The sequence below is a fragment of the Lactuca serriola genome, chromosome 4, assembly GCF_051521515.1.
Source record: "Lactuca serriola cultivar US96UC23 chromosome 4, Lser_US96UC23_V15, whole genome shotgun sequence".
In the NCBI taxonomy this organism is placed as follows: Eukaryota; Viridiplantae; Streptophyta; class Magnoliopsida; order Asterales; family Asteraceae; genus Lactuca; species Lactuca serriola.
The window spans coordinates 24,050,567-24,122,655 of NC_136411.1; the positions used below are offsets into that span (position 1 = coordinate 24,050,567).

General features: G+C 39.5%; 2 protein-coding genes and 1 long non-coding RNA gene across 7 annotated transcripts; all 3 read right to left on the reverse strand.

Moving 5' to 3' along the window:
• Positions 1-2,091: 2,091 nt before the first annotated feature.
• LOC145101202 (KRR1 family protein) lies at positions 2,092-6,280 on the reverse strand. Of its 5 annotated transcripts, none has more exons than XM_079038378.1 (3): positions 5,964-6,280; positions 3,778-5,682; positions 2,092-2,555 (listed from the first exon to the last, which is right to left on the reverse strand). In XM_079038378.1, the coding sequence occupies exon 2, from the start codon at positions 5,654-5,656 to the stop codon at positions 3,809-3,811; it is 1,848 nt and encodes a 615-aa protein (XP_078894504.1). In that variant the 5' UTR covers positions 5,657-5,682; positions 5,964-6,280; the 3' UTR covers positions 2,092-2,555; positions 3,778-3,808. The 5 variants fall into 5 exon arrangements, with proteins under 5 accessions (XP_078894504.1, XP_078894505.1, XP_078894506.1 ...); XM_079038379.1 differs by having other exon boundaries at positions 2,092-2,591; XM_079038380.1 differs by having other exon boundaries at positions 2,092-2,595.
• Positions 6,281-23,058: 16,778 nt separating this feature from the next.
• On the reverse strand, positions 23,059-23,682 carry LOC145100000 (uncharacterized). The gene is made up of 2 exons (XR_013704753.1): positions 23,370-23,682; positions 23,059-23,282 (listed from the first exon to the last, which is right to left on the reverse strand). It is a non-coding gene; the product is annotated as an uncharacterized LOC145100000 (long non-coding RNA).
• Positions 23,683-30,100: 6,418 nt separating this feature from the next.
• On the reverse strand, positions 30,101-32,408 carry LOC145101203 (2-oxoglutarate and iron-dependent oxygenase domain-containing protein CP2-like). Its single transcript, XM_079038381.1, has 9 exons — positions 32,040-32,408; positions 31,792-31,839; positions 31,520-31,705; positions 31,287-31,437; positions 31,097-31,183; positions 30,837-30,961; positions 30,651-30,769; positions 30,459-30,570; positions 30,101-30,369 (listed from the first exon to the last, which is right to left on the reverse strand). The coding sequence occupies exons 1-9, from the start codon at positions 32,355-32,357 to the stop codon at positions 30,322-30,324; spliced, it is 1,194 nt and encodes a 397-aa protein (XP_078894507.1). The 5' UTR covers positions 32,358-32,408; the 3' UTR covers positions 30,101-30,321.
• Between the last annotated feature and the right edge of the window lie 39,681 nt (positions 32,409-72,089).

The following is a 72,089-nucleotide window of genomic DNA, read 5'->3' on the forward strand; positions in this document are numbered from 1 at the left end:
AGTGAAGCTAGAAGTGTGTAATGAACCAAATCTTGATGTTCAAACTCGTATTTTCAAGAGGATATACATTTGTCTTGGAGCACTTAATTTGGGGTTCAAATCTGGAAAAAGGTAATTATTAGGATTGGATGGATGTTTCTTGAAAGGACCACACCCTGGACAAATTCTAACAGCTGCAGGTCTTGATTCCAACAATGGAATATATCCATTAGCTTATATAGTTGTGGAAGCTGAGACAACAAGTTCATGGACATGGTTCTTAGAATGCCTTGGTGATGATTTGGATTTGGATGCATCATGCAACTTTACTTTTGTATCTGACAGACAAAAGGTATGAATACATATAACATAAGTATCTTTTAAAGCTTGTAACAATACTAACTATAAATTACATTATATGTAGGGCATAATACCTGCAATAGCAAAAGTGTTTCCCAATGCATAGCATAGATGGTGTTTGAGACATATACATGAAAACATGAAGTTGCAATGGAGGGGATAAGAGTTTAGAGATCACTTATGGAGGTGTGCTACAAATACAACCATTAGGCACTTTGAAAGGACAATGAATGAGTTCAAAGATTTCAGTGCAGAGGCTCATGAATGACTAAGTAAGATTCCTCCAGTTCATTGGGCTAGGTCCCATTTCTCAGGTAGAGCCCATTCAGATTGTCTTTTAAACAATTTGTGTGAAGTATTCAACTCTAAGCTAGATCATGGAAGGGACAAGCCTATAATTACATGTTTAGAGTACATAAGAGTGTACTTGATGAAGAGACATTGCATTGTACTAAAAGAAATTGATAAATGCAAAAGTCTATTAACCCCTACTGCAACTACTATACTTGACACAATCAAAACAGTTGCAAGCAAATATAGGGCACTCTTCTGTGGTTCTGGAAAATATCAAGTGACTGGTATGATGTTTGATCAATATGTGGTCAACTTGAAAGAGGGTACATGTAGTTGTAGGTACTGGGAGATAACAGGGATAGTCTACAGGCATGGAGTTTGTGCAATATGGGAACATATTCAAAATGGTGAAAAAATCCAACAGCCTGAATATTGGGTGCATCCTTGTTATAAGCTAGAAACATGGAGGGCAATGTACACTAACAAAATAGATCTAATCAATGGCAGGAGCATGTGGCCAAAATCTAGATGTCCAACCACTCTTATACCACCTACACATCACACACAAGTAAGTTGAATGTTAGTTAACATAGTTTCTTATTCATCCAGTTTTAAAATTTCCTTAATATTTTTGTAGGTTGGAAGGCCCAAGAAAAAGAGGAGGAGGGCTATAGATGAGCCTACTAACCAGTCAAAAAACCTATCTAGGAAATTCTTGATTGTTACTTGTTCCAAGTGTCATAACAAATGACATAACTCTAGAACATTTGTAAGGGGCAATGGGGGGTCAAGTCAGAGAGCAGTGGGTGGATCAAGTCAAGGTGGTGTGGGTGGATCAAGTAAAGATGCAGTTGGTGGAACAAGTCAAGGTTCAGTTGGTGGATCAAGTGAAGATGTTATGGGTGGGTTAAGAGCAAAGAAGATAGACAATGGAAAAAAAGCCTCAAGTAGGACCTAAGTGAAGTTGGATACAGATGAAAGCATGACTAATCAAGTTATTTGGCTACCTTTTGTTTAAGATTATAAACTTGTATTGATGCTTTTGTTAAAACATGTTTAATCTAGATAATTACATCTTTTTGCAACTACCTAAATTAGTGATGTAATTAAGTTGATACTAGCCATATGTCATGCTACATTTCTGGTTATAATGATCTCAGTTATTATGTTTTGATATGGTGTGTTTCTCATTCCATTCCATTGTTTGATAATGTCCAAAACTCATTCCATTCCATTGTTTGATAAATGACCAAAACACATTCCATTCCATTGTTTACTTATAGGGTTTTGATCTTTGTATTTTTCTCATTCCATTCCAATCTTTGATAAATGGACACAACTCATTCCATTCCAATCTTTGATAAATGGACACAACTCTTTCCATTACATTCCAATATTCCTGATCAATAATTTAAAAAAAAAAAAAATGCTTTATAATTAACATAAGACAAAATACCATTAAACTGATTAACCAAAACCATACATTACATTAAGATTCTAATACATGACATCACATCCCAAAATCAACTGGTAATATCCCATTCCAGTTCTACACACCACCCGACATTACATATCCAAAATACACTGACCAAATACATCCCCAAATCCAACTACTACTTAGTGCATACGTATATAAACGAAAAAAAAAAAAAAAAAAAAAAAAGAACCAAGACAGAATAAGCATCCACTTGAGCTTCACAACATCTGCACGAGCTTGAATCAACATCATTTGAACATTGTGCATTCTCCTCAGCAAGCCAGGAATCACCTCCACAGCTCTATGGCACATCGGATCGTCCCCCCACCCAAGAAATGGATAGCTTCGACCATTTCGAGCACAAGACCAGAATCGCCTTCCTGGGTTGAGGTCTGTCCAAGATGTGACTCTCACAGCAACACTTCCACACGTACAAATCACCATTCTTGCAAGAAAGGAGAGCTTCGATTTTTCAGAGATGCTAGCTTGATTTTTGTGAACGTTGGTTAGGGCTTATTAAAGGGGGTGGAGAAGCAAACGTAAAAAGACAAATATACCCCCAACTTAATGACCCCAAACAGCTACAAATTGACGGTGTTATGAAAAAGGACCTCCAATGCAACTTTTACAAACCACTACTTTTGACAAACCACAATGATCATTTTTGTAATTTTGTCTATAATTTATTTAATTGATTTTAAGTGTGTTAACCCAAGTTTAACCCATTTATTTAATAGGTCGGGTTGGAATTGTCAACCCGATGATAACCCATTTATCTAAAAGGTTGGATTGGGTTGGAAATATCAATCCATTTAAATAAACAGGTTGGGTTGGGTTGAAATTTTCAACCTAATTATTAAATAGGTTGAACACAAACCAAACCCAGATCGACCCATTACCACCTCTATTTGTGATATATGTAGATTTATATAAACCACTAAGGATCGAGTCATGTCAAACATTCAAAAGTTAGAACTAAAAGTGTAGATTTATATAAACCACAAGGACCAAAACTAAAATATAGATTCAGCAAAAAAAAATTTAGAACCAAAAATGTCATTTGATTTTTTTAGAACAGCCATCTCATAGACTTATTAATAATACTTCTAAATCCATCTTTTGTCTTTAACAGGACTCAAACGTCAGTTCGCCTTTTTAGGAGGTAACACCTTGCTCGTAAATATGTAGTTGTTTTAATAATTATCGGTGAAACGTCTATTAAGATTAACACACAAAAAACTATAGAGCAAAACCAATTTGAACAATGCAATTCATCTGTCAACATGTACAGATATAAGTAATACAAATATACAAATTTGTGTTTTTAAACAAGTATGCATAGAATAGGGGTAGTTTGATAATTTGGATTAAGGAAATTGACAAGTTTCTTTAACCACAGAAGAAAACACTACTTTGCACCCAACAGTTAAGTTTAAATCAAAGTATGAACTCTCATCAAAATTCACAACTCAAAACTAGTTCAAAACTACAAAACATCAAATAATGTAATATCATCTAAGAACCACTCATCCCAAAACTAATTTAACACAACTCAAAACTGGTTTGATAGTTTTTTAAACAATCATATAAATGCAATGCCTATTATCCCATAATGTTGCTCCAAAAATGTCTCTCATGATCATAAACTTAATTTCATCAAAACATACCTTTTATAGAATGGACTCCACTCCACTTCACTTAAGCTTTGTGTTTCCTTTTGTTACTGGATTTAGCTCCTGTAATCTTCTGATATGCTAAAAGTCTTGAAGGTGGCAGCTTGAACTCATTCAGCTTCTTCTTTCTTCTCTGTTTCCTAGAAAGTACTTTTTCACCTTCAGTTTGTGCATCATCAACCACTTGTTCATTAGATTTCTCAACATCATGTTTGATCCTCTTTCCACCATTCTCAGAAGTCTCTCCCTTAAGAAGAGATTTAATCTTCTGTTTATGTTCCTTTATCTTATGGCGAGGAACAATGAACTCATCCTCTCTATAAGTAGCCAACTTCTTCAAAGGAACTAACTGATTCAACTCCTTGTCATCAACAACCAAAATCTCTTTTGCTTTCAATCCATAAGTGTTCTTGTTAACAGGTCTGTATTTAAACCTTGTCTTCAAATCCCCAATTGTATCCTCATAGTCCAACTTATAGTACTCTTCTAACTCTTTCTTAATCGCCTCCTCCTCTACTTCAGACCTTTTCCTTTTCTTCTTCTTATCTTCTTCATCATGTGAATTGTCAATCTTGCCCTTTAAGGTTTTTTCTCTAGTAGCCAAGAACCCATCACCAGATCCATATTCATTTTCCCACCCTTTTGGAAGCCCAAGAAACTCGTCTTCTTCATCAAAGTTTGGTTTTTCCAATTCACCATCTTCTTCTTCTTCTTCACTACCAAATTGTGGGTCCACATCTTCAGCTTCATAGAAGTTTTCATCAAAAGCTTTCTTCATTGTTCTATCATGCTCATCAGGATCGAATTCCTCCTCAAGATCATGTTCATCTAATAAACAAACTTCATTTTCACCAATTCCTGCTGTTTCTCTAATCTTTCTAATCTTCTCATTCATCTCCTTCTTCTTCAAGTTCTTCATATGTTTCAGTTCTTCCTTTCTTTCAAGCTCTGCTAGTGCTATCCTTTCCTCTTTGTTTTTCCTTTGTAACTTTCTTGCATTGTCTTTCTTCCTCACTGAACCATCAACCTTTCTTGAAAACCCCATAACTCTATCACCTGCATTTTCTTCAAACCTAAAATTGAACTCTCTTTCGAAATTTTCTTGTCTTTCTAACTCCTCTTCATCCTCTGAAACATCTAATTCCACATCATTTAAGTGGTTACTACTACCGGCCTCTTTATCTAACCACATCTTTTTCCTGAAATAATCCTTCAAAAACTTCTCATTTTCATCTAACTTTTCATCCTCTTCAAAATACTCATCTAGCTTCTTTTCATACTCAACTTCATCTTCATCTTCATCTTCAATTCCCCTTTTATCATTCTTTACCTTCAATAAATCATCTTCATCGTCTTCGTCACCTACAGCATCCAAAAACTCCTTTCTTAATACCTCCTGTTCTTCAGAATAACTCTTTTTCTTACCCTTGTTTTCCTCTTCGTCATCTTCATCATCAAACTCAGGCCCTTTCTCAATTAAATGCTTTGCAGTCACATCTTTCAGATACATCGGTTTCCTTTTCTTTTCCTTATTATTATCCTCAGTTTCATCCTCATTTTCCAAATCAAATAGCTTAGCATCTTTATTTTTAAGTGAAGGATCTTGCTTTTTGACCTTTATTAACGCATCAAAGAACTGCAAATCCTGCTTTCTCGAATAATTGACAATATTCTCCTCGTCTTCAGATGACTCATCTTCTTCCTCGCTATCTATGTCCGAATCAATTACACCTTTCTTCTTCATCTCTTCATACCGCTGTATATCTTCACGTTTCTTGTTATGCTCGTATCTGCGTGCGAACTCTTTGTTGATTTCTATTTTGGATAAGTCATCAGAATCGGAGCCACCATTGTCAAATAGCTTCATCCCCATTCTTTCTATGCTATGAACTCCGATAACTGATCTAGCAAAAAAAAAGTATCATTAATAATTATCCAAAATTCCAGTAACACACAACAGCTATACATAAATTAGAAATTAGAGCTCAAAACTATACAAACTTCCAGTGGCATACAAACATCATATGTGAAATCAGTACTCTGAATAAGTTATGCAAACTTCCAGTAACATAAAAAAAAATCATATTTTAAAACCTAAAATTACACATTAATCTGAAATTCTGACATTATGCATTAATCTAAAACTAAAACTTAAATCAAAATCGTACATTAAAATTTACCTCTATGGGTTTGCGTTTGCGGTGGGCAGAGAGACCAAAAGAGCGGACAGAAATACCACCGGAGGTGGGTGGGCGGCTCGGCGGCTACCTGACTTCGTACGCCGGACTGAGCAGAGCGATGGAAAGACCGGACAGAGAAACTGCGGCTTCGAGAATCGCGTTTGATCGAGAGAGAGAGAGAGAGAGAGAGAGAGAGATGATATATAGAGCGGACAGAGAGACCGCCGGAGGTAGTATCGGCGGCTTCGTGTTCTGAGGGAGAGTGAGACGATCGTGCGTGTGTTTATCTCGGACTCGATTGAAATGTTGAATGAGAATCGGTTTCACCAAACCCTAGTTTTAAATTTACAATTAACTATATTAAATTACAAGAATGGCCCTTTGGTTTGGGGTTGATCCATATGCTGTATCGATGTATCCCTATTCCCTAACTTCTTTTTTAGAGGGTGTTGGATTGCTTTAAAAACAATTTTTTTTGGAGAAAATACTGTAAATAGTAAAAAAAATAGGGGATGTTTTTAAAAAATAGACATAAAAATGGATTTTTCTAGCTATAGACATACATTCCGCGGAGGACCCTCCGCAGACCTCCGCGGAATGGATCTTGAGGGTTTTTTTTTTTTTTCACATCGATTCTTCGGGGTTCTTAAAAATAATTAGTTTTTTATATATTGATTTGTTTACGATTTTGTCATTCCGCGGAGCTACAGTGGATTCCGCGGAGTTACCTCCGCGGAATGCATGTCTATATCCGGAAAAGTCCATTTTTATGTTTGTTTTTTGAAAACAACCCCCATTTTTTGACTATTTACGGTATTTTCTCATTTTTTTGACATTTCATTTTTAAGAAAAGTAAAAAAAAAGTGCAAAAAAATGTTTGTCTAAGTTAAAAAGTATTTTTTAAACAACTTATGAGCAAAAGGAAAAAAAGTTGATTTCAAAAGGGGTGTTGCTAATAAGATATCCTTTAGACACCCTATTATCACTTTTATAAAAAGTCAACCTATAATCAACTACTTATAATCAGTTTTTTCGGAAAACAATGCAATTTCAACCAATAAAAATATTTTAAAAATTCATTAGGGTGTCTATATGGTAAAATGAGATGTCTTTTTAGCCAACCCCTTTCAAAAGTCACAAAAACGTGACTTTTGGAACTTTTGTACTTCTTAAAAGCAACTTTTGTTTTTTTACCATCCAAACACATTTTAAACCATAACTTTTGGAAAAAGAACTTTTACAAAAAGTCATTTTATAAAAAAAAAAAAAAAAAATTTGAGCTGAAAAAGTTATCACAAACACCCACTTAATTTAAACCATCATTATACTCATCAAAAAAAAGTAATTAAGAAATAGATATGGGTTCAATCCTAGATAGGAGATATTTAAATTATTTATTGTTAAAATAAATTAAGAAATAGATGTGGAAAAAGTTGGAAGTGTATGTGTTTATCTTTGGACTCGATTGAAATATTGAATGAGAACTAGAAAGGATTCATTAGCGTTGTCGGGGTTGGAAGATATTGCTTTGTAAAGTAAAGTAGCATGTTGAATTGCATTGAAATAATCTAGTAAAGGAAGATAAACAATGTCATCTAATTACATAAGTACCAAAGGGCTTCTAGCCCAGCGGTATCAGGTGGTGCCCTCCCACTTTTAGGTCGAGGGTTCAAGTCCCGTTGTGGACATAGGTGAAATTAGGTGTTAGTTTAGAAGTAGATTATAATATTTGTATTTGCCGATTAAAAAAAAATTACATAAGTAAAGAAATTTAAATCATTATTTCTTGCAATAAATGAGGAAAATAAAGAAATTGTCTCATAAATTGAACTTTATTGTCATGTATGGCAGCGGACGGAAAACCAATCCGGAAAATATAAACTGTTGTTTTTTGTCCGTTAATGTGAGGGTAATTTGGTCTTTTAAGGTAGTAGGGACTGAATTTGTGACGATGGGTAAACCATATGGTCCATTTATGTAATTTGGCGGCAGTGGTGGTGGTGGTGATGGCAGCTGGTGGGTGGCTTTATGGTATTGAATGAGTATTTTCTAATAAATAAAACATTAATTTAAAACCAAAAAGAGAAATATAAATTAATAAAAAAAAAAAAATAGGATTAGGAATAAAAGAGTGATTTCGGTTTCCATCATTGTCCTCAATGTGTTAAATTTGGTAAACCACAGGGACCAATCGTGTAATTTTGTCTAATAATAATAATAATAATAATAATAATAATAATAATAATAATAATAATGAGGGACCATTTCTACCAAAAGACTAAATACTAATAATATGTAACAAAAGGCGAGGGTTATGAAAAATTCAAACGAAAGTGAAAAGGTTGTTTGTGAACATAAAGGTGAAAGGTGTAAGTAGTTTTTTAAAACCAACATAAGTTGGATGACCAAAAGTGACAAAAAAATTAACAAAAAAATGAGCAAACATACATAACCTTAGGGACCAATCTTGTCAAATACTTAAAAAATTTACTATTCCTAACTTTTATATATATATATATATATATATATATATATATATATATATATATATATATATATATATATATATATATTGGGACCCTTACCACTTTCACCAAACCCTACTTTTAGATTTATAATTAACTATAGTAAATTACATGAATGGTACCTTGGTTTGGTTTGGAGTTAGTTTGCCTTTTTTTTGTTTCTGGATCTTTTTCGATTTAGACAATCTTTGGTTTGGTTTCAGATTTAGTATTTACAAGATTGAAATGACATTTATATTATTTATTATCTTTTTTTATTAATATCATGTTATCGAAGAAAAAAATGACACAGAAATATATGTGGGTCCCACCCCCTAACCCCACTACTCGTGTTCCTCTCTTTTTCTTGTTATAATCTCTCAATCGTTTAATTCCATGACATCAACTGCATCTTCTCCCTCATCCCTTTTCCATTTTCACCGTCGATCTGAATCTCTTCCTTCTTCCGTCTTCATCGTCGACTACATCTATAGGTGGTTTACAGAGGGCCCACGGTCCGTAGATTTTCCAAGAGGAAAAAAAATATGGGCATGTGTTTCCCTAGATGTCCATAGTGAAATCCATTTTTTCCCAGTTTTCATAGATTCCAACCTTCGATTGCCTCGAAACTTCCATAAAGACTTATAAAAAGGGTTAAAACTTGAAAATAAGATCAAGAAGTTAGGAACCCTTGTAGGGGTACTTTGGTCATTTGTAACTATTTGATTTTAATAAAATAGATGGTGATTAAGAGGTGTAATAAGATTTAAAGGAGTGTGATATCAAACTATCAACATGAGTAACTACTGAATGCATAACCCACATATGACTAGAAATGATTTTTATGATTTAAACTTTATGTATTATGTTTATATGCCCTTATGTGTTATGATAATTGTTGTTCGTAAATCTATGCACATTCACGAAAAATGATATTTTGAAAAGTATTTTGACTATGACTAAATGATTATAATATTTTGGAAACAATTCTCCTCTTGAAGTTGTACATCTACTCACTATGGGTACATACTTGAGTCTCCAATAAAGTCCTAGGAAAAATAATTATGTTGATGACCATAGACCACTGTCTTAGTGATAATATTCTAGATATGTATCACTTGTACATATATCTTAGCTAACTCGTGTACGGTATATTTGATGATAACAAAGTGATAGGTTTTATGGGTTTGGTCAGTTTTGTTCGTGTCGGGATTGTCAGCTACATGTTCTTCCTCTAATGGAAGAACAGTAGTGTAACACCCTGTTTCACCCTTCAGTACGATTTAATATAAACATTTGTTTATAAAACTCGAAGTAGAAATATATTACTTTTTAGCCAAAGTAATCATCATAAACATGTAGGAAACGCCAATACGATTTCCGTAAATATATAGAACACTCAAATCTGACTTCGTATAGAAAAGTTATGATTATTCGAAGATTTGTGTTCGGCCCTATACGACAAGGCATGTCATAAAATGTGAATCGGAGATAGGTTGCTTATTAGCCTTAGTGATCTAAACAAAAGTCGTAGTAGTCATAAAATTGAGAGCGTGCCTATAGAGAACGTCCAAATCTGACTTCGTATGAGGAAGTTATGATTTTTCGAAATTTTGGTACTGCAATGTTGTAACATCCCAAAATTCATGACCAAAAATTTCATTTTTAATATAGATAAAACACATTTGTAACTTGGTTCACACACTTAATGTAACACCCCGTTTATTAAGTAAATAAATAAATAAATTAATGAATGTATATGTGATAACCCGTTAATTTCAATATTGTAAAAGTCAAACTTGGGTCAACTAAAGTCAAACTTATTGTATTGATCTATCTTATTAAGTTAGATTTAAAATATATATGTGTTTAAACCCTTTTATTAGAAGTGTTACAAAAATTGGAAGTGAAATGCTTAAATCCGAGAACCCTCGCATGGCTTAAAGACTTCGGACCGCAAACTCTCTTCGGACCGTAAACGCCTCGCAGTCGGAAACCATGTTTGGCCGTAAACCCTTCTGACCGCAAACCCTCGGTTCACAGTCGTAAACCCTCGGTCTTATCCTCTCGGTACGCAAACCAACAAACATGTCCCATCACGTACAATTTCGACCCTATACATATGGAGGGACCGAAATCACTTCCTCACTTCTACACTTCTAACTGAAAACCCTTTATTCTCTCCCAACTATCATCCGAAAAATCCTTTAATCTTCTTCGGATCTTGTTAAGAACACCAAGTGTTCTTCATTTCATCAAGATATCACCTTCCATTTTGGTGATCATCAACCGAAAACCCTTGAATCTCCTTGGTTTCACCAAGAACACCAAGATCTTCATGTGGCCGAAAACCCAAGGGCTGGCCGAAAATGCATAGCAACCTTCCAAAATAGCTTCTAACACCTCTATTTGTAAGTAAACCTTACAAAGTTGTCTATTTCCTTAACATACTTGCGATTATATTCACTAATAGTATAGAGTAAATTACTGAAATCATCCCTGTGGTTTGGTCAAAATTGCACGTTTGGTCCCTAACTTTTTTTTGCACTCGGATCGTCCATGTGGTTTGATTTTGTTATGTTTTTCGTCCCTGTGGTTTGATTTTGTTGCATTTTTCGTCCCTTACATACATAAAGTTAGGGACCAAACATGCAATTTTTACCAAACCATAGGGACGAAAAACGCAACAAAATCAAACCACAGGGACGATCTGAGTGCAAAAAAAAGTTAGGGACCAAATGTGCAATTTTGACCAAGCCACATGGACAATTTCAGTAATTTATTCAATAGTATACATATATATTACATGAAATGCTTTTAGGACTCGTTTTTCTCCCGGGATCTAACTTATGGAAAAACATCCTATATCAAACCTTCAAGCGAATCACTTACTTAAGGTGAGTTCATACCCCTACAATTTACCTTTTTCAATGTTTTTAAGGGGGGTGATACAAGCAAAACACAATAGAATTGTGTTAACACTTACATGTGAAAACAAACAAATAAAGGAATTCTTATGCTTATAAATATTGTTAAAATCATTTCAAAACTCTTTTAAACTATTTTAGATTTCTATTTATATCAAAATCGTATTCATTTGTATATTTATGTATAATCATGTTTTAACAGACTTAGGACTATTGCTAATAACGTAACTCTTGTTCCTTGTTTGGTTGAGGGCTTAAGGTATGATCACTAGTCTAACTGTCGGCTAAATCATAGTTATACATGATAAATATATACATGAATATTAAATCTCATTTTCAAGAACATACTTAACTCAATTGCATATGTTGGGCAAATGAGTCTTTTCTCCAAATCATTTACAATTCAAACAAACATACTAGTAAACTATAATAGGTATAGTTTAGAGAATCAATTCATACTATTTTCTAGATCAGAGAAACAATACATGAATCAATACATACACACTATTACTTCTCATTACAAAGTACACCATTCATTTACAAGAACAAGAAACATATACATACTATATGAAAACAAGTTAACTAGAATGTGATATACTTCTTCATGATACTTAGCAACATTCTTGCTAAGTCATGTTTTATAACCAGAGTCTCCTGGAGGGAGAGCATGAGTTTGTGTATAGATCTATACGGTACTGACAATCCCACACCTTGATGTTAGCTATAGTTGGGACCGGCAGGTCTACGGGTGACAAATGTCATTTCTTTTTCGACACCTAAAGAACATCGTGTTTTATACTAGTCAATTAAGTATGGTTATAACCTCGTTCACATTAAACATTAACTAAACAATTTGGTTTACAAGACAAACATTTCTTCAGTGGTTTTATTTTAAATAAAACTACTAAAAGATATTATCTTCCATTCCATACATACAGTGATGTTCACACATGAACAAGGAATACTATTTTTCTAGTAAAGATAGTTTACATATATGGAAAACATACATTTAAACTATTTCAAGTACAAACATACATTCATACTATTTCAAGTACAAACATACATTTATACTATTTCAAGAGAACAAATCATACAAATAGTTGGGTCTTGGGTAAAAGACTACTTTTCATTTAAGTAGAAAATATAGGATTTTCTGGGAAGTATACTAACATTTTCATGAAACAAATACAAACATTAGACACTAAATACTTATGAACTCACCAACTTAAATGTTAATACTCTCTTTCAAAATAACTTGTATTCTCAGGGAACCAGTAGACAGGTACACTGGCACAGGTTTTGAGAAGACAGAGCATGTTCAAGACTCGTCTTTTATTTTTGCTATAAATTTTTGTGTCATACAACTATACAAAGAACACACATGTATTAACTATTTTATTAATGCAATGGATGTTGTTGTTTGTTTTACTATTGCATATTGTTATGATACTGTACATGACGTCCTTCGCCCCCAAATCTTTCCTCCATCTCGGTGTGGGGGTATGACAATATAGTAGCCCTAAAATAAATAATTATATAGCAAGGTATTGGTCTTAAGGATCTAATTGTCATAATTTTAGAGATTGGGGGTTAAAAGTGTAAAATTCGGACTTAATTTGTATGTATTATTGAAGGTAGGGACTAGGTAACTTCTGGGACATCATTTGAAGAGATTTTGGAGGCTAAGGGGTTGTTTGGTAAATTACGGATCGAATTTGAGAGGAATTATGGAAGCAAGGGTGTAAATGGTAAATATTGTACCTAAATTGTAATGGGTTTTAATGCTGAGGGCCGAAAGGGTAAATTATGGGTTAGTTTTGATAATATTTCTAAAGGGAAGGACTATTTATGTCATTATGGTATGAAATTCCGTATACCGGTTATATAACCCCAGCATCACCGGGCATCAAACCCTAACCCTAATGTGGAGCTGCAGCCGTCGGTTAAACCCTCCACCCTTCATACTGCCACCTCCTAGCCTCGCCGGAACCGATGATCACCGTCACTCCCATGGATCGGACGAGTTGCAGCACCCATCTCTGTCAACGATGCAATCCCCGCTCCACCTTCTTTCCTTCTCACGACTCTCCAAAGCCGATGTCGCATCCTCTGCCGGCGAAGATGAGGACCAACGAAAAGGACCGCTGTGGTCGTTGGGAGAAGCCGGAAGGACTGGAAATTAGGTTGTCATCACAACCGCCGCTATTATCATTCGCTTCATCCGTTCTTATGTTGTTATTTTGTCACCATACCACCGTCATCGTTGTGTCGCTTGTGTTGTCGTTGCCGCCATGTTACCTTAACATGCCGCCACTAGCCACCATGAAAGGTGGCTATGAGTGTGCTTTGGTGCGTTTATTTATGTAGAGAGAGGGTGTTATGTGTGGGTGTTTATTTAGCCGGAAAAGTCACCACCACCACCGTGAGGTGGTGGCTGCCACCATTTACCACCACTGACCACCACAAGGATGATTGTGTGTGTGTTTAGCTTAGTGTGTGTGTTTGTGTGTGTGTGTTATTTGATATGTTGCATTGTATGATGTAATCGGTAAAGGAATAATGGAAAGAAACTCATAACCACCACCGTGAGGTGGTGGCTGCCGCCACCAGTTGCCGTGTTGGGTGACAGTGTGCATAGCTTGTGATTGGATTGCTTTTGGAGTGCTTGGACTCGATTGGACTAGAACCCTAACCAACGCCGCGAGGTGGTGGCCGCCGCCATGAGCCGTCGTTGACCACCACTACCCAAGGTGGTAGTGGGTGGTGCCCAACTAATGAAACCCTAGTGGGCCTTATGAGACCCTAGTGGGCCTAATGAATCCCTAATTGATCTAAGGACTTAGTTTTTGGGCCTATTGGGCTATGATTGGGTTGAAAACCCTAATTAGGGTTTAGAAAACCCTAATTTTAGAATTATTGGTTTGGACTTATCGGGACCGACATATTGGGCCATTGGAATGGAATTGTGAATTGCACCCGATCAAACCATATGATTTATTTAGAAGAGTGATGGACTTAATGGATTAAGTCCTTAATGGGTTAAACGAGAAACACTTAGCCCTAATTGTCATTTTATGTGAAAACCCTAATTTCACTTGGGCTTTGAGTTGGGAGTTTCTATTGGGGTTTAGTGATTGGGCTATTGATGGGCCATCCAAGAGCAATCAAATGGACTAAGAATTTATGGATGGGCTTTATGGTAAGGCCTATGTGATGGTTTGGGCCCAATTTGGAAAATTGGACCATAGATGGGCCATAATTGGGCCTTTATGATTATAAGATATTGGGCCATTAGAAATGCCAAATGTTTGGACTGGACTAAATGGTTGGGCCTTAGAATAAGACAATGTTAAGGTTTGGGCCCAATTTGGAAAATTGAGCCATATATTGGGCTTTGACTCGTAGTTGACTTTTGGGCCTTTGGATTGGGCCTTGGGCTTGAATCAAGCTAAGACATGGGTAAAGCAGTCTTTTACCCCAAGCATGGACTTATGGGTATATGTTGGGACCCAATTACTGATTGGGTGTTATTTTGATGATTGACAGTTCGAGAACCTGTTATCCAACAACTAGAGTTTGTCTACGAGACTTCAGTAGTGTGACATGAGTTACCTTCCAGCAGAAGTGGGTTGAAGGCACCAATGTCGACCCACTAGTAGTTGATTATAGTTGAGATGATTGTCTTTGTGATAATTGTCTAGTATGTCACTATCTGTTATGTGTTATGTGCTAGTATGCTATGTTTTATGTGATAGTGGTAGTAGGAGGGGAATAGTCCCCGTGTTACGGTCATAAGGACCGAAGGGTAGGTCAGGCACCCCATATATGTTTGACAGTATGTTTATGATATGTTATTATGTGATAGTGATAGTAAGAGGGGAATAGTCCTCGTGTTACGGTTGTAAGGATCAAAGGGTAGTTCATGCACCCCATATATGTTTGACAGTAAGTTTATGCTATGTTATTATGTGGTAGTAGTAGGGGTGAAATAGTCCTCGTAGCCGGTTGAGATAAACCGGAGGGTAGGTCGGTGCCCCAGAATTGCCAGACAGGGTAAGTCGGGCACCCCAGAATGGCCTGACAGGGTAGGTCGAGCACCCCAGAAATGCTTGACATGGGTAGGCCGGGCACCCCAGAATTGCCTGACAGGGTAGGTCGAGCACCCCATAATTGCCTGGCAGTGTGTGTTCGGTATGGGATGTGGTATGATGGGGGGAACTCACTAAACTTTGTGCTTACGATTTTCAGTTTTGGTTTCAGGTATCTCGTTTTCAAAGGAAAGGAGCTAGCTCGATCGCAACGCATTACACTATGTTTTCTGCACATGAGATCTTTGGGATTGCACTCTGATATTGTCTTATGATAACATGTTTTGATTATTGACACTTTGGTTTTGACTTGGGATGTTTTATTACTGTTGGTGTAACACCTATTTCGAGTATCGGTTAGAAAGTACCATTTGGGGGAAATGTTATGCATGGACTCGGCAAGTTGGGAGTCCAACTCGTCGAGTAGGTTCGGAACTGACTCGGCGAGTAGGAAGGCCCGACTCGGCGAGTCAGAGCTGTTTAGGTAAAAACCCTAATTTTGGGGTTTTTCCCCCTATATAAACATCATTATCTGCCCCAGTGGCCTCCCTTATCACAATAGGAGAACGTTTACAACCGCAAACCCACTAGTGTGTGAAGTAAGAACGTTTGGGAGCTTATCTTTGGGGTTTTAGGGAGGATTCCAAGCTTGAAGAGTAAGTATCAAGGGGGAAGTTCTAGATCAATCATCTATTTCGTGTTGGACTCCTGAATGAGGTATTAATCTGCTATCTTAAGCTTTGATTTCTTTGGAAGATTGTGGCCATCCTTGAGAACATAGAACCAAGTTTGGATCTGGACCTATCACAAGGATATGGTTCTAGATCTAGACCTTCTTAGGTCCCAATTTTCATAAAGTTGTCTCCTTGGTGCACCCTAATTCTTATTCATGCATTAGAGACTTGTAAGAAGCTTGTTGATGTAGTTTTGGCATTATGAGACTTTATACGAACGTAAAGTTGGCAACTTTACATGGTATTATCACTAGTAGAGTATAGATATGAAGTTTGGGACCTTGAGTCCCACTGGATAGGGCCGTAAACATAAGGTACTAAGGGGACTCGACGAGCCATGCAAGTGACTCGGTGAGTCGAGTGGGTTTTCTCGTTCATGGACAAGGGTTTAAGGTCAAGGGTGTTCGGTTGGAAGTTTACGACCGTAAACACCAAGGAACTCGACGAGTCACGGGTATGACTCGGCGAGTTGGTGAGTCACAAATAGGAACTCGACGGGTGTTAGGTCACACTTGACGAGTCAGGGTTGACATAGATTATCGACCTTGACCTTGATCAGGGTTGACCCTGGGGGTATTTATGGAATTATGTTGAGTTATTTATTCATTGATTATGGGCGGTTGAGAAGGAGCAGCGTGTGGGATATATCTGACTTCGGCTAATCAGTTCAGAATTCGAGAGGGGAGTCTTCTCACCATACTAATGGGTCTAAGGCACCAAGGCCGACCCATTTATCTAGTTGTGATGATTGTTGCAAATGTTCTATTGATACATTATGTATTATGTGAAGACCATGCGGGGGTTCCCATGGCATATAGTTATATATGTAGTATACTAGTTGATTGTGTGGTATTTGGTATGCTGGTTATCTTTGTGGTACTTGCATGGAAGACCCCGGGGGGCTCCCGAGGTAATTGGACATAATACCATGTGGGGGTTCCCATGGCTTTCCAGGCTAAGACCATGTGGGTTCCCGATGAAATTTTTACCCTTGATTGTTGGGTCGTTACATGTTGGTATCAGAGCCTTTGTTTGATGGATTCAGGGATACCTTCGGGTGTGTCTGAACTCAAACTGAGGATCTGTAAAGTTTCCAAAAGCTTTCAAAAGAAAATGTTTTAAGTAAAGAATGTCTAATACAAGAAAGGGTGTGGTGCATTCAATCAGCCAAGCTTAAGTAAGTTTCCCCATAATACCCACATTTGTTATCTGTTATGATTTGATTATGAATCTATGAATTGCATGCTAGTTAGGGCTAGGGGAGATGCATGTATATGTTGTATGAGATGGTAGACTTGCATGCTAGTGCTGAACAGTCAGCAACAAGTTGGCCTGATATGTGATACTTGTAGCCATGAGGATATTGGATGTCATGCTGGAATGAGAATGATAATTAGTAATTGTAACTGCAATGTGTATGTTTTGAAAATTGTATATGGTTAGGATCTTATAGCCTTAGAATACTTGGTTTGACCTTATTTCCTATGGTCTTAGGGTAGAGTCTATTATTCGACAGTCTATTAGATCCTGTTATGTGTACAATTTGCATGCATAAGGCAACCGACAGCGAGGATGAATGGATGTGGACAACATAGGTTGTGGTACATGGACGGGATGTCCAATGATAGCTTCTCATGTTGGAGAGTGCCCTAGGGAGAGCCTAGGATGAGATTAGTGTCAAGTGTTACCTACTTGCGGATTGGATGTGAGGATAAACTGACTTGTCTAGGGTATGCTGGTTAGATTTACCAATTACCTGAATGTTGCTTGCTTTGTGCTTTGTAGGACTCTTATTAATGTGAGTTAGCTACTAAGTGAATATGCTAGGTCACATGTGGCACAGGCCAGATAATTTCAGAGTGATGGATTTGGCCCTATTGTGCAACTCTCGTCTGAGTCCAACCGTTCTAGGGATGGATCTTTTACTTGAAGGATTATTTGATCTCTGTTGTATGTGGCTATATAATGAGGTAGCTAGATGACCTTTAATGAGAATCTTTCAGCAGCTGAGGGCAGGGAGAGGTTGGGAACCTAGGACAACCTAGGATATGCTCCAGTGAGCTTAGTGGGGCAGTTCGGTGAAGTTGGGAACCTAGGGGGAGCCTAGGAGGTACTACAGTAGAGATCGTTTTGTTGTTTAGCAAATGTTTAGTATATCGGTGGAGTAAGTGACTCAGAGGATTCAGGAGGATTGCCAAGGAAAGTCTGGATAGGTGTGGAAGGTAGTATTGGGCCCGTACTACTAAAAGCACAGGATCCATACTCGAATCAGTGAGAGTCTTGGAGAATCTGAGAAGCTTATGGGAAGGAGGACTCTTGGTTATGCCTTGATCGTGGGAATAGTTGCTTCACATAATGAGGATGAGCGCGCATGAGTAGGACCAGGGTTTGGTCCCAGCTCCGGTGGTGAGCCAGTTAGTGGAAGGACCGCTAGGATTTTGAGTTCACCTTGGATCAGGCGGCAAGGATTATGCGACCTATTGCACATTTGGGATTGGAGACCAAGTCTCAGGGATAGTTTGTAGTCAGGTTTAGAGTAGAGATTTCTCCAGCTGTTGCAGTGTAGCCGCGGAGATTGAGCTAGTAAGTGGATCAGGGTGCGAGACCCTGAATGACATGGATCATAGAGCCGAGGACAAAAGATTGATTAGGAATACCTCAATGCGAGAGGTTCAGGTTAGGTGAATTTTTTGGAGGGTCTCGGGCGGAGATCCAAGAGTTTGGATCAGCTTTTGAGAGGCCAGCAAGGTCGGATCCAATGCACCGTTTGTAGAAACTACGCGAAGAAGTTTCGTTCCAAGGGTTTGGATCGTCATTGGGATCGGAATGAGGTGTTACATTATGTACTCAGGGTGGTCAAGGTACCATAGGAGGAGGGGGTCAGGATTCCTTCAGATGTTCGCGGATATGCTATCTTCGGCCATTTACGGTGGATACCAGGTATTTGTATCGTTTGAGTATTGTGATGAGTTGGATCTCGGGTTGGTTTTCTGCTATTGTCTGGGTTAGCAAGGATTGTCAGATGTCATTCAGTATGTCGAGGAATCTTTGAGAGATCTTCAGACGGATGTATCTTGCGGAGCGGATTCCGCGCGTACCGTGATTGCTACGGGCCGTTGTCGGAATTTGTTTAGTGATCTGGGTTGCTACCGGTGTAGCAGGTATGGCCACGTCATCAGGGATTGGCCATAGGAAGCAAGTCCGTTGAATTTTCGTGTGTTCAGGTGGACGAAAAGGAGGTCGACTGTCTGACGATCGGGGAGGAGCAGTGAGTGTACCTGCTCCAGTCATTTTCGGGGTTGGTTCAAGGGTTTGAACGAGGGAGTTGTGACTAGTTTCTTGTAGCCTTAGTAATTATGTTTGGAAGAGCCATTGGGATTGTCGAGGGAAGGGAAAGTTGTCGTTGAAGTTTTTGTTAAACTATCCGTTCGTTGGACTCCGAGATATGGGCGTGATATCGCTTTTAAGTGTTTTGAAGTCATTGATGTGTTAGTTGGTTTATGGGAATTGTGTTGTTTTAGAAGGGTTATTCATGGTGTTCTAGCTTTGGTAAGCACCGATCATCAGCAAGGTGAACATTGGAATGTAATGAGGATTGGGAATCCTCCAGTTTTTGTGTGCTGAGCGGACTTAGTTGAAACTAAGTGGGGGAGAATCGTCCAGGTATCCAGGACAAAAGAAAGGGTGAAAGTGATGTAAGACTATGGAGGAGCCGTAGCATTCACTACTGGTCAGTTAGGGTATAGTGTTGTAAGACTGTGGGGGAGCCGTTGCATTCACTAGCAGTAGAGAGTGTTGTAAGACTACGGGGGAGTCGTAGCATGAACTAGCGGTAGGGAGTGTTGTAATACTACAGGGGAGCCATAACATTCACTAGCAGTAGAGAGTGTTGTAAGACTACGAGGGAGTCGTAGCATGCACTAGCGGTAGAGTGTGTTGTAAGACTGTGGGGGTGCCGTAGCGTTCACGGAGTCTTTCAGGTGATTTGGACTAGGGTAGGCTAGTTCGCAAGGTTGTGGGAGGGGGGGGGGCACAACTTATTTAGGATCATAACCAGAGGTGATTGACCGATCAGTTATCTGGAGACGATCCGGGTGGTATTGGGAATTCAGGTTGGAACCGGTAAAGACTGTTGAGCTAAGGGTTAGACCTTGTGATACAGGATCATATGGATGGGTAGTGTATGTTACAGAAGGGCTACGGCTGGGTAGCCCTGATATTGGATCTCATAATAACCTGGTGGTTGGACCGGGTGCGAGACTGGAAGTCTCAGGGAATCAGCTAAGGGTATTTAGTAATCAGTCGAGTAAAGGATGACAGGAAGTCATGGGGCATTATGCAAATTCCAATTCAAGTATCTCTAGATAGGAGCGAAGTAACAATTCGGATTGGATAGGAACCCGAATCGGCAATTTGTGCAGGGCTTTGTTTCAGTAAGATGGGATGTAGGGCATCTTTATGCCAAGGGCATCGAGGGCAGAATTCCAGGGTGGTGAACGGGTTGGTTTGATGGTAGTTTAAACTATTGTGATGTGTCTCGGGTGGCTCTATCTGTAATAGAGCCATGATATGTCGGAATCAGGAAATGGTAGGTCGGAGGAGACCGGGTATGATGTAAGACTACAACTATGCTGGTAGTATCCACCTTTTGCGTTGGATTCAGTGACGACAGGTTGTCATCCTATCTCGATCGGATGGATCAAATGGATTGAAGGGGATAGGGAAGTTATGGATAGACGAGGTATCCTTCGGAGGTCGCTGGGGACTGCTGAATGTGTTTTGGCTCAGCAATCGGGTAGGTGTCCAGTGTTCAGGACAGTTGGCAGACAAGGTGGGGGCCAGGGAGGTACCTGGTTATTCAGCTGGAAAGGAGTCATGTAGCATCAAGAGGAGTAGGAGCGACTTCAGTGATTTGGGGTCTGTGTATGGAGTTGTTTTTTATTTGTTAGCCGCAGTTGATCGGTGACTTTGTTCTTTAGGAGGCCTCAAGGTATGGCGAGTGGGAAGTATTCTATTTAGACTGGTTTTCTTATGGAACCAGTCTGACGATGATCATATGTGGGCAGCCTGTCGGGGAGACAGACCACCTCAAGACTTTAGATTTCAGATGGAGAAGATGTGATCAGATTTCAAGGAATTCGTTCATTCGTGGATATTGTGTTGCCAAAGGTGTCCCCCTGAAAAGGGATTATCAGGTTTTGGAAGAGAGGCAAGTTGGGGCCTCGGTATACAGGTCGTTCAAGATCTCAGCCCGGATGGGCAAGGTAGCGTATCACTTGGATTTGCCGGAGGAGCTTAGCCAAATTCACAACACATTTCATGTGTCGCAACTTTGGAAGTGTGTCACTGACGAGTCCGCATTCGTTTCGTTGGACGACATTTAGGTAAGTGAGATTCTGAACTATATTGAGAAGCCAGTTGCAATTCTTAATAGGAAGACCAAGGGTCTTCGAAAGCATGAAATAAGGTTGGTAAGGATGCAATGGCAGCACTGAAAGGGGCTCTGAATGGATTTGGGAACTAGAAGAGGAAATGCGAGAGCATTGCCCATAATTGTTTGGGTCAGCAGACTTCGAGGACGAAGTCTAGTTCAATTGGGGGAGATTTGTAACACCTGTTTCGAGTATCGGTTAGAAAGTACCATTTGGGGGAAATGTTATGCATGGAATTGGCGAGTTGGGAGTCCAACTCATCGAGTAGGGTCGAGGCATTTTGGGCACGGGTCGGAACTGACTCGGCGAGTCGGAAGGCCCGACTCGGCGAGTTAGAGTTATTTAGGGAAAAACCCTAATTTCGGGGTTTGCCCCTATATAAACATCATTATCTGCCCCAATGGCCTCCCTTATCACCATAGGAGAACGTTCACGGCCGCAAACCCGCTAGTGTGTGAAGTAAGAACGTTTGGGAGTTTATCTTTGGGGGTTTTAGGGAGGATTCCAAGCTTGAAGAGGAAGTATCAAGGGGGAAGTTCTAGATCAAGCATCTATTTCGTGTTGGACTCCTGAATGAGGTATTAATCTGCTATCTTAAGCTTTGATTTCTTTGGAAGATTGTGGCCATCCTTGAGAACATAGAACCAAGTTTGGATCTGGACCTATCACAAGGATATGGTTCTAGATCTGGATCTTCTTAGGTCCCAATTGTCATAAAGTTGTCTCCTTGGTGCACCCTAATTCTTATTCATGCATTAGAGACTTGTAAGAAGCTTGTTGATGTATTTTTGGCATTACGAGACTTTGTATGAACGTAAAGTTGGCAACTTTACGTGGTATTATCACTAGTAGAGTATAGATATGAAGTTTGGGACCTTGACTCCCACTGGAAAGGGCCGTAAACATAAGGGACTAAGGGGACTCGACGAACCGTGCAAGTGACTCGGCGAGTCGAGAGGGTTTTCTCGTTCACGACCAAGGGTTTAAGGTCAAGGGTGTTCGGTTAGAAGTTTACGACCATAAACACCAAGGAACTCGACGAGTCACTGGTATGACTCGGCGAGTTGGTGAGTTAAACAGGAACTCGACGAGTAGGGGTGAGCATTTGGACCGGCCCGGACCGAACCGGACCGGACTGACTCTTGGACCGGACCGGTTATGGAGAATTTTGTGGACCATGGACCGGACCGGATGAGTCGTGTCCGTGTCCGTGTCCGTGTCCGGGTCCACGTCCGGGTTTTCTGGTTTTTGGACTCGTTTGGACCGGTACAACTTTAATTGCATAGAGTATAATAAGTAATCTACATTGATGTATAATATTATAACTTGCAAAATTAATATGTTTCCGTTTCATGCCTAACTAATCTACATTGATGTATAATATTATAACTTGCAATTTGCAAAAATTAATTTTCCAAATAAAAGCAACTAACATATAAATCAAGTTCACCAACAAAAGTTAAACAATTTTAAGACAAACATACAAAAGTATTACCGTAACAACAAAAATCATAGTTTAAACTTTAAAATCAACCAAACTAACAAATTTCATAAACTCATAATCTAATCTTCCATTGGCCTCTTCCCCATATCATTGTCATCCATATGTAACATATTTAAAGCTTGTGCAATCTCTACATAAACACAAATGAAAATGTTGTTAGTATTTAATAAAAAGTAATAATTGTATAAAAAAAGAATAAAGATTGTAATTTTTTTACCCAAAGCTATATCATCATCGTTCAAGATGTCACCAACGTTGTCAACTATCGGATTTGTAAACTTTATCACCCAATCTTGGGTGCATAACAAAGCTTCAACTATCAATGTCGATAAACTAGTTGGATACTCACTTACAACTCTACCACAAGTGCTAAACGCGGACTCGGAATTATAGTATAAAATAATACTAAAAAACTGAAATATTTCAGCTTTGATAGCTCTACTTTGAAGGATTGTAACTCAATGAATATAATACCAAAATAAACAAAATTATAGTCTAAATTCATCTACAAATTGTAAACTAAATGTTGGAAAAAACCGTAGGTCAATCCGACTTAAAACGAATGAGTTATGAGTGTTTAAAAAACGTCACAGATTATAAAATCTTGCTAAAAAGCTGAATTTTTTCAACTTTGATAGCTCTACTTTAAAGGATTGTAGCTCAGTGAATATAATACCAAAATAAACAAAATTATAGTCTAAACTCATCTAAAAACTGTAAACTAAATGTTGGAAAAAATCGGAGGTCAATCCGACTTAAAACGAATGAGTTATGGGTGTTTAAAAAACGTCACAGCTTACAAAATGTTGTTGAAAAGCGGAATTTTTTCAGCTTTGATAGCTCTACTTTGAAGGATTGTAACACGGTGAATATATTACCAAAATAAACAAAATTATAATCTAAATTCATCTACAAATTGTAAACTAAATGTTGGAAAAAACTGCAGGTCAATCCGACTTAAAACGAATGAGTTATGTGCGTTTAAAAAACGTCATAAAAATCTTAATCATGTCCAACCGGTTCTAAACCCGGTAAAAACCGGACCGGACCGGGAAAAAAACCGGACCGGACCGGAGAGAAATCTTAGAACCGAGAACCGGACCGGGGGTCCAAAAAAACGGTCTGGTCCGGTCTGGTCCACCGGTCCAAATGCTCACCCCTATCGACGAGTGTCAGGTCACACTCGACGAGTCAAGGTCGGCATGGATTATCGACCTTGACCTTGATCAGGGTTGGCCCTGGGGGTATTTATGGAATTATGCTGAGTTATTTATTCATTGATTATGGGCAGTCGAGAAGGAGCAACGTGTGGGATATATCTGACTTCGGCTTATCAGTTCAGCATTCGAGAGGCGAGTCTTCTCACCATACCAATGGGTCTAAAGCACCAAGGCCGGCCCATTTATCCAGTTGTGATGATTGTTGTGAATGTGCTATTGATACATTATGTATTATGTGAAGACCATGCGGGGGTTCCCATGGCATATAGTTATATATGTAGTATAGTAGTTGATTGTGTGGAATTTGGTATGCTAGTTGTCTTTGTGATACTTGCATGGAAGACCCCGGGGGGCTCCCGAGGCAGTTGGACATAAGACCATGTGGGGGTTCCCATGGCAGTGGGCTAAGATCACGTGGGGGTTCCCGTGGCACCCGATGTAAGACCTTGGAGGGTTTCCAGGGCATCCTTATATGTTTGTATGTTTAGCTCATATCTTTATATGTATAGTTTGCATTATGTATTGTTTGGCAGGAAGACCTTGTGGTGGTTCCTAAGGCAGGAAGACCATGTGGGGCTTCCCATGGCAGATAAGACCACATGGGGGTTCCTGTGACACTAGGTGTAAGACCTTTTAGGGTTTCCATGGCTTCCTTATATGATTCTATGCAGGGCTTATGTGGTAGAGATAGATTTTATAGGTAATATGATATTTGTTATGTGGATTGTGTGTGGGTATGCTCTGGGGGACTCAATAAGCTTTGTGCTTACGGTTTACAGTTTTGGTTTCAGGTATTATTGATTGGGAAAGAAGAGCTCGGACTGATCGCAATGCATACACCTACGATTTCCGCAATGAATGACTTTGGGATGAACTCTGATAAATGATTTACTTAGCGATGATTTAAAATGTTTGAAATAAATGGTATCAATGTCTTAGCTATAATAAAATGAAATTTTTACCCTTGATTGTTGGGTCGTTATAGTTGGTTTTATGAATTATTAAACTAAAGATGAAATTTTTGGTCTTGAAAATTGGGATGTTACATTGAAAATCATTTCAAATAAAAGATTTATCAGAGTTCATTCCCAGAAATGACATATTGCGGAAAACATAGGTGTAAGCTTTGCGATCGTCCCGAGCTCTTTTATTTGAAAATTGAAGGTACCTGAAACCAAAACTGAAAAGCCTAGTGAGTTCCCCAAATACCACATACCATACATATCAACATACTACCTAACAAATCTGGGTGCTAGCCTACCTCTTCTGTCTCTTTCAACCGGATATTGTCTAGTCATATAAGCACATAAATCACATACTGACATACATAACCGTGAGCCATACATATCATTCATATATCATAATAAATAAATATGCTATGTGTTGATACATAGTCTTGCTATTATGCCACGGACCGCCACGTGGTCTTTCTTTCCAAGCCGGGGGCCACCCCGTGGGTCTTACAGATAAGTGCCAAGAGGAACCTCTTGGTCTTCCATGCAAGCATCACAAAGACATCTAACATACATACTACTCTACTTAGCTAATTAGCATACAGTGTGCTATGAGCTACCTCCTGGTCTTTTATACATAATGCATAGGGCTAACCCTCGGGTCTTCCTATCATACATAATAGCATACAGTGTGCCAGGAGCCGCCTCCTGGTCTTTCATACGTAATGCCTAGGGCTAACCCCCATGTCTTCCTATATCACATAAACCAAATGGGTCGGTTATGGTTCTTTCGATCCATACAAACAGTGAGGAGACTCACCTCGAATGCAGAAGCTCCCCGGAAGAAATCCTTAGTTGCTGCCCCGCCGACTTTCCGAGCTATCAATACCAAAATCGTTTTCGACGTTCTTTATATCCATGGAAATGTATTAAGGAGCTCTATAACCCTATATAATTACTTTTGACTTAAAACACATCGAACTAAAATCCATAATTCATAAAAGAAGTCTGAAAACACTACATTCCCATTTTACCCTTTGACTCCAAAGTGCAAACCGAACTATTGGGTCACATATCTATATTACCTACATCCAAATGGGCCTAAATCTTACCTTTTCAAAGGCCCTAATCCTTATGATGGCCGCTCTTCAGGACATATCCTCGAATTAGGAAATGATTCGGAACAGGGCGTTACAAATGCATGACACTGAAATTGAAAATTAAGATCGGTTAAGTATTAGCCAATAAACGAGAGTTGAAGATCTCATGAATAGGAATTCGTCAATATAAAGAAGTCGAGAACGGATGTCGTATGGAAGAGTTATAACTTTTATACGGACTTTAACAATCTAAGTCTGTTAAAAATATAACTTTAAAAATAAAGTGAAAATTAACCGACATAGTCTAAATGAAAGTTGTAGTACTCGTTGATAGCTACACGTGGATGTAAAAAATTTCGAAAACGAAGCTCATATGAGGAAGATACGATTTTTATAAGTTTTTCGAAAAACGCCACGCGTAGGTACGTAAGCGCGACGCGCACGTGCTCTAGATGGTGGGTGAGTCCCACCAGATTTAAGACACATGGCACACGAAGGGTGGAGCAGCATCAATCAATAGGCACAATGTGCCTCAGGAGGGTGCGCGGTGCACCCCATTAACCCTATATATATATATATATATATATATATATATATATATGTTCCGTTTTCATCTCATTTTCTCACCTATTCAGCCTCAAATCCTCTGGAAACCCTCCCACACCCCTAGCCCCGATACTCCCTAGTTCCCGGTTACTTTAGCAAGGCTCTGAGGTATTTGAGAACCTAGATAAATTGAAGTGCTCAGGTCGGAGTTATGCCCTGGCAATTTCTCGGTTTTTGCTAGAAACTTTGTAAGTTAAGCTACACTTACTAGGCTTTTAGGATAGCTTATGTTTATAACTATAGTTATTATTATGAGCCTATAAGTACCTGATTAGTCATTAATTCATGTTAAATACATTGATTGTTCTACTTATAGGAGAGGTGTCTAGAATTGTCACATTGGCTTGGTTGTTGGATTTTAGAAAGTTATATGCCGAAATGGCCCTGCCTCCCAACTGTCCTGCCTGACTGATCCTTATTTGATAGCCATGAAAGTATATTTGGAATTAATGAAGAATCTAACTTCTACCAGATTGCCATAGATATTAATAAGATATAATAGTATAGGATAATACATAATAAATACGTACCACCCGTCAGATCATTTAAAGGATATTTGATAACCGTCTGAGTAATTATCCAAGTGGGTTGTCTCACTATACTATGTATTAAAATATATGTCCATGTATGTTAGGATAAAGAGCTAGTAGAGTAGAGTTGATAGTATAATATATATGTACTTAAATGTTAATGTACTTGAAACTGGTAGAGTAGAAAGTATAAATGTGCATGTGCTAGTAGAGTCTAAAGTGCAGTCTTTAGGTGTGTAATTGTTGTGATATTTGAATTGTCTATTAATATTTAGTTAGGGGATGGTAGCAGAACCGCAAAGAGGTCGGGAGCCTATAGGCCCGCGTGTTGACGAAATGGCATGTAGGTCGTAGTACACATAGACCCATGTTGAAGAAAAATGGTTGGGCTGTAAGCCTAAGATACACATATTATTGGCAGATTGTGAGTCATTATTTGTATGCATGTATATGTATTGTGGTATATGGTATTTTAGGGACCTCACTAAGTTTCGTGCTTACCTAGTTGATTATAATTGTTTTTCGGGTGCTTCATTGATTCATGAGAACGGCAAGGTTCGACAGTACATACGTGCATTCGTGCCATGTTTACGCACATTGTAATTATACTCTAATATAGTTGAATAAATAAAAATGAAATTTTTATGTTGAAAATCGGTACGTCACAAGTATGCTAAATATTTTTGTTCTTTGGGTTTGTGTTTATGGTTGAATACCCAATATAGTATATGGGTTTAGGGTTTTTTTTGTTGGTGGTAGATGATGATGATGATGTTTGATTTGTGTGCTTGTAATAGTTAGTAAGGAAAATTTGGCTTTATATGGACATAAGGTCAGAAGTGACCTATCTTTTTAGTTACCAAAACCTAATTTAGTCGGTTTAAGTAGCCACATTAGCATTGACGTGGATGATGTATGGAAGAAACGACGTCGTTTTAGTCTAAAGCGTATTAAGGATGTGTACACCTCACGTGTGTGACTGTTCTCCCTATATAATGTCCTTTGTGCCTTAAAATGGTCAAATTTCCAAACATTATTACCACAATTCTTCTAAAAACATCCATACCCTAATCTCTTGAAAAATGTTGAATGTTTCTTCACATACTCACAATTGGTCGTTCAACTACAAGCACCATCTGGATGACAATGCTTCCAGTGGCTTCCGTTTACAAGACATGTAGATTATCCTACTACAAACGCAGTTAGAGATGTCACTTATGTTGCAAACAAGCTTGAGCTAAAGGTGGATGATCTTAAGGTTGGTCACATTGATGTTTCCAACATGTTCGGACGATATGAAGAACCATTTCTACTCCTATAAGTTGCTTGTGTGAAGGTGACAACAAATTTTATGGTGATCAAGTCGATGGTGAACAAAATGACAGGGTTTTATGGGTTTGGTTAGTGTTATTGGTGTTAGGATTGCTAGTTACATGTTCTTCCACTGATGGAGGTTAAATATTTTGGTTTTTTGGGTTTATGTTTATGATTGAATACCCAATATAGTATATGGGTTTAGGGTTTTTGTTATAACTTCTAAATGTTATATGATTATTTATGACTAAGGACTTACGAGTTTTTACAACTAGTTTAGGAATGTATTCCATTCCATAAAAGAGATTCTTTATCATTTACTAACATGATTTTAAAAATGATTTTCGGGATTCCCATCAGTGTAAGGAATGTGTCAATTCTTTTAACTTTAAAGATGACAAATCCATATATTACTTAGTAGGCCTAAACTATATATTTTGAATTTTTGATATGTATTTAGATAAGTGGGAAGATTGAAGATCTTAGAGGAGGACTTGGACATTTAAAATGTCATTTAAAACTTTTGTTTGGAAACTTATTAATGACTTATACTATGAGATCATATTTTTTTTCCGCAAATTATGATTTTAAAAGAATACTAAGTGTTTTAAAACGATTTAATCTTTTAAACTAAAATATAGGTGAGGTGGTGAGAAAAGACGAGGTGGGTGATGAAAAAATCTATTAGGCTGCACTGAGTGCATTTAGCACACCATCGGCAGCAGTGACATGGACCCCATGAACTGCAGACCTTGAACTAGTCATGTCAAGCTCGGAAGGGCAACTCAACAATGACAAATTTAGTCTTTCTTCTTTTTCCTCCCTTTCTTCCTTGTTGGAGGTGAGGTGGAGCTTGATGAGCTCAACACCTCTCCCCTTCAGCCTTTAGGGATTAGGGATTTAGGAGGGTGGGTTTGTGTTGGTGGGACCCACATGTATTTATTTATTAAATAATTTTCCTTATAAGATAATAATGGTAAAAGAAAAATAAGGTATAGCATAAATGTCATTTTCAAGTATGGCATTTTCAAGTAATTTTTCTAATCATTAGTTTTTCAAAATCTATCTTTTACTCACTATTCACTAATCATTCTAAAACTAATGAAACCTAGTTTTAATCGGGTACAGTCTATCTATCTAATATCAATCAGTCATGTTTGGTTTAAAAATGATTGTGCTATAAGTACCCCTTAGCCTTTAAAAACACAAAAGACAGAGCAGAAGCTTTATAAGAACAAAACAAACATATTTCACCTTCTAACAAACAACATTCAATCACAACAAGAAGCACAAAAAGCACATAATCTAAGTTAAGTTAAGTTGTAATAAACAACATTCCGCCATTTTTGATCAAAGCCCAAAGGGCAGAACATGTAGTCCAACTGAAAAAAGAGACCTGAATTTACAACACCCCAAAAAACAAACCACATTCATCATTATCTTCTTCTAATGAAGATCAAAAGCCCCACCATCTCCTTGACTCACAAGCAACTCCTAAATAACAACATCAAACAAACATTTCATCAGTTTCCAGAATCTTCTAGAAGGGATTAAACACAACCAAACATGAATAATATATATACCATTTTCTTTGCAGCCACAGACTGCTGAAGCCTTGCTTGCTTCTCCCTTCTGCACTCCCCACACCAATTCAAATACTCCTTCTGATGTTTCCTCAACTCTCTAAACACAGAACTGCAAAATAAAAAACAAAAATAAAATTAATTAAAAATTGGTCACATATAATATTAAAAAGTTGAAAATTTAATTAATACCTTCTGCACCACAGCAGTAAATTCATTCTCTGTCCTGATGTGGTGGCTCGTGCACCATGTCGATGTCGACCACGATGAATAATCGCACGTCCAGGTAAATGTGCATGATCATAAATTTCCTGTAAAATTAAACATGAAAATGAATTTTTATTTATATAATATTACAACGAAAATTTATAAACATACCTCAGGATGTGTTTCAGTATTCACATGTTTCTCACATCGAACACCTCTAAAAAACAACTCCCCACCAGTAAAATTCTTCCCCAAGCATACATTCAAAGTTACCTCAGAGTCATCCACATGGAACCCTAAAAAATAAACAAACATATATATATATATATATATATATATATATATATATATATATATATATATATTAATTACAAGTATTAAATCAAATCAAATAAAATCATTATTTAAAATAAAAAAACATATATACATACCCAGTTCAACATCTCTATCCATTCCATATTCAACTACAAATCCATGATGGGAATCAAGAGAATACCCTCCAACATCAAGAAAGAAAACTGCATATGATTTCAAAACCAGAAACAGATTTAATAACAGAGATCTTGAAACAATTCTTCTACACTTTTTTATATATATATATATAAAAAAAAAAAAACTTACTTTTTGAGATATGGCGAATGAACTCTTCCATAAGCTTCTCAAGCATGGATTCCATGCCAAAGTCATCAAGAACAGCACCATATTTGTTCATGGTATTGGGTCGCATGATTCTGAATTTTGTTTCATGGACCCATTTTTCAAAATTTTCTACCTAAGGCAGCAATCACAACCTGATAAGAAAATGTCCGGGATAAGTTTTACCCAATCACAGGATTATGATAACAAATTAATACCTCATTTAGCAACATATCACAGAAACGTGGCTGGAGCATATCGAATGTATACACTCCTGGAGCAGGTTCAGACATTATGCTTCTGATACTTTCGTCTCTGTTCTTATCATTCGCACTAAATGCCTTCCAAAAGGATTGGACAAAAAAGCTTGAAGGATTCAATGTATAAAGTTCTCTGTACAGAGGCTGACAAGAAAATCAAAATGTCAAAGTTTGATTTTGATAGATGTAAACAAGAAGAACCTTTCACTTCCACTCAAGATGAAATTTACCTGGTAATTGGATATGATCTTTTGCCTGTACTCTCTGTGCTTCTGGTCCTGTTGAAATGAAACAATGGAAAAGATGATTAACGATTCCTTCAGATCCTCTAAATATCAAACAGAATGCAAAATTCGTGTGTAATATTCTACGCATATGCAATTTAGTCTTGAAAACAAATCAATTGCTCATCATCCACGGAAAATTCAAATTTATGCAAGCAATGCAGCATAAAGCGATGTTTAATGCATATGCTTACTCGAGTACGCTCTCCTTCAGTCGAATAACGACGCAGAATGTCCCGCATGTACTTATACTTTGTGTCTCGAGAAGCATTCAAGAGATTTGGAGGCAAGTATCGCTCCAGAGAACTGAAAAGCAGGGGAGTGAACTCCATCCCTAGATCGTCGTAGTTTTCCGCCTTGTGGTCTTGATTAGGGTTCAATCGGAGACGGTAGCTGGCGTTAGACGGCGCTGCACCAGTTCCGTTACCATTACCGTTGGTCACGGCAGCAACTGCCGTCGACATAGGGGCCGATGACTCATTTCCCCTTTCAACGGCCTTATCAAGAGACATGGCAGTTTTGTGCAGATTGAAGGGAAATTTTAGGGTTTGAAATGTAGGAACTTTGTGGGTGCATATTAGGGTTTGATTGTGGCCAAATTATAATGTGTTTAATGTTTTAAAACCCGAACCGATTAATTGAATCCGAATTCGATTTGATAAACCGATACACGATGGAACCACGTGTAATCTATTAATTGGGGATGATTCGGTCGTGATGAAACTCGACATCATTCGACTGTATTGATTGATGACAACTCGATCGAACATGTAACTAATTCATGATTGTGTTATTATTGAACCCTAAAGTCATTATTTATGTAACATCCATAAAAATCCAAGACAATTTAAAACTTTTTAAAACATTTAAAAATCATTAAGTTATTACAATTCGTTTTCAAAATAGTATTATATCAGAGTTCCCATAAATCATAATCATAAATCGAAGAAGTGTACAATCACACCTTCGCCTTCCCGCAATCATCTGAAGTACCTGAAACAATAATCGATAAATGTAAGCTCGAAGGCTTCGTGAGTTACCCCCAAAATACCAACGTCATACAGATATAACCATATCATATAAACATATAAGCAACAACATGCATAATGAGCCATCAGTCGGACTGGACCGACTCCCGGTCCTCAGTCTATCTGGACCGCTCTCCGAACCCTCGACACGTCTGGACCGCCTTCCTCGGGGCCTTCAGCCCATCCGGACCGCTTGTTGGGCCTTCGGCCTGACAGGATTTACCCGGCCCGGGCCTAGAGTCTACCCAGTCTGCCCAGGGTGTCTTGGCCTACTGCACACAGCAGGACCTGCCTTAACCCTTTTCCCAAACCAACAAACATGTGCACATACATATAAACAAGTAAACATGCAAATCTAACAGATCACTAATCATGGCAACCATCCTATAATCAGGATACCTATCTAATCGATCACTAACATAGCAACCATCCTATAACCAGGATATTAATCTAACCGATCTCTAACATAGCAACCATCCTATAACCAGGATACATATCATAAAGCATAACGTGTAATAAACCCGGATACACATCCAAAAAGGGCCGACATTGGTGCCTTAGACCCAATTGATATAGTGAGGATAACTCAGCTCTCAACGGTCGAATCGAAGTGATAAGCTCAAGCTCTCGGATCACCGTAACAAACTTCACCACCTATATTCACCATAGAACCATATCCATAAATTTCCAATTTCCCAAAATACCCCAGAAGTCAACTAGTCAACCCTGAGTCAAAGTCCAAGTCAATGGTCAAGGTCAACAGTCCATGTTGACCCGACTCGTCGAGTGCAGTTCACCGACTCGTCGAGTCCTTCCTGAACTCGAGAAGTCGTGAAATCCCCCATCAACTTGTCGAGTTTCCCTACAACTCGCCTAGTTCATGTATGTTCAAAAGTCGGGAAAATCCTAGCTGACTCGCTGACTCTTCCTACTGACTCGCCGAGTCCATGCAGAAACCCTTGCACGACAATCTTCATCGGACTCGCCGAGTTGACCAATCAACTCGTCAAGTCCCTTCAGTCCAACACTCATTCAGACGAATTTAAGCTACTACAAAGCTCCATATTGCATATCAAGCTTCCCAAGGCATGTTTATCACGCAAAGTTGCAAACTTTACGTGCATGCAAGGTCTTAAGATCCAAAACCAAGCTAAAAAAGAGGCTTAAGGCAATGGGAAGGCCATAGCTTGACAAAGGCTGAGACTTTATGATCATAAGGGGTTAAAGGGGTCCAGTTCTGAAGTTGCAACCTCAGATCTTGGCCCAAATCCGGAAATACCACCACAATACCCTAAAAAGGGTTCTAAACCATGAGTGAAAAGATCTACTTAATGGAGAGCCAAGGTAACGACTTGTTACCTTCAATGAGATGTTAATATGGAATACAGTTCAGATCCCCAACTATCCTTTGCTCAAAGCTTCTTGATCTTCAAGTTCCTCTCACCAAAATCCACCTTCTAAGCTTAAAGCACACAAGTATGGAGAGTAAACACGAATTAGGGTTTGAGCTCGAGGGTGGGGGTGTAAGGGAGGCCAAGGGAGGCTAATGACTCTTTAAATAGGGTGCAATACCTTGGAAATTAGGGTTTCATCCACCAGCTCTAGCTCGTCGAGTCTGTCCTCCGACTCACCGAGTTGATCACTTAAGTGTGCGGTCCACACGCGTTCCTACTTGACAAGTCAGGGCATCCAACTCGTCGAGTAGACTTTCAATATGAAAGAATGAAGCTGAAATTTAATACTTAAGAGTCGGGGCGTTACAATTTATGTGCATATGTAATCATTGATATGTTATGTCATGAGGCTAAAGTCTTAAAAGACCATCAATGATGATAAAGTGATTTTATGACATGAGTTTATAGAGTAGTTCATATATAATGTTCTTGATAAAACTAATGATTTCAATATCAAAGAAAAACAGTTGAAAATGAAGTATGAGGAGTCGTCAACAAAAATTTGTGGGTGAATTGTTCATTCGAGGCATCACGAGCATTTGTGTGTGTCAGGTATGACTATATCTAAATATTTGATTTATTAATGATATTTTGAGTAGTGATACCTGATGGGTTTTAGTATAATACAACATCCTAAGATGCACATACAACCCTAAATGCTTTGGATCTATGTTTTCTCTAATTATACATGCATTGTTGTTTCCAAAGCATTAAGCCTACAACTAGCATACAATTTACATAAACATCATAGAAATGAGTTATAGAATTACTTATTTGTTGTAGCTTGTAGTTTTGGCCTTTAAGAACTTAGCACCAATAGTGTGAATGTCTCAAATGGAATCACAACACATGTTTGGACAGAGACTATTTTTGAGAGAGTATGGTGTACACAAATTGGTTACGACTCTCCAAGAACATTCTAGTTTCTCAAGCACCAATTTCACCAACCAAGGAGTTTATTATATGGTGTGGCACAACTAGGGTTACACCATGCAAACCCTAATGTGCATGAATTTCCACATTCCTTAGGCTCCATGGGTTTTAACCTCCATGAAGTATCCATGGGTCACCACATGGGTTTAACCCAACATAAAGAACTATGGATCATAAGCTCACTTTATAAGAATGAATGATTTACACAATCAATCCCCATATATTTAATTAGTATCCTTTGATCACAAAATTAATTCCAAATTAGGTCTTGATCAATACTAATTAAATAATATGATTTCATATTAATATATTAAAACTTATAATATATTAATAAATCACAAATAACTTCTTCTCAAAAGTTCATCCTATCAAGTTGTCCTGGTGATACGCAACCTAAATGGACCATGCTTCTCTCGGGTCAAGTACATACCAATTATAGTTATGAACTTAGACACTAATCCAACAATCTCTCACTTGGATAAGTCTAATAACTATTATTGCAAGTACGACTTGAAAACCGACTAGCAATTGTAGCTCTTAAAAGTTATTGTCGAACTCTGACCTAATCAATGACACGTCTGTTAGATAAGGGATCATATATTCCTCCATTCTAGATATCATATGGACATGATACATGGATTATAATTATTCTCTATGTCCATCTGTTGTTTTCCAATTTTCGATTTATGATGACCGACTAATTGAACAAATCAAATTAGTCCAGGCTTGGCCAAATGCTTAGGGGTGTCATCATTAAATCATCGAGGGGCCCACAGATATTGATTTTATCCCTCCAAGGGTAAAAGGAATGGATAAACTTTGACTCAAATGCTTTCTTGTACTTATCAAATCACACACAACAATATGTTTTATAACACCAAGTTACTGGTGCGTTTACATATGTCAATGTGCAATCGACTTGTAAACTACAACTCACATGTCTTGGTTTCAAGAATATAAGATATTATCGTCTCATGATCACTTGTGATAAAATCCATGAAGTGATTCAACTAAGCGTGGATTGAATCCAATACTCGAATCTTATTCCATGAGCACTCATGAACACTGTAGCTATGTCTAAAACACCTAGAAAACTACAGACCCATTCATGACAGTCTTGCCTCAATACCTTCTTCCAAAGTATGATCGATTGTGGATGGTTTGAATAGCCTAGTTATTCGGGAAGTCAAAACATGCAAAGTGAAACACAAGAATAATACTAATCCTATATGGCCCAAAAACTTTTGAGTCACAAATTGATTACTCATTATTCATTGTAGAATGTTTCGAATAATCAACTTAATACTTGAATTAAAACAATAGTTATGCCATGTTCCAAGCATGCACACTATGTTTTGTATGGTCATTTCTTTGTGAAATAGATCAATTGAAAAACATTTCAATGAAAACCATTTCACAATTCCAAATCTTTATCACCAGTGTAAGAATTCCAAATTCTCATCAGTGCCATTATGTGTTAGATTCTAAACTATCATGCAATGATTCCTTTGTAATGTCTAGATACCAAAAGTCATGGAGACTTGACCAACGATATTACAAGGTATTCCTTTGGAGATTGTTACAAGACAATTCCATGGAAGCGAAGTCTCAAATTCAAAGTACATTCCTTTGAACATTCTTCTTGCATAAAAGTTTCTAAGCACATACTCTTAATATCTAACACCAAATATGAAAACATTCCATATTTTCCATATGAGAACTCATTATTAATAGAATACTTTCTATTTATAATAATGTCGATATAGTCCATCCATTACTATACTTCCAACTGTCCTTAAGTGACCAATCCTCGGTGAACCTTAGATTGTCCTTTAACAGTTGTTTAACCACTTTAGTCATATCCGATTCTATCTCTTTTTTCCCTCTTAATGCCCTAAGAATTTGGAAAATATTTAGAATGGATGAATATTATAACACATGTAATCGATCCTACACCCAAACCATATAGGACACGATTCATGATGTCTTACATAAAGACATGATACCTAACCAGTCCTTTGCTACAATATTCCTATTTTCCATGTTCTCATAATTCGAATTATGAAAAGGGATGTCGTAATTATAATCAAATTGTGAGAACGCAACATAATCATGACTATATTTGATTAAAATCTCATTATCTAAGCTTGAAGTATAATTTCATCTCCCTTAATTATAGCAAAACAACTTTTCAAACCCTGCATCTTTGCAAATTGAAACTTTTGTTTTCTATAATTAATATTGCTAACTCGCAACACTTATAATAATTATGCTCCCACTAGCATAATAATTACATTCTTATTAGCATAATACTTATGCTCCCACAAGCTTTGACATGTACCCAAAAATCAGTTGGACTTTTGGAAATCAATATTTATTGACTTTCTTACTAAAGTTCAGATTTCTAATACGAGATGCTTCGATGAGACTTTATCTAGGCTTCTCAAACTCATCCACCTTTCCTTAGATAGCTCACATGTGTGTCTTAACTATTCAGAACTTACGACAATAAGTTCCAAATGTTTAGACCCTTTTGCCATTTCTCACAATTCAAATTATGAAGAGGAATGTCGTAATCATAATTGAATTGGAGAATGCAAATGTCACAATTATATCTCCTTAAAATCTACTTAGTGAAAACGTTTCCTCGCAATCATTTTCATGAACTGCAGAGAAACCTTATGACACTTAGATTTTTTTATGGTGTATGTGTTTCTATCCATGTGAATTTGTCATAACAATAATCACAAGACAAGGTTAGTGAAAAATCCAAACTCATATGGACTGAACTTGTTCAATCTTAATTTCTTGCCACCTGGCAGCACAAGGGCCTACCATTGCTTCCAAGTTGTTATGCAAACAATTGAGAACTCATAGAACTCACATGCATAGTCAACTTTACTGGAATGGGCACAGAAACAAGAATATGTCAACACGATAGGTTACAAACCTCAAGTCGTGTGCTAGTGTTGAACAATAGGTTTACTCTTGATTAGTTCTTAAAACTTGTCAAGATCCTTAAGACCCCCACTGACCTCTTGACATATAAGATTCTCTTGTCATGAACCATTCCTTGACAAACAAATATTCAAGAGTTAGTGCGGATTCTTATCAAGACAAAACACTTCACATAATTGGTCTTAGTTGGTCTTTGTTTATCCAAAACATCTGTAACGACCCAAATTTTCAAGGAAAATTTTCATTTAAATTAATAAACACATTGCATAAAACCATGAGATCCCATATTTAGTTTTAAAAACATCATTATTTAAATCATCGGGGTATCCCCAAACATATTAGTGAAAAAGAGAGATAAAGTGCATGCCGCGCCATCACGCCTTGCAGTTGCCCTTAGGCTCCAATGTACCTGAAACAATCAACAACTTGTAAGCGAAATGCTTAGTGAGTTCCCCAGAGTATACCACACACCACACATACATATATCCTAGTAGCTAATCGAAGCTAAACATATATCACATAAGCCATGCATACAACAGATAAGGATGTCGTGGGCTCATCCCCAAGGTCTTACTCCAGGATGCCATGGGCTCCCCACATGGTCTTACACCTAAGTGCCATGGGATCTCCCATGGTCTTTGTTAGGAAAGTCATCGGCTCCCCTCATGGTATTACGTCCAAGTGTCCTGGGCTCTCCCATGGTCTTCCATACAAAACACACAATCACATAACATAGCAAGAACAAAATAACTAATACATATATCATGATCACATAATGGGCTGACCTTGGTGCCTTAGACCCATTGGTATGGTGAGGAGACTCACCTCTGACTGCTAAAATACAAACATTGCTATCCTAACAGCCTGAAACCTCCCGTGCTGAAAGATGACAATAAATTAAAGTCAAAATCTTACTTAGTCAAAATAACCCAAACTTCAACCCCCTTCTTGAGGTCCAATTATCTTTCCTTAAATAATGGGCCCAAGGTCAATGTCCAACCTCATTAATGGGCCTCTTGAACCATTAAAGCCCAACCAATATATCCATGACCCATAACATATGCAATAGCCCACAATGCAACCAGGTCCAATAACCATGTGAGGCCCAAAAGCCCAAAACAGGCCCAAGCCCATCTGCTGATGGGTTTTGGTCCTAAGAACATCCTATGTGCTCATACAAACCCTAATGCTTGGATCTAGGTTTCTCTATTGTACATGCAAGTTACCCAAGACTATAAACCCTAATTCTAGCATATGGAAATCGATATTAACATATAATTAGGTTTAAGATGTTACCTTGATTGTTATGTAGTAATAACAATCCCAATTCCTCCTTGAATTAACTTTGGAAGGCTTAGAGTCACAAGTGTCACTCCTCTAATGGCTCACAAACACCATAAGCAAGAGGATGAAGAGGAGAGAGGTTAGAGGCTGCCAAAACCGTGTGAAAACCCTAGCAAGAAGCTTAGCCACGTTTTTGGTCCTTAAGGAATCTATATATAGTGAGGCAATTAGGGTTATCTAACAAGGAAACCCTAATTTAGTTGCTTAAGCCCTAAGCAACCCATGGAGCCCTTTCCATAAGGCCTTGGACAATTTCATGTGGGCTTCCCCCATAGAATTCGTCCACCTTATAATAAAAGGCAATCCATGGCCCAAATTGCAATTATCTTATAATTACAATTCCAGTCCCTTAAGTTTAATCAATCTCTTTTAGTCACAAAACTAATTACCAATTAATTATTGACTAATATTAATTAAACAATATGATTTCTCCTTTAATATATTATTCCCATAATATATTAATAAATCATATTTAATCCTTTCTCTCCATAATTCATCCTATCAAGTTGCTTTGGTGAAGGCAACCCAAAAGGACCATGCACCATCGGGTCAAGTACATACCAAAATAGTTATGGACTCAGACACTAATCCAACAGTCTCCCACTTGGATAAGTCTAATAACTATTACGCGTATGACTTCAGATCCCGATCTGCAATCGTAGCTTTCCAAAGCCACTGTCAACTTTGATCATATCAGATACGCGTGTCCTTAGATAAGGGATCATATATTCCTCCATTCTAGATATCATATGAGATATGATTTCAAATCATTCTCTTTGTACTATATCTTGATACCCGATTTATGACGACTGACTAATTGAACAAATCAAATTAGCCCTAGCCCGGCCGAGCATTTACGTTTGTCATCACTAAATCATCGAGGGGCCCAAAGATATCGCTTTTATCCTACTTTGGATAAAAGGAACGGATAAACTTTGATACAATGCTTGCTTGCACTTACTCACCAAATCACACACAACAATATGTTTTATAACACCAAGTTACTAGTGCGTTTACATATTATCAATGTGCAACTGATTTGCAAGATACAACTCACACATCTCGGTTCCAAGAATATAAGATGTTATCGTCTCACTAATCACTCGTGATACAATTCATGGAGCGATCCAAGTGAGCGTGGGTTTAATCCAATGCTCAAATCATATTCATAAGCACTCATGAACGTTGCAACAAACATTTGCTTATGTCTAATACTCCTCTAGACAATCCACACACCAATTCACGACAGTCTTCTTTCATATCTGCTTCCAACATATGAACGACTGTGGCCCGTTCGAATAATTCGATTATTCTTAATAAACTCAATTATTCTGGAAGTCAAAACATGCAAAGTGAAACACAAGAATAATACTAATCCCATATGGCCTCAAACCTTTGAGTATAGATAAAACTCCTTTTATTTATCACCATATCGATTACTCATTATTTGTCGTTTCAAGTAATCAACTTCTTACTTGAATTATTACACTTGTCCCATGCTCTTAGCATGCACACAATGTTTACCTATGGTTCTTACTTTTGTGAAATAGATCAAATTGAACACCTTTCCAATCATTCTCATTTCACAACTCCAAATCCTTTTTCATAAGTGTGAGAATATCAAATTATTGTTACTTATAAAATATGCTAGATTCTAACAATCTATGCAATAATCCTTTCGTAATGTCACTGCACCAAAGTCACAAAGACTATTGCCAATGATATTACAAAGTCCTCCATCGGAGATTGTTACAATACAACTCCTTAGATATGAAGTCTCTCATTCAAAGTACATTCCTTTGAACATCCTTTTGCATAAAAGTTTCTAATCTAGTCATAGATTTTCAATATTCAATTCCCAATATGGATACATTTCCATATTTTCCATATGACAATTCATTCTTAATAGAATCTTATCTATTCGTAATGATGTCGATATGGTCCATCCAATATGGAAACATTTCCATATTTTCCAATACTATACTTCCAACTACTCACAAGCGACCAATCCTCGTCGAACTTTGGATTGTCCTTTGATAGTTGTTTAATTATTTTAGTCAAAACCAATTCTAGTCCCTTTTCCCTCTAAATGCGCTCGAAATTTGGAAAATTTTAGAATGGTAAAACATTAAAGCATTTGCGATCGATCCTATACCCGAAGCATATGGGACACGACGCATAATGTTTTATTTGCTACGTTCTCAAAATTCGAATTGTGAAAAGGAATGTCGTAATCATAATCGAAATTTTAAGAACACACTATGTACCCTTGACTAAATTTATTAACATTTCTCAACCTAATCCTTTAGATTTGAAATGAAGCATAATATTTTCTCCCTTAATTATAGCAAAACAACTTTACAACCCTTACAACTTTGCAAGGTATAACTCTTGTTTTCTATAATTAATATTGCAAACTTGCAATACTTTCCTTAATAATCATACAATCATAACATTTATGCTCCCACTATCATGATGATTATTATAAAACATAACACTTATGCTCCCACTAGCTTCGACATGTATTCAAAACATCTTAACTTCCAGAAAAACAATACCTATTGAATTTCTTAAGTTCATGTTTCTAATACTTAGTGCTTTGATAATCTTTTATCAAGGCTTCTTGAACTTATACACCTTTGCCTTAGATAGTTCATATGTGTGTGTAAACAATTGCCAAACCTCACAATTCAAATTATGTAAAGGGATACCGTAACCGTAATCGAATTCGAGAATGCAATTTTACAATCACTATCTTCTAAAAATATTTCTTAGTGAAAGCATTTCCTCACAGTCATTTTCATGAAGGAGGAAATCTTATGACACTTAGATTTAAACGGTGTATGTGTTCCTATCCATGTGAATTTGTCAAAACCAAAGTTTACAACAAATTCAAACTCATATGGACCGAACTTTTCTTAATCTTGATTTCTTGCCTTATGGTAGCACAGCTGCCCACCACGTTTTCCAAGTAGTTAAGCAGCTCACCCTTTCCTATCAATGTACTCTTCATTGATCAAGGTCCTTGCCTTTTATGCATTCAAATGAGAACTCATAGGACTCATATGCATAATTAACTCAAGTGGAACGGCACAGGAACAAAATAATGTCAACACGATAGGTTGTAAACCTCAACTCGTGTGCTACTGATGATCGATAAGGTTTATTTGATTTGTTCTTGAAACCTTTCAAGACCATTAAGACTCCCACTGACTCCTTGACATATAAGATTCTCTTGTCAAAACATTTCTTGACAAACAAATATTCAAGAGTTAGTGTAGCTTTTATTAAAACTCTTCATAAATTGGTCCTAGTTGGTCTTTGTCTTATCCAAGACATCACAACTTTCCACATTTGATGAATGTTACAAACCTTTTTAATACTTTTCACTCAATGTCACAATCTTAACTCTAAGACTTGTTTTGGAACGAAGTATGATTGACTTCTTGATTTAACCATTTCTTCAATTCTTGATTCCTCTTCTTAAACATATAATTGTACTAAGACTTACTTAGAGGATCAATTGAAATATGGTTCTAAATCATTAATACCTATCATAAAGCATAAAAGCTACTCTCCCTTCTTCTTAGAATGGAGAAACTTTTATCTTTCTGCCTACTTGATTCTTCTTATTCGTTCTACTATTGATTTAAACCTTTTTAATCAATTCCGAATTACACTTAATCTTATAAGTGTAATCATATTTACTAAACTTTTAGTAAACCATGACGAATATCTTGTTTCTCTTATGGTGAACTTGATCAACACGCAACTTTGTGTGCTCGATCTCCTAGTCCTTCACTTGACACTTTGTCAACGAATTAGTCTAATTTCCAAATATGAAATTTCTCATTCATCATGCAACCAAGTTGCGTGATTCCAAATTTTTGTCCAATTGAAACTTGGGCGATGAGAAACTCTCCCTATTTGGTAAATTCTCGACTTTCCATAAATAACATAAATAAGAACCAAATTCATTATTGCTAATAATAGAAACATTCAAACATCAATTTTTCATATACGCCATTGCAAGGATAAATAAATAATATAAAATCAAAATTTATTTTATTGCGGAAAAATTTGTCCTTACAATGCATCTCATTGAAAAACTATGCTAATACATATTTCTTAGCAATATAATTCTAACTCTAAGTAGTAGCTCAAGAATCTAATCTTCAAGTAATGCGATCGAAATCCATTCCTTCTCGGTTAGATTCTGCGCACTTCTTCCCTTAAGCGTCATTTTCTTTTCTTCGACCCTACAAAACATCAATTGTAATCTTATCACATTACGTTTTAAGAATCTAGACTAGAAACTTAAAAGAGTTAGTCAATGGATATTACCTAAAGCAGAGCCATACGTTTTGACTCTCCCATCTCTTAGATCTCTTAGGTAAATAGGGCAGTTTCGTCTCCAATGCCCCCTCTCTTGGCAAAAAAAGCAAATTGACTCTTTTGGAACAGCACATGGAACTACTTCAGACATCGCCTTTCTCTTATGATCAAACTTTTCGATCATTGCATGTCTTTCGTCTCCATTGTCTACATCCATAGAGGTCTCGAAGGCAGATTCACCAATCAACATTGCTTTTCTATTGCGCCAAACCATTGCTGATTCAGCAGCAATAAGCATATATGTGAGATCTTTAAGGGTCACGTCGCAGTTCATCATATAGTACTCTCTTACGAACTCACTATATGAGTTAGGAAGTGACTGAAGAACCCAATCAATAGCCATTTCCTCACAGACAACGGATCCCAACATTCTTAACCTATCAATGTGTGACTTCATCCCTAGGACGTGTGCACACACCGGCTTTCCTTCTTTATGTTTACTTGCCAAAAGGGCTTGAGTGATCTTGAACTTTTCAAGCCTTTGAACTTGTGGGTTAGGGAGAATAATTTTAGGAGGAGGAGGAAGTGAAGCATGATCTCTTGTTCCTCGATCGAATCGTGGAATATCATCTTCATGTGGAATGCTTGTTCCACGGGATTTGAGAAGACCATAGTTGTCAAACTTTGACATCTACAAAACGGGAGAAAACGAATTCAAGTTAGTTGATTGATTGATTCCTTAGTAAATCACCCAAATGAGATACTAAGGCTAGGACCCAACACAATATTCTACAACTCGGGAGAGGGATGCCGTAACCCTGATTGCAGAATATTTGAAGGTAAGTGAATGACGATTCACTAATTTCCACCACGAAAAACGAAAAAGAATTTAAGTTTTAAATCTATGAAAACTCCTAGATCCTTTGAGATTCATTGAACTTTCAATGGCATGTTTAAATCTCGATATGCCCCTCTTGTTTGTGACTGGGATGCCGAGGATCACAAAACGGGTGTGAATAACCATGCAAACTTACATGGTGCCCTCACATGTTACAGTCACCTATTCGATGTGCCGGTAAACCACACACGCTCCACCGAAATATGACAAACATTGAGTCACCCTTTGCTATCTTTGCTTAGAACCATTTAGTGTGCCGGTAAACCACACACGCTCCACTAATGTCTTTGCAAGGGCACAAAGTGTAATTTCATGGAATTGCATCAATTCACTTTTTCCTAAGTAAATAAGATTGGGAATTTTATGAAAACATTTAGTTACTTTAATAATTCATTATACTTATAATGGAAGGTTTCGTCCTATCCTACCCGTTCGGCTAACGACCCTCCACTAGTCAAGAGTGCGGTGGGTAAGAGTGGATACCCATTCAATCGCCATTTTATAGGCAATTTCCTTAAACACCCTTTATAGACCAGCTTCGTGAATGAGGCCTACTAACGGTAAGACTGACTTTTACTCATACATATATATAATGTTAGACTTTTAATGTTATATATAGTATAGGGTATATTTTACACTTTTAAAATACTAGGTGGTCAAATTTAATAATTATACCTTTAATTCAATTAAATTGTAAACCAAAACTTTTTATGGATTTATTAAACTTCTTTTAATTATACACCTTAATTAATTAATAAAACCATAAGGGTGTGATTTGAACTTTTTGAAAACTATACTAGAGTTTTAGAATTTAACATTCCGAATTAAACTTTTAATCAACTTTTAAATTCCAAAACTTGAGGGCAAGTTTTGAAACATTTCAACACATTAGGGTTTAGAATTTAAATATGCATCAAAATTAAACCATTTAATCAAAATTTAAATTTCAAAACTTGAGGGCAAGTTTTGAAACCTTTTTCAAAACATTAGGGTTTTAACTATTTAACTTTCAAAACAACAAAACTTTTGGGTTCAAATTTAAACTATAAAACCTAAGGGGAAAATATGAAACTTTGCATAACAACAAGGATCAAATAACAAATAATCTAAATCACATAATTATCCATATTTGATTTATTTAATGATTTCTTGCAAAACAATTTACCAATTTAATCAAAATAATTAATCAATTATCACATAAGGAAACAATTATCTTATTAATTGATAAATATCTTCAATTAGATCAAGAATATAGTCAAATATATCATAAAATCGGATTTATATTGATCTAATATGATAAGGTAACTATCCCAAAGCAAAAACAACAAGAAATCCCGAGATATACTCCATCTGACGAGTTGACTCGTCGAGTCAAGCATGGACTCGTCGAGTCTGCATGGACTCGGCAAGTCCAGCCTCCAGAACATCAAAAATCGAATTTTTTGAACATGTAATGCATCAATACAATTGAAACCAGTCTAGGCTCTGATACCACTGATGGGTTTTGGTCCTAAGAACATCCTATGTGCTCATACAAACCCTAATGCTTGGATCTAGGTTTCTCTATTGTACATGCAAGTTACCCAAGACTATAAACCCTAATTCTAGCATATGGAAATCGATATTAACAGATAATTAGGTTTAAGATGTTACCTTGATTGTTATGTAGTAATAACAATCCCAATTCCTCCTTGAATTGACTTTGGAAGGCTTAGAGTCACAAGTATCACTCCTCTAATGGCTCACAAACACCATAAGCAAGACGATGAAGAGGAGAGAGGTTAGAGGCTGCCAAAACCGTGTGAAAACCCTAGCAAGAAGCTTAGCCACGTTTTTGGTCCTTAAGGAATCTATATATAGTGAGGCAATTAGGGTTATCTAACAAGGAAACCCTAATTTAGTTGCTTAAGCCCTAAGCAACCCATGGAGCCTTTTCCATAAGGCCTTGGACGATATCATATGGGCTTCCCCCATAGAATTCGTCCACCTTATAATAAAAGGCAATCCATGGCCCAAATTGCAATTATCTTATAATTACAGATCCAGTCCCTTAAGTTTAATTAATCTCTTTTAGTCACAAAACTAATTACCAATTAATTATTGACTAATATTAATTAAACAATATGATTTCTCCTTTAATATATTATTCCCATAATATATTAATAAATCATATTTAATACTTTCTCTCCATAATTCATCCTATCAAGTTGCTTTGGTGAAGGCATCCCAAAAGGACCATGCACCATCGGGTCAAGTACATACCAAAATAGTTATGGAGTTAGACACTAATCCAACATCTGCAACACGTGTGCTCAACGTATCACCCTGGTACGCGCACCGTACTGGGGATCGGGGACTTACGCGTGGCGTACTCAGATCTACGCCCAACGTACTAATAGGTTAAGCACTTTTACATTAAGTGCTTAATGCTCGATTCTTATACATCCAGAAGTCAGATCTAGGCCTATTAAGACAACCCAAGGCATAAAGTTGGCAATTGTATGCCTTTGCATGTCCCAAATGATCCCAACACCCTCATTAAGACCATTTTGAAGCTCTTAACCCATGCATGAGGTCAAAACTCCCACCAAGACTCCATTTTTATGTTGGAAAAGGACTAAGGGACCTCAGATCTGTCATCTCCATCCTATGGAGTTACTTAACTCACAAGAAAAGGGTCCAAAACCAACTAAAGGGACAAGACTAAAAACCCTAGCTAGATTTAGTGATTAAAATGGAAAGGTACAAGCTTTATACCTGCAGGAGCTCCTCAAGGTTGACAATAAGCATATTCTTGAAGCCAAGTGACGCTCCAAACTCCCTTGGCAACTTCTTCTTCTTGGATGAACACTAAAAGAACCATAAATGCACTCTTAAAGCTCAAGCTACACTCACAGATGATATTAGGGTTTTTAGGGCATTTGAAGGTGAAGGAGGCAGATAAGGGTGAGGTTTAAAGGAGTTAAGGATGTTTATATAGGTCTCAAGTCCGATTTTTAGGTTTTAAACATGCTGGCACGTACGCTCAACGTACGTGCTGCTCCTCCGCGTTCCTTCTCACCAAGTACGCTAAGTGTACTCATAAGTACGCCCAACGTACTTAAAGGTCTCTTAAGCCAAAATCAAGATACTTCAAGGGCTATAAAGTCATACCTGATTTAGGTGTTACAACTCTCCCCCACTTGGACTAGGCTTCGTCCCCGAAGTCCGTAGCTGTAAACAAATCGGGGTAATGCTCCCGCATTTCGTCCTCTGGCTCCTAGGTCCATTCAGAACCCTTTCGGTGTTGCCATTGCACCTTTACCAATTTCACCTCCTTGTTCTGAAGACCCTTCGTCTTCCAGTCCAATATGGCGACCGACCTCTCCACATAATTGAAGCTCCCATCCACCTGAATATCATCTAAGGAAACGACTGCGGACTTGTCTGTAACACACTTCCGAATTTGAGACACATGGAAGGTATTGTGAATCTGACTAAGCTCCTCTGGCAGCTCTAAACGATACGCCACCTTGCCCACTCAGGCCGAAATCCTGAAAGGGCCTATAAACTGAGGCCCCAACTTGCCTCTCTTTCGGAATCTGATAATCCCTTTCCAGGGCGACACCTTCAGCAGTACAAAGTCTCCCACCTGGAACTCAAGGTCTGAATGCCGCCGGTCAGCATAACTCTTTTGGCGGCTTTGCGCAACTCGCAACCGGTCGCGCACATGCTGAATCAATTCGGTAGTCTTGAGCACTACATCAGTGCTCCCCATGACCTGATGCCCAACCTCATCCTAACACACCGGGGTCCTACACCTCCTTCCATATAACATCTCGAATGGAACCCGGTTAATACTAGCATGATAACTATTATTGTACGAAAACTCTGCCGGTGGGAGGTAAGTATCCCAACTCCCTCCAAAATCTAGTACGCATGCTCGAAGCATGTCCTCCAGCGTCTGGATCGTCTTCTAACTCTGACTGTCGGTCTGAGGGTGATATGTCGTACTGAAATGTAGTTGAGTGCCCAGTTCCTCATGAAACTTCTTCTAAAACCTGGAAGTGAACTGGACATCCCTGTCGGAGACTACAGACACGGGCACCCCATGTCTAGCCACCACCTCATGTACATAAATGTCTTCCAACTTCTCTGCGGCTATACTCTTGTAAATCGGAATAAAGTGGGCACTCTTCATCAGTCTATCCACGATCACCTATATAGCATCCACTCCTTTTGCCAATCTAGGCAACTTTGTGATGAAGTCCATGGTGATCTCTTACCACTTCCACATGGGAATGGGTAGTGGTTGAATGTTGCCATGAGGCCGCTGATGCTCGAACTTGACCTTCCTGCAGGTCAAGCACCGCTCCCGAGCCAAGAAATTTCCCACTTCATGCAGGGCCACCAATAACTCAACCTTAAGTCCCTATATATTTTCGTAGCTCCTGGGTGTATAGAGAACTTGGACTTGTGCGCTTCCTCTAATAACCTCTGTCTCATTTCCCCTGTCACTGGTACCCATACTCTGCCACACTGAGTCAAAAGGTCGCGACTATCTTTAACAAACAAAGGATATTGTCCCCAAATTTTCTCTATCTTCCGGTTCTCCTTCTTTGCCCCATCGACCTGGGCCTCCCAGATCATATCCAACAAAGTCGAAATCACGGTCATCCTTATACAAATGCCCTTAATTGGGGACCCCGCCGTCTTGCAGCTCAAAGCATCAGCTACTACGTTGGCCTTCCCTGGGTGGCATAGAATCTCACAATCATAATCCTTCAGCACATCCAACCACCTCCTTTGTCGCATGTTGAGGTTCTGCCGATCCATCAGATACTTCAGACTCTTGTGATCGGTATATATAGAAAACCGCACTCCATATAAATAGTGGCTCCAAATCTTGAGGGCGAACACCACTAACCCTAATTCCAGGTAATGAGTGGGGTAATTCGCCTCATTAGGTTTCAACTGCCTCGAGGCGTAAGCTATCACATGCCCCCTCTGCATTAGTACCGCACCTAACCCCGAGATCGATGCATCGCAGTACACCACCAAATCCTCTAACCCCTCAGGTAGTACTAGAATCGAAGCCTCGCATAACCTCCATCTTAGGGTCTCAAAAGTCATCTACTGATCCGCACCCCACCAAAAAATAGCTTTGGAGGTAATAGCTTTGGAGGAAGGAAATTTTGGAAAGGAACTTGAAGATCAAGAAGGTTGCTTCAAAGGAGAGGTGTAGATCCGAGATCTACTTCAGTTTGTGTTCATCTTGGAGGTAATAAGCTGCCATTTTCCCTCCTTTGCATCTAGATCTATTTTTGTTATGAGATTTGGGGGTTTTATGGTTGATTGAGACCCAATTCGAGTTTGGGGGCTTAGATATGTTGTTGCCACTTCAAATCTAGTGTTGGGATGGTCCAATATGTCATAAAGCATCAAAAGATGGGTAGTTGGTGAAGCCCTTTTGTCCTTAAACCAAACCCTAGTGTGTTTTGAGCCTAGATCTCTTTAGTTATATGTAAAGTTTGCAACTTTACGTGGGGATTGAGCTATGGAAGTATGGATCTATGGTTTGGAGTCCATGCATGACTCAAAAGTCCTCTGCATGTATTTAGATCTGAATGGACTCGGCGAGTCCTTTGAGTGGACTCGGCGAGTAGCATGAAGATTAGGAGGAACTCGACGAGTGGGATGAACAAATCGTCGAGCCGGATGAAGTTAGGCAGGAACTTGGCGAGTTTGAAGAACAACTCGGCGAGTCTGTTGAAGGTTGCCTTGGACTTGGCGAGTCTGTTCTTGGACTCGTCGTGTCAGGTCGCGAAACCCCAAACCCTTCGAGTTGAGACTCGAATAAGTGTGTCGAATGGAGACTCGGTGAGTTTGACAAGTTAGGACTCGGAAATCGGTAGACTCGGCGAGTCATAGACTGACTCGGCGAGTTGAGTCGCGAATGGAAGGACTCTGAGCTTATGAACTCGGCGAGTCGGTAGGCCGACTCGGCGAGTGGGGTTGACCTGGGAGGTTGACTTTGACCAGGACTTTGACTTTGACCAGAGTTGACTTGGTTGTCTTTCGGGGGTCAGTTAGACTAAGTGTTGCATTAATATTGGTAGCTCGGGAGCTAGTGGAGCAGGAGTTCAGAGAGTTGCCGGACAACAGCTAGTGGGATCATCAACGAGTTCAGCCAGTGCAGGTGAGTTTCCCTTTTGTGTGAATGGGTATACGGCCACAATGCCGACCCATGTAGTTATGAGTAGAAGACCTGGAGGTTAGCCCTAGGCACAGTATGCTAGTATGATATTCAGGACGAGGTCCAATGAGAGCGGGCGGGTGCCCAAGGAATGGTTTATGTGATAATTTATACTTGTTGTCTGTGTGATACTTGTATGTGTCTGGTAGGGAGGTGAGTGTGGGCGAGGTCCCGTGTCTCACCAATAGGAGAGTGTGGATGGTGTTCCACATCTCATTAGCAGCAAATCAGGGGCGAGGCCCAAGTTAGGGAAAGAGTGAGTGTGGGCTGGGCCCGTATCTCACTATCAGTAGGAGCATGGACGGGGTTCCATGACTCATCAGTAGCAGGATAAGGGAGAGGCCCAGGATAGGCGAGGCCTTTGGACAAGATCCGTTAGTATGTGTTTAGCTTATGTGTTGTGATATGTTTATGTGCTATTATATGTTAGCGGGCGAGGCTCTGTGACAGGCGAGGCCTGAGTGAAACAGATATGTATCCGAGCGGGGCTCGAAGCCAGGCGGGGCCGTTGTAGCGGGCGAGGCCCGAGGTAGGGGCGAGGCCCAGGATAGCGGGCGTGGCCCAATATGTGCAGTATGTGGTTATGCATGGTATTTCGTAGGGTGGGGAACTCACTAAGCTTCGTGCTTACAGTTTTCAGTTTTGGTTTCAGGTACTTCTGGTAGCGGAGGGAAGAGCTTGGGGTGATCGCATGGCACACACCATAGATTAGACAGCCTGGGAATGTTTTACTCTGATAATGAACACGTGTTTTGGAAACTAATACTCTGATTATGTTTTGAATCGATAATTTTGCTCTAAGTAATGTTTTATTAAAAGAAATTTTTAGTGTTAAATTTTGGGATGTTACAAGTTGGTATCAGAGCCTTGGTTTGAGGGATTCGGGCATACTCTCGGGTGTGCCTGAACTCAAACTAAGGGGTCGGATAAAAAGTTTTCAAAATGAAAAGACAGTTTTGTAAAAAGAGAGTTTTGGGAAAGAAAACAGTTTTAGAAAAGCAAAAAGAATTCAGAAAGAAAAGAACTTTGAAAAGAGAAAAAGGGGTGTGGTGCATGCAATCAACCGAGCTCAAGTAAGTACCCCAAAATACCCATATAAGTTTATGATTTGATTATCAGTTAGTAGAATAGCATGCTAGATTAGGACTAAGGATATAGGGAGGATGCCTTATGTCCCTATTATATGTGATTTGAGCTACATGATAGTGCTGATTAGACAGTAGTAGGATGGCCTGTTTAGGGTATGCATGAGTTTATGAGTTGTGTTGCATGCTAGTTCCGATTCTTGCTATGTGGATATGATTGCTTGAGTATGTTGTGGCTAGACTTTCCCCTTGTCTGAATGCTGCTTGCTTCGTGCAATATGGGATTCTGAGTGATGGGAGTTAGTCATTAGGTGGATACGTCACGTCATATGTGATGAGGGTTGAATAATCTCAGAGTGCTGGATTTGGTCCTATTTCGCAGCTGTTGTTTGATTCCAACTGTTCTAGGGACGAGTCTTTTACTCGAAGGATTATCTGAGCCTCGTCACATGTGATGGTATTCAGGTGATGGCTAATTGGCATCACAAGGAGACCTTCAGCAGCTGAGGGTTGGTTTGAGTTGAGTCAGAGGTTTCCCTAGGGCAAGCCTAGGATGAGATAGTGCTGGGAGCAGTGGTAGTGGATAAGGGACCTGGTGGAGTCAAAGCAATTCCTGAGGAAAGTACGGATAGATGTGGAAGGTAGTATGGGCCCGTACAACTGAAAGCAGAGGATCCGTACTCGATTCGGGAAGGGCCGAGACAAAACCGGGAACCTGGTAGGGTGTGTGTTTGGTCTCGCCGCAGTGATGCGTATTCTGATAGTGGATGTATTATATTTTCAGCATGGTGACGTTGACAGAGAGAGAGACCAGCGGGCGGATCAGGAACCGGAGATGGATAAGGCTCGGGTTCAGGAGCCACGCAGCTCGAGGAGCGAATGAGGGAGTTGATATCAGCCGAGGTTACGCGCAGTATTCTAGACCAGACTCCTGTGATCTTTGGCACGGTCAAGGAGGGTATACTGGAGATTTTGGATGAGAGGCTGGGAGCCTTCCGTACCGAGATGTTGGCCTTAGTAGGAGCGCGTACCTTGACATTTCGGGAGTTCAGGGCTTCCGGGGCACCAGATTATCATGGGGCTAGGGACCCCATCGCTAGCAGCAAATGGTTGGCTGATGTTGCCAATGCATTCCGTACGAGCCGGTGTCCTGAGGGGGACAAGGTCAGACTCGCTTCCTGTCTTCTGAAGGACAGAGCGAGGGATTGGTGGGAGGAGATTGGTCATGCTTTGGGGGATGATGCCGCGTTGGACGCAATGACTTGGAGCGATTTCTCGGCCAGGTTCAGGGCGGAGTTTTCGCCAATTATTGAGGTGTAGCAGTTGGCACGGTAGTTTCAGGATTTGACGCAGACCATTGAGACTGTGGCAGAGATCACCGCCAAGTTCAGGGAGAGGGCTCTTCTTGTACCTCAGTATGTTGCGGATGAGGAAATGAAGAAGGCCCGATATCACGAGATGTTGAGAGTTGATATCAGGGAATTCGTGAGCAGGTCCGGCTGTAAGACGCTGGAAGATATGATTTCTCGGGCCAGAGAGAGGGAAATTGATATGGAGCAGATCCGGAAAAGGAAGTCGGATGAGGTTCAGGTAGCCGCGGGTTCAGGCAAAAGGCCCAAGGGATCGGATTCGAGATCGAGGGATTATCAAGACCGCAGCCGATGCGGGAAGTGTGGCAGGGCGCACATGGGCGCGTGCAGGAGTGGTAGTGGTGGTGAGTCTGGCTGCTTCAAGTGCGGTCGGACTGGTCATTTTAGCAGGGATTGTACTGTTACCACCACTCAGGGATCAGATTTGATATGTTTTCACTACAATCAGCGAGGCCACAAGAAGGCCCAGTGGCCCAGTTTGTTTTCAGCAGGATGGGTGATGGCACCTGCCCCTGCAACCTTGAGGATCACGAATGGCCGTCAGGGCCGTGCAGAGGCGCCTGCGGTAGGAGGCAGGGCTTTTCAGATGACTACCGTAGAGGCGCGATCAGCACCGGACGTTGCAGGTATGCGATTTCCGTTTTCAGTTCTTTTATTTGTGCATGATTATATTGTTATGGTTCTGCATCATCATCGGTTTGAGTATTTTATTTTTGAGCGGTTGATTGTGATCGAGTCATATGCCATGTGCATACCCTGGATATTTGAATGGTAGTTAGGAGATGTGCTCTATTGGAGAAGGTTTCATAGGATGCAATAACGGTAGCATGCTTGGGAGGGACTTGGTACGTCTCGCTAATTCGGAGTAGTATAGTTTTGGAGATGGATTGGTTAGATCCCTGGCTATGGTAAGCTTGGGTTCCTCAGCAGATTGATTATGGAATGGTAGCAAGGATTGGGATTTCTTTTTGAGTGTTGAGCAGCAAGGGGTAAGCAGGATCGAAGTGGGGGAGAATCCTCCGAGTGTACAAGGGTAAGAGCACGCAGATCCAAAATGAGTGCACGATCTCTGAGAGGGAAAAGAAGTAGCATAGCATATGATGGATTGAGGAGTTCAAGGTTGGGAGTTTGAGAAACTCCCCCTCAGCTAGTGTGTGTATTGGTGATGGTTAGTATGTGTTGGGAATTCAGGTTGGAGGATCGCCTGTAGGACTCGAGTGCGTCAGAAGGAGGATCTTGAGAACTGATAGCATGGGGTGCTTTCGTATTAGCAGTCAGTGGTGGAAAGTGTTGTAAGACTACGTGACATCCGTAGCATTCACTAGCAGTCAAGGATGGAAGGTGATGTAAGACTGTGGGTAAGCCGTAGCATTCCATAGTAGCTTCGTTGGCGGAGTTGGGGCGAGGACCTTATCTCCTAGTGATCCGGTAGGGACCAGGGTGGTCTCATTTCATCCGGAAGGCAGATAAGGAATGGTAGAAATTTTTAGTCAGTAGCAGTGCGGGTAAGTAGTCTATGGAGGAATTCAGTTAGTTGATCGTGGGGTGCTCGATACCAAAGTATAGTAGAGAGAAATGCCCAGTGGATACTGGCGATAATGACCCGTACTGGAGGTAGCGGGAGTAATGGATTTGGTGAAGATAGGACCTTCATAGTGACAGAGAAAATAGTTGGTTATGGAGCATCGCCTAGGGAAGGCAAGGAAATCGCGCAAGGAAAGAAGGGGTGAACCCCTATAGGTTCAGTGCAGTACTTGGGGAGTACCAGAAGGATTGTCGGTTGAGTAAGTTGTGTTTCCAGGATGTTCAGGGTCAGGGTGACCCGAGACTATTATCCGCAAGGATTGATGTTAGTCAGAATGACCGGGCGGAAGACCAACAAAGGTAGGCAGCTGGTGTTGGGATGATTAGTTGGGTATTCAAAACAGATCGCAGGCGGTGGGCCATAACATACTTCGAGGGCGAAGTTTAGTTTAAGTGGGGGAGAGTTGTAACACCCAAACTCAGAAAGGCCAAGAAAGTAAAGGAAACCCTAAGTTTAAGGGACGACTCGGCGAGTCCAGGGAGGAACTCGGCGAGTCCGAGCGGGATCCGGGTCGAGGAGTAAGTGACCGACTCGGCGAGTCGGCCAAGGAGACTCAGCGAGTCTGGTCTGAACGAGGAAAAACCTAATTCCGGGAATTATATCCTATATAAAGGGTGTTATCTCCCTCCCTCAGCCTCCATATCATCCTAGAGAACCTGTAAACCCTAGATTTCGTGTGAGCTTCCATCATTGAGAGAAATAGCTTTGGAGGAAGGAAATTTTGGAAAAGAACTCGAAGATCAAGAAGGTTGCTTCAAAGGAGAGGTGTACATTCGAGATCTACTTCAGTTTGTGTTCGTCTTGGAGGTAATAAGCTGCCATTTTCCCTCCTTTGCATCTAGATCTGTTTTTCTTATGAGATTTGGGGGTTTTATGGTTGATTGAGACCCAATTCGAGTTTCAGGGCTTAGATATGTTATTGCCACTTCAAATCTAGTGTTGGGATGGTCCAATATGTCATAACGCATCAAATATATGGGTAGTTGGTGAAGCCCTTTTGTCCTTAAACCAAACCCTAGTGTTTTTTGAGCCTAGATCTCTTTAGTTATACATAAAGTTTGCAACTTTACGTGGGGATTGAGCTTTGGAAGTATGCATCTATGGTTTGGAGTCCATGCATGACTCAAAAGTCCTCTGCATGTATGTAGATCTGAATGGACTCGGCGAGTCCTTTAAGTGGACTCGGCGAGTAGCATGAAGATTAGGAGGAACTCGATGAGTGGGATGAACAAATCGTCGAGCCGGATGAAGTTAGGCAGGAACTCGGCGAGTTTAAAGAACAACTCGGTGAGTCTATTGAAGGTTGCCTTGGACTCGGTGATTCTATTCTTGGACTCGGCGAGTTAGGTCGCGAAACCCCAAACCCTTCGAGTTGAGACTCGAATCAGTGAGTCGAATTGAGACTCGGTGAGTTGGACAGGTCAGGACTCGGAAATCGGTAGACTCGGCGAGTCATGGACTGACTCGGCGAGTCGAGTCGCGAATGAAAGGAATCTGAGCTTATGAACTCGGCGAGTCGGTAGGCCGACTCGACGAGTAGGGTTGACCTGGGAGGTTGACTTTGACCAGAGTTGACTTGGTTGTCTTTCGGGGGTCAGTTAGACTAAGTGTTGCATTGATATTGGTAGCTCGGGAGCTAGTGGAGCAGGAGTTCAAAGAGTTGCCGGACAGCAGCTAGTGGGATCATCAACGAGTTCAGCCAGTGCAGGTGAGTTTCCCTTTTGTGTGAATGGGTATACGGCCACAATGCCGACCCATGTAGTTATGAGTAGAAGACCCGGGGGTTAGCCCTAGGCACAGTATGCTAGTATGATTCAGGACGAGGTCCAATGAGAGCGGGCGGGTGCCCAAGGAATGGTTTATGTGATAGTTTATACTTGTTGTCTGTGTGATACTTGTATGTGTCTGGTAGGGAGGTGAGTGTGGGCGAGGTCCCGTGTCTCACCAATAGGAGAGTGTGGATGGTGTTCCACATCTCATTAGCAGCAGATCAGGGGCGAGGCCCAAGTTAGGGAAAGAGTGAGTGTGGGTTGGGCCCATATCTCACTATCAGTAGGAGCATGGACGGGGTTCCATGACTCATCAGTAGCAGGATAAGGGCGAGGCCCAGGATAGGCGAGGCCTTTGGACAGGATCCGTTAGTATGTGTTTAGCTTATGTGTTGTGATATGTTTATGTGCTATTATATGTTATCGGGCGAGGCCCTGTGACAGGCGAGGCCTGAGTGAAACAGATATGTATTCGAGCGGGGCTCGAAGCCAGGCGGGGCCGTTGTAGCGGGCGAGGCCCGAGGTAGGGGCGAGGCCCAGGATAGCGGGCGAGGCCCAGTATGTGCAGTATGTGGTTATGCATGGTATGTGGTAGGGTGGGGAACTCACTAAGCTTCGTGCTTACGGTTTTCAGTTTTGGTTTCAGGTACTTCCGGTAGCGGAGGGAAGAGCTCGGGGTGATCGCATGGCACACACCATAGATTAGACAGCCTGGGAATGTTTTACTCTGATAACGAACACGTGTTTTGGAAACTAATACTCTGATTATGTTTTGAATCGATAATTTTGCTCTAAGTAATGTTTTATTAAAAGAAATTTTTAGTCTTAAATTTTGGGACGTTACAGAGAACTTCGCATAAAGTTTCTCCGCTCTCAGGGTCTCTAATGCCTCCTTTAAATGTTGCTCGTGCTGCTCCTTGGTCTTAGAGTGGACCAGTATATCATCGATAAAACAATCACCGACCGATCCAGCATCGGCCTACACACTCTGTTCATGAGGTCCATGAATGCTGTTGGGGCATTGGTGTGACAACCCGAAATTTCTATCTTGTACAACATTTCAACTCAATCAAAGTCATACTTGTTTCTGCTATCTTGTTAGCATTGTTTAGAGTCTTTCTGAGTGTTCTAAGCATAATAACTCAAGGATCGGGTGTTAGGAAGTATCTGCTCAAGTCCATTGTGCACTAGGCAAGCCTTAAACTTCATCATGTGGATTTTACGACCACATCCCATGAGTTTACGACCATAAACTCAAGGTGGCCGTAAAATCATACCATAAACATGATAATCCTTCCTTAATCTTCATTATTCACCATTTCAAGTCAAGGAACCCGATTTCTCTCTCAAGTATCATAAGGATCTTCATTTTTATCTTCAAAAATGTAAGTGTTTCATCCTTTGATTTGTTGATACATCTCATTAACTAGCATCACCCTTTGATTTCATCCATTAACTTCATCCTTTGGGTTTGATCTTCAAGATCACCAAGAACACACACTAGTGTTTTGGGCCGAAATCAACTCTTTTTGCTTCCATGTTGTAAGTATCTCTTTCCTATACTTTTTATCTAGTTGAAACACTTGGTTAGCACCTTGAAAACAACCATTTCACTAGAACAATATGAGTTTACGGCCAGGAGCATCTCCCATGGCCGTAAACCCTTGTTAAGGGTGCATTTGTGGCCATAAACTCTTCCTAAGACTAAGAATGAACCTAAAACACTTCCTTGATGCTTGAAAGGACTTTAAATCACTCTTTGGCACAAGGCTTCATGAGTTTACGGCCGTAAACTCATAGGGCCGTAAACCCTATGGCCATAAACTCTCAAGAAGCATACCATTTTGGCCGTAAACACCATTGTGTGGCCATACACCCCTTAGATGCAATCCTTTGTGATTATAACACTTCCATAAGTGTTTACTAGTTCCTAAGGTGAATTTATATCATGATTAGTTGCTTAAACACTAATTATATGCATATATGTGTCATTATATGCTTATTAGGATCCGTTATGCTCAAGGCTTCACTTGACACTTAGCATCCTACAAATCGATCTTTCATTCGTATCACTCACTACAGGTGAGTTCATACCCCTTAACTTACCTTTAAATGATTTTAAATGCTTTTATGAGGGGGAATACAAGTAGCAAAATTATAGTTATTATATCAATCACATGTGATTAATAACTATCAAACAGACTGATTTCTTACATTTCAAACTGTGTTATCAAACAAACTGCTTCAAATCGTTTTACAAACTCCTTGATATACAAAACTCCTTATTAAACTCTTTCAACTTATATTTTGTCAAAATCATGTCTATATAGATATAGTTATATAAGTAGGATTGAAAGGAATTAGGACTGATAACTCGCCTTATTTCCTGTTCTTTGTTTGGTTGTGGACCTAGGGTATCGGTTGTTTGTCTGAAGGTCGTTTGAATCTTTAGTTATATATTATGTGTATGTGTATAGATATTATAGTTATTTATTCAGTTCAATACCTTTGGGTAGCAAAGGTGTACAAACATGTTCATTCATACAAACAACATTACTAGTAAACTGTAATAGGTATAGTTTAGGAAGTCACTACTCACTATTTCTAGTACAATGAAACATACAAGAGTCAGTTCATTCATGAGTCAATACAAACATATTATTATGAGAAACAAAAAGAACATACTATGATGAGAAACTAAGAGAACATACAATACACTACATTATACAAGAGAACATACTATGATGAGAAACCAAGAGAACATACAATACACTACACTATACAAGAGAAAATACTATGATGAGAAACAGAGAGAACATACAATACACTAGAACATACTATACAAACACTAGAACACTATAACATTAATGTGAGCCACTAATTCATGGCATGGCAATCAATTGTTGTTTCACGTTTTGCAACCAGAGTCTCCTGGAGGGAGAACGTGAGTTGGTGTATAGATCTATATGAGATTGACTATCATACACCTTGCTGCTAGCTATAGTGGGACCTGCATGTGTACAGGAGACCAGGTGGATTGTTGGTTGCCATGTAGCAGTAGTGTGGTTTAGCAACATCATATTCATCTTCTGACCCAGATGACCAATAGCCATCATCACATTCAACGATTTGTCTTGCCATCAAGCACATGTTCCTTCCAGTCACCATGTCATCATCATCTCCTGATGACCAATATCCTTCCATATTTCTTGATACAGTTGTTACAAAGGCTTTTTCACTTTCTGCCATCTCTTGAGCTCTTCGGGTGTAGTATGCAGAGTCCTTGATTTTTGGCTTTTGCAGAGCTTCATCCAAGCAATCTTTTGCAAAATGATTTGCATGTCCACATTTATGACACACAATTTTTGGCTTGTCAGATTTTGGATTCTACTGTGGTTCCGAAGTAGTGTTTGGTTTTGAGATGTTTGGTTTGTATGAGGGAGGATTTTCCGAAGTTGGTTGAGGTTCCAGAGCTGAATATGGTTGAGGATTGTTTTGGTGAGTAGCATGGAAACGGTTTTGGTATGGTTTGTAAGAGGGATTGAAAGGACGTTTGTATTTCATGGAGAGTAGAGCAAGCTCCTGTTGGAAATGGAGTTTAGAGTCCATGTCTTTGGAATCATCAACATGATAGTTTTGTGTAGGTAAGATAGTTAAGGAAGATTGAACAAATAGAATAATGGGTTTGAAAGGATCCAAGGTGGAAGGGTTCAGAATGGTTGGTTCATAGGAACTGACAAGAGCAAGAGGACCTCCAGAGAGTTCCCTAATGGTATGAGCAACATTGGTTTCGTGTTCTTGAAGTTCATCAAAGAGTTGATAAAGCTTTAACTTTTTCAAGGAACCATTACTTTGGAGACAAGATTTCACATTTCCCCATCCTTTACCGAGGCTGCTAATGAACTTGAGATTGTACTCCAAGGGAGTTTGGACAATCCCATGCGCAGTCATGTTGTTAACAACGATTCGGTATTGGTTAGAGGCTGAGGTTACTGATTCACCAGGAGTGGTAGTGACGGTGTCAAAATCATTGACAACCGAAGTGAGACGCTTGCCTTTCATATTTTCCGAACCTTCAATCAGATCTTGGAGAGTGTCCCAAATCTCTTTTACCGATTTGCGCAACTTAATGTGTTCGAAGAGTGAAGGAGGAACACCAAACACCATTTCCGAGAAGGCAACTTGATCAGCATGTAGCTTCTCAATATCATTAGCCGTCAAAGGAGCTGGACGAGTCTCATCTTGACCCATAAGCTGAGCAACAACATCTCTTACAACTGTTCTTACAGGAACATGAGGGCCTTCTTTGGCGGATCTCCAAATAACTTCACCTTTCTCTTTAGCTAGTAAAAATCTTTCCATTCTAACTTTCCAATGATCATATTCTTCCACAACTAGTAATGGGACACGTGTAGGGCCACCCAGACTATTTGCGATTTGCATTGAAATTATTTGTTGAATATTAGAAGCAACCATTGCATTTAAGATATCTTCAAGCAAAAGTGGTATATAGAAGAACTTTTATCCTTAACACAAAAATGGTTGAAACACCAGTGTAATTTCAAACCAACTATAATATGGTCTTATAGATTCAAAGGACAACCACTCAAGCTCTGACACCAATTGAGAGAACAAGAATGATCTGATGTGTAGGGACAAGGTTTGAAAACTCAAACCTTAAGTGAATGCTTAAGATCAATGTCTGCTTGCTAATAAATGTTCTAGTCAAGTCTGGATAGACCAGTCAAGTCTAAGTTAAAGTATTCAACAAATGTTCAAGCCATAAATGAAGAATGAGACTAAAGATCAAAGTAAAGTTAATAAATGAAGAACAAGAAGAATGTTTGAAAGAATAATCAGAAAGATGGAGTAACTTGAATGTACTAAGAGTTTTTGAATAATCCCTCTCATTGATTTGATATTGAATGCTCCTATAAATAGGACTACAAGAAACATAGTACTAACCAATTACATACATAGGACTGGATAAGAGAGTAACATCTGACACTCTGAATATCCGAGTTGACTAAAGAAAAGGTCCTATGAGTGGTTAAATCAAACTAAAGACAAATCACATTAAATACAACAAGACAAAATATTGATTTTGGAACAGTAAACATTCCGGACTTAAACAGTCATTCCGGAATGCCTTCATTTTATCTTCACTTCACCATTAAGACTTCAGGTTCGGACATAAAGGAATTTCGGAACACACTTCACTTCGGAACTATCTTAACTTCAGAAATGAAAAATGGGTTTTGGATTGCTAGAGGTTCACTTTCAGGTTCCAACATCCCGCCCGGATGCTATGCCAAAAGACACACACAGTTGCCCCACGCGACTTTCGAGTAAAAGCCTCATCCGACAATAATTGCCCAGGCTATCTCGTCACTTATGTCTCCAACCGATCATAGCATCCCGACAACCTAACGCCAACAAAACCAGTGCTAAAGGCGAATGCTACAAGAGCAACTGAAGAAATCCATCACCAATCATATAATGAAATCCATCTGCAAATCTGAAACCCCATACTTGCCTAACCACACACAGATAGAACCAATACAAAACACAAGATCCTAATATGCCAACAAAATTTGAAACCATTCATTATCCCTGAACCCTTCCGTTGATGCCCTCGGCATATTGATACCTCATTTCATATCCTACTAAACAAAAGACCTTACAAATAAACACCTGTGATTCCCAAAGCAATTGTAACATTCACAAAATTCATGAAAAATTTAAACTTTTAAACAAACCCAAAAACCATTATTGTTTACAAATAGTTTTCCAAAATATGTCAATATCAGAGTAATCCTAAAATCATAAAGTGAAACATGAGGAGGTGCACGATCATGCCTTCTCCTTCCCGAGATCCTATGAAGTACCAGAAACATAATCCAAAACTGTAAGCCCAAAGCTTAGTGAGTTCCCCCAAAATACCAATACATAACAAATAGCACAAATATAATAAAAGCATGCAATGGGTCCACAACTAACATATTGGTTTCCCCCTAAGCCCACAACATAAGTTTGGCTTGCCCATGGTCCCATAGCTTATGTCTGGCTTGCTCCCCGGCCTGATCAGTCCTCGAACTGAATACCACTAAGCCCTCAGTATGATTCTGGCACGCCTTTCCCGACCCTCATCTCGCATCTGGAATTCTCATGAGCCCTCAGTATGTGTTTGGCATGCCCTTCCCGGCCCTTAGCTCATATCTGGCTTGCTCCATGGTTTGTTAGCTACAACACGGAGCAGTACAAACCCACACAATATGTCGACATATAAAAAATAATATCATATACAGATAAACAGATAGTATCACAGGTAGTCCTACAGATCTACCAGACTAGCATATCAAGACTAGCATGCATATCTATTACATGCTTAGCATATCAAGAACATCAGCTTATCAAACCAAAGGGTCGGCCTTGGCACCTTCGAATCGAAAGTATAGTGAGGAAAACTAACCTCACAAGCAGCACAAAACTGATAAGGTCTGACTCCGAATCTCAGCTCACAACTTAAATGCCTACAACCACCAAGTTACCAATTCCATCAAAACCCAATAATACCCAAAATACCTTTTAAAAGTTAAACTTGGTTAACTGGTCAAAATCCATAAACCCACTGAGTCAACCCAACCTAGTTAACTCAAAACGGCTGAAACATGTCAATACACATTGCGTACTCCAAAGGTACGCTCAACGTACAAGCGGCTTCGGATTGACTGCATTACGGGGATGTTGACCGAGTACGCGGGGAGTACTCCCTTCTACGTGGGACATACCCTCGCAAAGCCCAAAACTTAAATAAGTGCATAATGGATTAAACAATTAAGACCAAAGTTCAGATCCATGGTCCAAATGCACCGCAGAGTCATAAAGTCTCCAACTTTATGACTTTAGACATCCAAAAAGTCCTTAACACATGGTCTTAATCCATTAAGACCTCCTACAAGAAGCATGGGGGGCAAAATAGCTAAAGGGGCCTCATTTTTATGGCTTAGAACCCTTCCTAAGGTCTAAAAGGACAATCAAAAATGTCCAACACCAAACATGGACAATAATGGGACTTTTGGTACAAAAGAACATCATAAAGCTACCAAGATGATATCTAAGCAAACCAAGAATAAAGGTAGCAACCTTTTATCTTCTGGAGCTTCCCAAGAAGGTGATGATCCAATATCCATAACCTTGCTTTCCCTTCGATATTCCTTCATGCAACTCATTCTTCCTTAAGCACACAAAGACCACACATAAAGGTGTTTAAATTCTCATCAAACCCTAAAAATTAGGGTTTCACCCAGACATTAGTACGCCCAACGTACATATGTGTACGCCCGACTTACTCGGGTGCACCATGGTATGCTTAGCGTACCCACATGTACACTTAGCGTACACAAATGTACGCTTAGTGTACACCACCTACCCCAAAATTACCATTTTCCACTAGGGCTTCTTAGGGTTATCTCCTTCCAATCCAAGGATCAAAATGACATAATTTAAAACCAAAAGAGGGATTTGAAAATTCCTAAAACCCAGGATGTTACACGAGTTCCCACTAAGAACCAACTCGGTACGCAACTCATAATCCGAGACCCAAAGATCTATACTTGCATTTCATCTAAAACTTTCTGACTCACAGCAACCCCTCACTAATATGGGGTATAAAGATTACCAAGCCATATCTAAGACTACTAGTCTTGCACCTGGTCCATCTACCAGGTTCCTAAGAGTCCGAATGACAAGGCTACCCAACCTATAAACCCCTCTGTGCCACATACGGACTACCCACTCAAACCTACAACTCAGGATTCAACACCTCAACCCAAACGGTCTCTACCAAGTCCCACCTGCATTTCCATATACATGGTGCTCGCCCATGAGTCCCACCAAACTATAGCATGGAGCGGCCTTGCCCACGAGTCCCACCCATCTAGGCTTACACAGGCCCGACTCCGCCCTAGACCCTAATGGTCCTCACCCTAAAACAGATAAATACTCCTCGACAATCCTGACCGGTGTGCCCAAGACATGAACTGATTCCTTCTTTACGCTCATGACCACCTCCAACGATAGCCTACCTCGAACTGGTGAATGCTAACATCCCATTGCAGTATGAAAACACTTCTAACCAACCAATATTACCACCCATGGCCTTACCACACCTTAACCATCACAAACCTACACATCCCGAGTCAAAACATGCATCCAACCAGGTGTTCAGGTCATACTTTGAACCCCAAATCCTTCATCAGACAAGAACAGGCAGCTAGGCTCTACCACAACCCCCGACCTAGATCCATCCACAAACATGCTATGCATATAAGAAGACGTCAACCAACAATTGGAAGTTTCCTGAACTCCTATGTACACAATCTTAATGTAAACGACCCCTTGAGTCGTCTCTCCTCCTAAACATGATGTGAAGCTTGCCCTAGTTCACACCCTTCCTGCCTTCCGGAAAACCTGATCGATTCTCCCTCACATGGATTCGATGAAGCTCTCTCATCTCTTAAATCTGATGGATTCCCGGCCCATCAACGTCAGATAGCATGAACCTCCTATGACCCGTGCTAATCAATACTAGCGTTTCGTTGCTAGCCCAACACAATGATCGCCCAACTCTTTAAATCCTGAAGAATACGCTTGAACCCCTAACCATAATGATAATCCAAATAACTTCCCATGATACCATACCAATTACTTGAGTTCTTATGCTAGTGACTAAAAATCATAACCCTTGCCCTAATTGACGAATCCTCACCCCAACTTCCATTCCCAAAAACTCATTGAATTCTAAACATATACAACCCATGCAAATATAAAACTCCCCTGACACATCCGAAGAACAAACAACTCCTGCAACTGACACCACTATCTTCCTGTTACCACTCCTCTCCTAGTAACGGTAGTGCTTGAACCTAAAAGTTCTTCCATAGGCAATCGTTGATCATACCAAAATAGATGATAATACCACTGAACCCTGACTTCACAGGGAAGTAACCCGATAACCCTAATTAAAGATCCTCCAAACAATACCCCTGAATTGATCCCGACAAAACTCAGAACAACAACTAAACACATTGAAACCCACTCAACAAGATACGACCCACTACTAATTCATTGAATACTTTCGGCATGCAGAATGGCATATCACAACCTTGACAACCTATACAATAGTAGAGAACCAACCCGAGATATAACTTACCCAAACCCAACCAAATTCCAACATAAAAAAATCTCGATAACAACCCAGAAGAAGACAGGAGATGATAAGAACTAACAACAGGATCCTATTTCGTGAAGGATTCTAGGGATCCACAAGCTTTGAGCTCCAGATGAGCCCCCAACTGTCCTACTTACAATCCGGACTGAAAGACCCTGAGATGACCATCCAAGAGTTCCAAAATCCCTTGCTGGACTGAACCAAAGAGCTCCGGGGTCCATTCCGAAATACTGCAAATAATCTCTAGTGAGGTGAACTCCTGCCTCCACGCATCGATTGGCTCACTATCTGCACCTGAGTCGGAACCAGAACCTGACCCCCTCACCCCCCCTTCCTGAGTGCTCAACACCATATCAAAAACAATATGAAAACGATCCAAATATACCCAAGAATCCTCGTCTCAAAGGCTTCCTAGATTCTCTAAGACTCTCCCCGATTCGAGTATGGATCCTATGCTTTCAGTAGTACGGGCCCAAAACTACATTCCACACCTATCCATACTTTCCTCAAGAATCCTCCTGAATCCTCTAATTCACCTTCTCAATCCATACACCACACACTCGCTAACCAGCAGAACGAAACCCATTGAAGCAACTCCCTAGGCTTTCCTAGGTTCCCAACCTCACATTGCCATCAGCTGCTGAAGAACTCCCCATAATGCCAACCAGCCACCTCATGAATACAATCACTTACAACGGTTGGACTCAGACAAGAGCTGCGTAATAGGGTCAAATCCATCACTTTGAGATTATTCAAACCTTGTCATTTTTGACTTGACATGTTCACTTAGTAGCTAACTCCTATCACCTAAGAGTTCTACAAAGCACAAAGCAAGCAACATTCGTGCAGTATCACTTCAATCCACATAATAATCACAAGAATCCAATCCCACATACTACCATCCATACTAGGAGCTCCCACTCCCACTACTGATTTCCTTACACATCCAAATCATACCCAAATCAGCATCCCATGCTTCCTAGGCTACCAAGCATCACATAACAGGCCAACCTGTCATTAGATAATTAGAACTAGCATGTAAGTCTACAAGCTCATAAAATAGGCATACAAGGCATCTCTCTTAGCATTCTATCATGCAAAAACTAAGCAGATCCTTAGCCCTAACTAGCATGTAATTCATAGATTCACAGATCAAAGCATATTAGATAACAGGTATGGGTATTTTAGAAAAACTTACTTGAGCTCAGTTGATTGCATGCACCACGTCCTTTCTTCTTTTATAAAAATCCCTTTCTATAAATTATATTTCTTTTTGAAAAACTTTACCAAATCCTTAGTTTGAGTTCAAACACACCTAAGAGTGTGCCTGAATCCCTCAAACCAAGGCTCTGATACCAACTTGTAACGTCCCAAAAATTATGACATAAAATTTTCGTTTTTGGATTAGTAAATTGTTAATACATAACATTTCCATGAAACAAAGTTAATTGAGATTTATCATAACATCATCAAATCAGAGTAAATCACAAAATGCATAAACATGTGGTGTGTGCTCTGTAATCGTCCCGAGCTCTTCCATTTGAAAACTGAAGTACCTAAAACATAAACTGGAAACCGTAAGCACAAAGTTTAGTGAGTTCCTCAAACTACCACATACCATACATACACGAATAAACACATAATAGGCTCCGCCTTGTCATTGGGCCTCGCTCGGTAATAAATCAGGCCCCGCCCAGTATGGACATATAGACAAATAAACATATCAATACATAACACATGCAATAATCACGAAGATACATAGCATACAAAATGGTCATCAGGCCCCGATCGACATCGGTTTGTACCCGGTAATCAGAAGAACACATACAGATAACTAGCATATAATATACTCATTATGCCCCGCTCAGTAAACATAAAACACATAACACATGCAAGAGTCATGCAGACAACAAGCATACTAAACATAACAATCATGGTCCGACATTGGTGTCTTCGACCTGCTAAACATAGTGAGGAGACTCACCTCGCACTGCCAAATCCCACAGAAAGAATCTCTAGCTACTGGCTCGCAAGAATCCCCATGCTATCAATCACAAGTTAAACATCCATCAATAATTAGATCTGACACGCACTATGTGTCCAAACCAGGGTAAAAGGCTTTTTTTTTACCCTTTTCATAACTTGGCTCAAAACCAAGGCCCCATTCAACAATCCAAAGGTCCAATCTCCACATAAACACCCAAGGTCAACCCTGATCACACTTCTGGTCAAAGTCAAAGTCAACAACCCATGTTGACCAAACATGATGTGTTGCCCCTTGGACACGTCGTGTTCCTCCCTCGTCCAGATAATCGGGAAAACTCCAGCCAACAGGCCGTGTTGGCTTGCAAACACGTCGTGTTTGCCCACATTTCAACAACTTAATACATTAATGTAACGCCTGGTTTTGAAAATTTTCGATTGTGTCTTCGGAGGCCAAGGGTATAAGCTTAATCTGGCGGTTCAGTCTTTTAGGGGTTTTGAGTTTTGTTCGAAGGGTCTTAAGGATTGGGGTGTATCTAGGAGCATAGGGATTCTTGGCACATTTTTGTGGATATAAGGTTCGTCGGAAACGGACTTAGAACGAAGAAGTTATATTACTTTGAAGTTGTTGGCAGAATTGGTCCTTGAATGGAAAAGTTGGCATTTCAGCCCATGCATGCAAGGTGGCAACTAGGTGAGTACGCCCAATGTAGTGTAGATAAGTGAAAAGTAGGAGGTTTGAGCAGTACGCCCAACGTACTGGAATTACGCCCAACATAGTGCCCAGGATATTCAAACCCTAAATGTGCACTATTTAAGCAACTTTAGACTCAAGGTTCTTCATTCTTTCATCCCCCCACTGTGCCTTAAGCCTCTTTTCAAAACCCTAACCCTAATTGTGAGTGTGTAAGCTTGGAAGGCCATCTTTCAGTGTATTTTAGTGTTCATGAAAAAGAAGTGATCATCTTGGAGACTCATTGATCAAGGAAGAGCTTTTGGATCCAGGTTCTCCAACTCATTTGCAATTCTCAGAAAGGTATATAGTTTCTATCTTGCCTCTTGAATGCTTAGATCTATTATGATGAGTTTTGGACATTTTTGGTCCCAAGGATGGAGCTTTATGGTTCAAATCCGATTCCTAGGCTGAGAGTTGCCACTCTCAGTGTTAAATGAGTCCTAAGGCAGAAAGTTGCCATCTTGAATGTCTTAACAGGTTCATTCATGAATTAGACCATTTTCATGGAAGTAGATTCTCATTTTTGGAATTTGAGCTTATGTAGGACATGCAAAGTCACCAAGTTCGTGAATTTATGGATTCAGACGTTAAGAGGAACTCAGATCTATGATTTGGACCGTTAACTGGAAGCATTAAGTGCTTAATAGCAAAAAGAGCTTAACAGGGGAGTACGTTGGGCGTACAAGTTGGTACACGCAGCGTACATGTCACAAGTCCAGTACGCCCTGCGTACAGCTGAGTACGCCCCACGTACTCAGTCAAAGTGGGTCTTAAGTTAGTGGGCCTAGGTTTGGGCCATTCCTAGGACTTGGATACTTTGGACCTTAGTGGGCCATCAGAAGTCAGATATTTTGGGCTAAGATTATGTTTGGGCTTTAGGGTAAGGCCCATTAGAGGGGTTGGGCCAATTTAGAAAATTGGGCCATTAGTGGGACACTAGTGGGCTTGGGAAGTCCGCCTAGTTTTGGGCCTTTCATGTTATGGTTTTGGGTCTTGAGTTCGTGGGCCTCGGTTTGGGCCATTCCTTGGACTTGGCTACTTTGGACCTTAGTGGGCCATCAGAAGTCATATATTTTGGGCTAAGATTATGTTTGGGCTTTAGGGTAAGGCCCATTAGAGGGGTTGGGCCAATTTAGCAAATTGGGCCATTAGTGGGACACTAGTGGGCTTGGGAAGTCCGCCTAGTTTTGGGCCATTCATGTTATGGTTTTGGGCCTTGGGTTTGGACCAAATTAGATCAGGGGTAGAATGGTCATTTTACCCCATGTATATGGAAGCCAATTTTCTAACTGGGTGTACGGATTGGTATTGATAGCTCGGGAAGTTGGCAGGGCAGCAACTAAGGATGAAATTCGGGAAACTTCTGCATTCGAGGTGAGTCTTATCACCATACCAATGGTTCTAAGGCACCAAGGTCGGCCCATTTTATGATATGTGGTACACTAGCTATATTAGAGATATGTGGTATGATATTTAGCTTTATGCTAAGTTGTATGCTAGTGATTATGTGATATTTGCATGAAAGACCAAAGGGGAGCCCATGGAGCTTGGATGTAAGACCATGTGCGGGATCCCATGGCCGTCCGGCAGGGAAAGACCATGGGGTGAGCCCATGGCACTTGGATGTAAGACCATGTGGGGGAGCCCATGGCTGTCCGACAGGGAAATACCATGGGGGGAGCCCATGGCACTTAGGTGTAAGACCATGTAGGGGATCCCATGGCGTCCTTATGCAGGGATATATGGTAGAGATAGTTGTTATAGCTAATGTTATATGGTAGAGATAGCTTTATGGCTAATATGATATGTGGTATGTGGTAGAGATAGCTTTTACAGCTAATGTGATATATGTTATGTGGTAGAGATAGCTTTTATAGCTAATATGATATGTGGTATGTGGTAGAGATAGCTTTTATAGTTAATATGATATGTGGTATGTGGTAGAGATAACTTTTATAGCTAATATGATATGTGTTATATGGATTGTGTGTGGGGTATGGTCTGGGAGACTCACTAAGCTTCGTGCTTACGGTTTACAATTTTGGTTTCAGGTATCATCGATTTGGAAAAGAAGAGCTCGGATTGATCACAATGCACACACCTATGATTTCCGCAATGAATGATTTTAGGATGAACTTTGATAAATGATTTACTTAACGATGATTTGAAATGTTTGAAAGAAATGATTTACTTAACGATGATTTCCGCAATTAAGCGACATTCTCCAATTCCAAGAGCTCTAAAGCTCAGATCCAGACCAAAATGAGACTTAGAAAGGTAAAGTTTCCATCTTTACCCATAGGGACTACCAAAAAAGGTCCAAACCCAACCAAAAAGGCTTGATAGGGACTACACAGATCTGACTTCCTTGAGCTGGAAAACCACGTAAAGTTGCCAACTTTACGTTTATCCACGTCTAAATGAAGCTCTTAAGCTTAAAAGGGACTTAATAATTGACTTAATGCATGCATTAAACCATAAATCTTGAACCTTTATGCTCAAAGGGACCAAAACAAACTCATATCTCGAATAACAAGCCCTTAAATGACTTCACACTCTCACCAACCCAAAAAGGGATCAAAAGCGCAACAAGGCACAAAAAGAGAGATCCAAACATATACAATACAAGATAAACTTGATACCTCAAAAAGCTTCCTCACAAAATGATGATTATAGATCCAAAGCCTTTTCCCCAAACAAAGCAACTTCAAAATCTCCTCTTCCTTTACAAGGACCAAAAATGAGCACCAAGAACCTCTTACTAGCTCAAGAACACTACCAAGAGACTTAAGGATCCATTTTAGGGTTTTAGTGTCAGTGGAAGCTAGTATGGAGACCATCCCTTAGGCTTAAAGAGATTATATAGGGTGTAACATCCTAAAATTAGGGTTTCCTTCCTAGCTTCCAACACGTCATGTTTAGACACCAACACGTTGTGTTGACCTTAATGAGAACCGCGCTTTTACTTAACTAAACACACCATGTTGGTTCCTCCAACACACCGGGTCTAGTCCTCAAAATGGGATTCATTCCTTACAATTGCTCCTCAAGATTTCGGGTGTTACAATTACTAATATCAGTAATTATATATGTCAATAAGAATTTGTAATAATAATTGTAATCACATCTGATTATGATTGTAATCACATGTGATTGATCAATGTTCAACAAGTATGCTCAACAGAACTATAATCACATGTGATTGATGAATTTTGAACAAGTATGATAATGTGATTATATAAATATTAATACTAATTTGTAATCACATGTGATTATGTGCTAAAATAAATGAAATTTTT

What these genes read in the sequence shown, in the direction of transcription:
- LOC145101203 (XM_079038381.1), bottom strand. Translation starts at nt 32,357, where the DNA reads ATGTCTCTTGATAAGGCCGTTGAAAGGGGAAATGAGTCATCGGCCCCT. An exon ending in CTGAAGGAGAGCGTACTCGA is followed by an intron (nt 31,840 to 32,039) that starts GTAAGCATATGC and finishes TCATTTCAACAG; the next exon opens with GACCAGAAGCACAGAGAGTA. An exon ending in AGATCATATCCAATTACCAG is followed by an intron (nt 31,706 to 31,791) that starts GTAAATTTCATC and finishes TTTTCTTGTCAG; the next exon opens with CCTCTGTACAGAGAACTTTA.
- LOC145101202 (XM_079038378.1), bottom strand. Translation starts at nt 5,656, where the DNA reads ATGGGGATGAAGCTATTTGACAATGGTGGCTCCGATTCTGATGACTTA.